The sequence below is a fragment of the Zea mays genome, chromosome 2, assembly GCF_902167145.1.
Source record: "Zea mays cultivar B73 chromosome 2, Zm-B73-REFERENCE-NAM-5.0, whole genome shotgun sequence".
Taxonomy (NCBI): domain Eukaryota; kingdom Viridiplantae; phylum Streptophyta; class Magnoliopsida; order Poales; family Poaceae; genus Zea; species Zea mays.
In genome coordinates, this window is record NC_050097.1 from 98,462,591 (window position 1) to 98,534,411 (window position 71,821).

The 71,821-nt window shown below is 45.1% G+C and overlaps 2 protein-coding genes and 1 long non-coding RNA gene across 14 annotated transcripts; all 3 read left to right on the forward strand.

Moving 5' to 3' along the window:
• The first annotated feature begins 9,797 nt into the window (after positions 1-9,797).
• On the forward strand, positions 9,798-19,288 carry LOC111590876 (uncharacterized). The gene is made up of 3 exons (XR_002750014.2): positions 9,798-10,073; positions 10,176-10,259; positions 19,260-19,288. It is a non-coding gene; the product is annotated as an uncharacterized lncRNA (long non-coding RNA).
• Positions 19,289-29,129: 9,841 nt separating this feature from the next.
• LOC100284574 (uncharacterized) lies at positions 29,130-45,328 on the forward strand. Of its 12 annotated transcripts, none has more exons than XM_035964830.1 (7): positions 29,130-29,590; positions 29,690-29,805; positions 30,847-30,924; positions 31,037-31,177; positions 31,975-32,051; positions 32,445-32,609; positions 44,767-45,328. In XM_035964830.1, exons 1-7 carry the CDS (start codon positions 29,518-29,520, stop codon positions 44,810-44,812), a joined length of 696 nt encoding a protein of 231 aa, XP_035820723.1. In that variant the 5' UTR covers positions 29,130-29,517; the 3' UTR covers positions 44,813-45,328. The 12 variants fall into 12 exon arrangements, 9 of the variants coding, with proteins under 9 accessions (XP_035820723.1, XP_035820726.1, XP_035820725.1 ...); XM_035964833.1 differs by having other exon boundaries at positions 44,821-45,328; XM_035964832.1 differs by having other exon boundaries at positions 44,862-45,328.
• Positions 45,329-55,703: 10,375 nt separating this feature from the next.
• LOC103646729 (protein FAR1-RELATED SEQUENCE 5-like) lies at positions 55,704-60,033 on the forward strand. The gene is made up of 10 exons (XM_020549305.2): positions 55,704-56,508; positions 56,709-57,220; positions 57,312-57,694; positions 57,812-58,275; positions 58,352-58,619; positions 58,695-59,035; positions 59,117-59,179; positions 59,249-59,329; positions 59,438-59,506; positions 59,581-60,033. The coding sequence occupies exons 1-10, from the start codon at positions 56,179-56,181 to the stop codon at positions 59,929-59,931; spliced, it is 2,862 nt and encodes a 953-aa protein (XP_020404894.1). The 5' UTR covers positions 55,704-56,178; the 3' UTR covers positions 59,932-60,033.
• The last annotated feature ends 11,788 nt before the right edge of the window (positions 60,034-71,821 follow it).

Sequence of the window (71,821 nt, forward strand, 5' to 3'; positions counted from 1 at the left end):
CTCCAAGTGGCTGGACTGATCGGTAACGGGACGGCGAAGCGGACGCTCCGCAAGACGAGAGGGTAAGAAGGGGATGACAGACTTCCATGCAGTGTGTCTAAAACGAGCCATCTACAAAAGACACCGTAAGCATAAGAGTGAGAATAGAACTAGTATGACCAGCAAGTAAACCATGAATAAATGAAGAATTAGAATAAACAAAAATATTTTTTGCAAGGTGTGACACCCCAGGTGTCAGCTTCGTGTTAAGTCAGGAGATTCATCCTAATCTCGGATGCTCAGTAAAAATTTCTATTTCTCGCTTGCGTATGTCTCTGATTATCCAGATTATTCGTTCACGTTTCACCGAATTCGGAGTTATTCAGTCTCGCAGAATATCGAATTTGGAGCCTGTTGAAACTTTTATTTCTCGGAACGAATGCAAACTCGGAAATCATTCTCAATTTATAAATCTCATCTGAAGCTCTTTAAATCAAACTCTCGACGACGACTTTTATTTGATCTGAGCCCAAGTCCAATTCCTCGAACTTCGACCGATGTCCGACTATTTTATCCAAGTCCGTACTCTCAAACGGAATGCTCAATATGTCGTCCTCTAATTAATTCTTCCTCGACTCGGCCAAGTATCTCATGTCTGGACCGAACTCAAAACCCCGTATCGACAGCGATTTTTAAAATATCACGATTCGCCTTCTCCGACTAAAATTCCAAAGCCGATCAAATCTCAGGACGATTTATTTTCGAATCACGCGTAGGGAGTTATTTCCGAGCAAATTCAAATCAAACTCTCGGCCGAATTAATCACTCAATCGTCCGTTCGCCGAAACTCTAATTCGCTCTGTTCTCTGTAGAAACGAATTCCGTGGGAGCATTTTTATTCGGAAAAATAATTTAGCGCAGCCCGTTTGCGTGTTTGGGCCAGCCCAAACCAGCCCAATTAGGCCCATTTAAAACCCTAACCCTAGTGCCCCTTCTATAAATAGCACCTCTCTCCCTTGCAAATTGGCAATTTTGCACTCCCACCCTCCATTTTTCCCTAGCCGCCACCAGCCATACTCCCTGCCTTCTTCCTCGCTGCTCACGGCAGCAGCAGCCAGCGCAGGGAGCTTCCTCCACCCATGGCGCCCAGATTTTTTCCAGCCTCTCTCCCCTTGGCGCAGGTTCCAAACGCGGCGCCCCTGCTCCTCTTCCTCCTGCACGCACGTCAGGGCAGGGAGCCCTGCTTCCCACGGCAGCAGCAGGGAGCCACCAGCAGCCATGGCGCCCATGCCCCCTGCTTTTCCATGGCGCCCGGCAGGAGCTCCTCCCATGGCCGCCGACGCCCTACTCTCCTCCATGGCCGGCGCTCGAGCTCCACTCCTCACCATGGCGCCCTCCTCCCTGGCGCTCGCTCCCTGCAGGAGAACAGGCCGGCTCCTCATCCCCTCCCCCTTTCTTCTTCCTCTGCCCAGCGCTCCCTCTTCTCCCCGGCATTCAGAGCAGGGAGCTCGACGCCCCTGTGCAGCCCCCACACCTTCTTCCTCCCATGGCCGAGCCCCCCCTCTATTGCAGACCGAACTCCATCTCCGGCCAGCGGTCACGGCGCCCTGCACAGTGTTCCCTCACCCCTGTTTTCCCCCTTGGTCGCACATGAGCTCCTTGGGCCGACCTCGGCGAGGTCCATGTCCATGGCGCCGAGCAGCAGCCCCCTCCCTGTCCATGGCCGCCAGCCCCTGCTCCTCTTCACCGAGCCGAGCTCGTCGTCCCTGCCACTACCTCGCTCCCTCGTCGCGCAGCGAGCTCCATCGCCGACCTGCGCAGCAAGCTACGCGCTGCAGCAGCAGCCATGAGATCCCGTCCGTGTCGCCAGCGTCGACCCGATCTGCACAGCGGTGCCGGTCCACCGCAGCAGCCCCATGCTGCGCCATTGATCTGCGCGGTTCGGCTGTCTCCGCGTCTCGCTTCGCCGAATCTGCGCAGCGCCGACGTGCCATCGTGGGAACCCGTGGTGAGACCCTGTTGTCCTGCGCTTTTTGTGTTCGATTAAAAGGCCGCACCAATAAATCACATAATAAATTATGTAATGATTGTGTATGTCGTTTAATCGCAGCCCTTATCGACGTCACGCCTTGCGCATCGCTCGTCGGCAAAGAGCCCAAACTAATGGCATGCATGCGCGGCACGAGTCGGCCAGGTTATTCGCCTTGTATGATTGCGATTTATTTTACTTACGTATTCGGTCGATGATGTGCCTGCGTGTTTATATGCGTGTGAAAATAAATTGTATGAATGAACACGTATATAGAAGAAAATGAAGTAGAACAAGAACTCGAATGTTTTTATAGTTTTGGTAGGATCACATTTGCGGTTAGAGAAAAAGAGGTTGTTCGATGCGTGCGATTTGTAGTTTGTCTAATTATGTTTTGGTTGATGTGGAGTACATGGGTGTTTAATTATGTGCGGGTATATGCCGCGATGTGGTTATACTCACAACGAGGAAAGATGTATGTATTGTGACACGACGCTTAGATCACTATTATATGATCGTGTGAAGGATGCTCATGATGGTTGTGTGATTAAGGAGTGATGTAGTGGCAAGCGAGAAGTAAGTTTAATTTTTCAAACGATTAGTGGATAGTATCTATCGGTGTTCTCATGATTTTTTGTTGTATGGCAATGTGATGCTTTGCTTTGTCAATTATCACATTCCATGCCCCTTTGGATAAATAAATGTCTTGTTGATCGATTAGAGGTCTTATACGAACGTTATCGCAGCCCAATAATTATTGGAGGCGAGTAGCGTTCATAAGTCGACCCTGGTTAAAATTGAAGAACAATCTGTTAAGATATGCACATAAGTGCTTCAGGTCCTTCAGTAGCAAATGTAGTCTTATGGAGTTTTACGCCATGTGTAATTGCCTCTATGTTAGATCCCAAAAATGTGCCATTTTAAGTGACCTGTGTAGTAACAACTTTAAGTTGAGCAATGATTAGGAAAAGCTGATTAATCTGCTCCAACCCATGTTTTTGAGTTGTGATGTCTAAAATGGTTCGCTAAGTCCAATACTACGATTAACCAACTCATGTTAAGTAGGAGTCGATCTCGTTAAGTGATTGTCATATACATGTTGTGTCTCAGATTTCGATAATAATAGACTAGCCAGCGCGTGTGATGTATAGCAGCCTATATTGTTTCTCTGGCTAGCCGACTTGTTAGATGGCTTTGGTTAAGTTTGTAGTCGCGATGAATTGCTTGTTGTGGTCTAAATGTGTATGGTTATGGTTGCGAATGAAAAGTAGTAGTGCTTAGGTGATGTCTAAATTAAAATGCAAACTATTGGTGAAAAGCGCTTCGATATTGATTGTTATAGATAATGCATTGTTAATTGAGTATGGTACTTTTAGTGCGCAAAATAACTTGTATAAAAATTAGTAAGTCTACATGTTAGTTCTCACTTAGGGCTTGTTCGTTTTCGTCGGATTGCACCCGGAATCGTTCCAGCTAATCAAAGTTTATATAAATTAAAGAAACAATCCGGTCAGGAATCGTTCCGACCCACCAATCCGACACAAACGAACAAGGCCTTAGTTATTTTAACTCTAACAATTGTCAAAGTGTTAGAATGATTTAAGTCTCTAGAACATGGCAATTCTTGAATTGTATAGGAGCTGAAATTTATTAATTTCTATTTTGGGCTGCACGCACTGTTTTAGTTGTGTTGTATGTTTGATGAACTAAATTGTGTTTTCTGTAGATATGTGCTATAGAAAAGTGGTAGATAACTTTATTATCTTACTTGTGTTAAAATTTGACAGCCATAGGACTGACAGTTTAGGAGTTATGTTTTTTACAAATTCAGTAACTGAATCTGTCCAATTTCTGTACAGATTTCAGAGACTGTACTGTTTGCTTAAGTTAATGTTTGAATCAGTCCTTGTAGATTATAAGAAAGTTGTAGATGCTTTAATGATCTTGCGTGTATTAAAATTTCATAACTAAAGGCCTGACGGTTTAAGAGTTATGAAATTTACAAACTGATTGCTGTGTTCTGTCCTCTGTCAGAACAGATTTCGAAAACTGTAATATTTGATTTAATTAAAACTGGAATCACTTCTTGGTGATTATAAAAGTTATGTAGGGCTTTTTCTAAGCTTTCCAAAAAGTCTTGGATCACTATTTTTGGTGATCTGAAGATTAAGTTAAGGATGTTTAAACTCTGAAGACTGAATCTGTCCAATTCTGGACAGCAAAGCCTTCTAGTGTATTTTATCCTTAGTTAAATATTGAATCACCTTAAGATGTTTATAAATGATATGTAGACAATTTTATTACCTTTCCAGAAAGTCTAGGATCACCTTGTTTGGATGCCTGAATCTTCAGTTGTGAATTTTTGAAGTTGCAAGTCAGAATCTGTCCAAATCTGGACAGTCCTGCTGTAATTGCACTTTTTGACCTTGCTAACAGCTGAATCCTGTGGAGGTAAAAATACCAAAGTTGTAGTTCACTTTTTAAGCTTTCCAGAAAGTCTTAGTTGGCTATTTTTGGATTAATATTTGAAGAGTTACGATTAAAACTAGCAACTGCTGTATTGCTGTCCAAAAATTCTGCTAGTGCGCTTTTGATTGTTTAGTTCACCCTTCTCGCTAAAAATGTTTGGTTTGCTCTTAAGTAATGTAGACTTGCCATGGCTAAGCTAGAGATGACATGTGTGTCATGTTTTATATGTTCTTTTATCTAGTGATAGCGATATAGGAGTTCCTTAGACATTGACGCTTATGTCCTCTAGTGAAATTGTGTTGTCGGTGATGCTTGTGCGCGATCAATAGGAGAACTAATGAAAAGCCGTATCCAAACGAATAAAATGCGTGTACCTGTAATGTCATAGTTGTGTTGCATAAATAAATAAAATGTTGTGGTCTTTTTAAAGGTGTTAATGTTGGACGTCGATAACGTGTAGATAACTAATGCTAGCGTATGGTTGTTTGCGGTGTCTTCTCATTTAATGTTTGGTTCGCCGTTGTGTCTTGTATATCTTGTGTTACTTTCATTATATTCATACATATGCATCTTGCATCTCATATAGGACCGAGAGATGATGATCGAGCAACCGATGTGGTGCCATCCACAAGATACAGTTGGTGGACGACCTGAAGACTGATGGACTTAACCAGTGGATGCTCGCCAAGCGAGCACCTTCCCCCAGCAAACACTATCTAAGAGTTAAAAATTAAAGGCAAGCCCCGGTTTTATGCATAACCGTTTATATATATGTTATTTTACTACACTTAATGTTTGTAGGCTTGTACTGTGCACTTAAGTGTAGGAGTTGAATGAAACCCTAGTTGCATGAACTCAGGATTCCTTTTTGTGATGGATACTAGCATGCTAGGTCGAGTAGCTACTTTACTAATTAGGGATCTCGGTAGAAGTCGAGTGATTTTTCTAGCACTCGCGCGAGGTCAGGAATTGGTTGTATCCACTTTCTTATCATAATGATGTTGATTGGTGGACAACAATCCATGGGGATTGGTTGTCCACGGGATAAAAATTGGAATAAGGATTAAGGTGTGGGACCGTGAGTCAAGCGTTTGAACGTACTAAGCACATGCCGAGAAATATGGTAAATCGGTAAGCCTAGTACCTGATTGAACCTGGCAGTGGACTTTACCCCTCACGCGACCTGAGACGTGGTCTCCCATTCCGGTTATGGTGGGTACAAGTGCGGTCACTGCACGACGGCAGTCGGGGTCAGTGAGACATTGTACGCCAAGGCGGTGAGCCCTGATCTGCTGACGGGGAATCGATGGGGACGGTTGATGTGTGTGGGGACGGAGTGCCCCTACACGTCGTGTGTTTAGGTTTACCTTGCAAGGTTTAAAAACTCGATTCGAATCGTCTGCTTCTCGCAGCTAATGAGACTGCTTGATCCATGCTGCTACATTGAGTAACAAGTGGAAATGTGTTGACTTGGCAAAAGATGTTGATTGATAAAATCTTTGATACCATGTATGACTAGCTAGGTACTCATCTAGTCTTAAAAGGATCTTACTAAAACTTGAAAAGCTAAAACTTGATTTTAGACTCAGCTAGTGCTTTTGGCAAACCAAACCCCTCGGCCAAACAGCTGCATGTCTAGAGGTAGAGGAGTAGACTCCTCACACCGGGTAAGTCTAGATGAGTATTAGTATACTCAGCCTTGCTTGTGGCATAATTTTTGCAGGTACTCCTTAGGATGATTGGTTGCTGGTGTGACTTGGCCTCCATCCCTGCCACGGGATAGAAGGTCGAGTGGGTTACTGCTTCCGCAGGAGAGGACCAGGAGGAGTAGCGTGGCCAGGCTTCGCCATGTTACTCGGTTCTTCTCCGTTAGTTATTTCTGCTGCATTAAAATTTATGGTTATTATTTCTGAAACTCCGATAATGTAATCACTAATGATACTTATTAAATTTGTGGTATTATGTTTTATTGTATTTATCTGTGCCTCACCTTCGAGTGAGCTAGTGGTATTCGATCCTGGATAAGTGGCTTTATCGGACTAGATCCGAGGGACTGACGGGTTATTCCTATTTAAGTGTGGTCTAGCCTCTAAGGCGGGACTTAGGCACTTAAGTTGGAATAATTCGGGCGGTTCCGCCACAGCTGGTATCGGAGCGATTACCATCACAGAGAAGTCAATAAGTCATCAATACCAACCTTTTCTAAAGTAAAACTTGCTAGAAACCAATGTTGGATAGATCGTCAGGACGATAAGTTAGACCTAAGACGTGAAGCCTTAGGAATAGATGGGTAGCTAGGTGGCTATATTTATATAAGCCATAAAGGCTACTACTACTATTAGAAAGGATGTTGTAGAAGCATCCGAAAAATTAGTTAGGTCTGAGAAGACGACTAGAATGAGCATGCATCATGATTGTCGCATTATAATTGTCTCTTGTGCATCAACATGCTTCTCTCACCTTTATTCCAAGAATAAGAAATTGTGAATAATGTGTTGTATTGCTATGAACTGCAAAAAAATGTCTTACCTCGTGTCAGATTGGTAAGTCTTGTTAGGTCGTGTTATGTGTTTCTCTTGTCTTGCTATCTAGGTGGCATTGCAATTGTTCAACCCTTTTTGCCAATAAAAATTGTTGTCTGTTTTGCCCATCAAAAGACCCCCTTCTTTAAACAACCTAGTGGTTAGCAAGTAAAACCTCAAAAAAAATATTTATGCTTGTGTTAGTGTTTTCTAACCCTTGTGTGTTTTACCCATAAAGTTACACCTGCACAGCTTATAGAACCCCACAGCTTGATCGCTAGACCAACCCAAGTCTCCTTCTGCACATGTTACAAAAAAAATGTTGTTTGGTGTCTAGTTGTGCAACCCCTATCAAGGCCATGTTTCTTTCCATAAGTCCTTGCCCCTAAAACGTCATAACATTTCTGTTGATCATCCTAGCTGATCCTGTTTGCCTACCTCTCCTTTTGCCTAGATCTGGTAATCATTTTCCTTGTGAATCATGTTGTGGCTTTATCATCCGAATCTTTAGATCCTTTAATTATTCTGCCCTATTATCTGGTTATCTGCTATATCCCGTTCTCAAGTATCGGATGTTGATTTGCTTAAAATCTCTCATTTCTGGTCATTCTCATACCCCCTTCTCCGAGGGTCATGACGCTTGTTTTATCAACTTATCTCTAAAAATGGCATATCCATTTGGTTCAATGGATTTGATTGTTGTCCTTGGTTCTCTCATGTCTCTAAAGGCTCATCAATCTTGATCTCATGGTTGGTTCCTCCTCATATTAAATATCGTATCGATCTTTGGCTAATAATCCCCGTGATGATCATAAAATATTTCTCTGAGTTAAAGAAAATTCTCATGTGATGCTCTTTTGTCAGCAATTTTTGCTTCAACTCTGGTCATATTCTTATTTTCTGAGCCATACTCTCATGGGCTCCATCTATCTGTGCTATGTGAATTTCTCGTTGGTTACGTTTGGTAATGGTGTTATGGCTAACGACCGATGGTGCCGCGACGAAACCGAGAGCCTACTATGGTGCACACATGGTTGAGCTGCTCGGCACGCGCTGGTATCGCGGTTAATAGTCGTGATCCATTACGAGACTATACTGATGTGCTATCTTTCGTGGATATTATCTCAAAGTGACCGCTGCATTTTGTCTCAACATGCCGCGATATTCTATCCAAATCTATCTTCCGTATCTTGTCAGATACCCTCTCATGAATTTGCATCTATCTTTAGCCTGGAAGTTACATGCTTCTCCACCCTTGAATATCCTCATTCGAATCTCGGGACGAGATTCTTTTTAAGGGGGGAAGGCTGTGACACCCCAGGTGTTAGCTTCGTGTTAAGTCAGGAGATTCATCCTAATCTCGGATGCTCAGTAAAAATTTCTATTTCTCGCTTGCGTATATCTCTGATTATCCAGATTATTCGTTCACGTTTCACTGAATTCGGAGTTATTCAGTCTCGCAGAATACCGAATTTGGAGCCTGTTGAAACTTTTATTTCTCGGAACGAATGCAAACTCGGAAATCATTCTCGATTTATAAATCTCATCTGAAGCTCTTTAAATCAAACTCTCGACGACTTTTATTTGATCTGAGCCCGAGTCCAATTCCTCGAACTTCGACCGATGTCCGACTATTTTATCCAAGTCCGTACTCTCAAACGGAATGCTCAATATGTCGTCCTCTAATTAATTCTTCCTCGACTCGGCCAAGTATCTCATGTCTGGACCGAACTCAAAACCCCGTATCGACAGCGATTTTTAAAATATCACGATTCGCCTTCTCCGACTAAAATTCCAAAGCCGATCAAATCTCAGGACGATTTATTTTCGAATCACGCGTAGGGAGTTATTTCCGAGCAAATTCAAATCAAACTCTCGGCCGAATTAATCGCTCAATCGTCCGTTCGCCGAAACTCTAATTCGCTCTGTTCTCTGTAGAAACGAATTCCGCGGGAGCATTTTTATTCGGAAAAATAATTTAGCGCAGCCCGTTTGCGTGTTTGGGCCAGCCCAAACTAGCCCAATTAGGCCCATTTAAAACCCTAACCCTAGTGCCCCTTCTATAAATAGCACCTCTCTCCCTTGCAAATTGGCAATTTTGCACTCCCACCCTCCATTTTTCCCTAGCCGCCACCAGCCATACTCCCTGCCTTCTTCCTCGCTGCTCACGGCAGCAGCAGCCAGCGCAGGGAGCTTCCTCCACCCATGGCGCCCAGATTTTTTCCAGCCTCTCTCTCCTTGGCGCAGGTTCCAAACGCGGCGCCCATGCTCCTCTTCCTCCTGCACGCACGCCAGGGCAGGGAGCCCTGCTTCCCACGGCAGCAGCAGGGAGCCACCAGCAGCCATGGCGCCCATGCCCCCTGCTTTTCCATGGCGCCCGGCAGGAGCTCCTCCCATGGCCGCCGACGCCCTACTCTCCTCCATGGCCGGCGCTCGAGCTCCACTCCTCACCATGGCGCCCTCCTCCCTGGCGCTCGTTCCCTGCAGGAGAACAGGCCGGCTCCTCATCCCCTCCCCCTTTCTTCTTCCTCTGCCCAGCGCTCCCTCTTCTCCCCGGCATTCAGAGCAGGGAGCTCGACGGCCCTGTGCAGCCCCCACACCTTCTTCCTCCCATGGCCGAGCCCCCCCTCTATTGCAGACCGAACTCCATCTCCGGCCAGCGGTCACGGCGCCCTGCACAGTGTTCCCTCGCCCCTGTTTTCCCCCTTGGTCGCACATGAGCTCCTTGGGCCGACCTCGGCGAGGTCCATGTCCATGACGCCGAGCAGCAGCCCCCTCCCTGTCCATGGCCGCCAGCCCCTGCTCCTCTTCACCGAGCCGAGCTCGTCGTCCCTGCCACTACCTCGCTCCCTCGTCGCGCAGCGAGCTCCATCGCCGACCTGCGCAGCAAGCTGCACGCTGCAGCAGCAGCCATGAGATCTCGTCCGTGTCGCCAGCGTCGACCCGATCTGCGCAGCGGTGCCGGTCCACCGCAGCAGCCCCATGCTGCGCCGTTGATCTGCGCGGTTCGGCTGTCTCCGTGTCTCGCTTCGCCGAATCTGCGCAGCGCCGACGTGCCATCGTGGGAACCCGTGGTGAGACCCCGCTGTCCTGCGCTTTTTGTGTTCGATTAAAAGGCCGCACCAATAAATCACATAATAAATTGTGTAATGATTGTGTATGTCGTTTAATCGCAGCCCTTGTCGACGTCACGCCTTGCGCATCGCTCGTCGGCAAAGAGCCCAAACTAATGGCATGCATGCGCGGCACGAGTCGGCCAGGTTGTTCGCCTTGTATGATTGCGATTTATTTTACTTACATATTCGGTCGATGATGTGCCTGCGTGTTTATATGCGTGTGAAAATAAATTGTATGAATGAACACGTATATAGAAGAAAATGAAGTAGAACAAGAACTCGAATGTTTTTATATTTTTGGTAGGATCACATTTGCGGTTAGAGAAAAAGAGGTTGTTCGATGCATGCGATTTGTAGTTTGTCTAATTATGTTTTGGTTGATGGGGAGTACATGGGTGTTTAATTATGTGCGGGTATATGCCGCGATGTGGTTATACTCGCAACGAGGAAAGATGTATGTATTATGACACGACGCTTAGATCACTATTATATGATCGTGTGAAGGATGCTCATGATGGTTGTGTGATTAAGGAGTGATGTAGTGGCAAGCGAGAAGTAAGTTTAATTTTTCAAACGATTAGTGGATAGTATCTATCGGTGTTCTCATGATTTTTTGTTGTATGGCAATGTGATGCTTTGCTTTGTCAATTATCACATTTCATTCCCCTTTGGATAAATAAATGTCTTGTTGATCGATTAGAGGTATTATACGAGCGTTATCGCAGCCCAATAATTATTGGAGGCGAGTAGCGTTCATAAGTCGACCCTTGTTAAAATTGAAGAACAATCCGTTAAGATATGCACATAAGTGCTTCAGGTCCTTCAGTAGCAAATGTAGTCTTATGGAGTTTTACGCCATGTGTAATTGCCTCTATGTTAGATCCCAAAAATGTGCCATTTTAAGTGATCTGTGTAGTAACAACTTTAAGTTGAGCAATGATTAGGAAAAGCTGATTAATCTGCTCCAACCCATGTTTTTGAGTTGTGATGTCTAAAATGGTTCGCTAAGTCCAATACTGGTATTAACCAACTCATGTTAAGTAGGAGTCGATCTCGTTAAGTGATTGTCATATACATGTTGTGTCTCAGATTTCGATAATAATAGACTAGCCGGCGCGTGTGATGTATAGCGGCCTATATTGTTTCTCTGGCTAGCCGACTTGTTAGATGGCTTTGGTTAAGTTTGTAGTCGCGATGAATTGCTTGTTGTGGTCTAAATGTGTATGGTTATGGTTGCGAATGAAAAGTAGTAGTGCTTAGGTGATGTCTAAATTAAAATGCAAACTATTGGTGAAAAGCGCTTCGATATTGATTGTTATAGATAATGCATTGTTAATTGAGTATAGTACTTTTAGTGCGCAAAATAACTTGTATAAAAATTAGTAAGTCGACATGTTAGTTCTCACTTAGTTATTTTAACTCTAACAATTGTCAAAGTGTTAGAATGATTTAAGTCTTTAGAACATGGCAATTCTTGAATTGTATAGGAGCTGAAATTTATTAATTTCTGTTTTGGGCTGCACGCACTGTTTTAGTTGTGCTGTATGTTTGATGAACTAAATTGTGTTTTCTGTAGATATGTGCTATAGAAAAGTGGTAGATAACTTTATTATCTTACTTGTGTTAAAATTTGACAGCCATAGGACTGACAGTTTAGGAGTTATGTTTTTTACAAATTCAGTAACTGAATCTGTCCAATTTCTGTGCAGATTTCAGAGACTGTACTGTTTGCTTAAGTTAATGTTTGAATCAGTCCTTGTAGATTATAAGAAAGTTGTAGATGCTTTTCTGATCTTGCTTGTGTTAAAATTTCATAACTAAAGGCCTGACGGTTTAAGAGTTATGAAATTTACAAACTGATTGCTGTGTTCTGTCCTCTGTCAGAACAGATTTCGAAAACTGTAATATTTGATTTGATTAAAACTGGAATCACTTCTTATTGATTATAAAAGTTATGTAGGGCTTTTTCTAAGCTTTCAAAAAAGTCTTGGATCACTATTTTTGGTGATCTGAAGATTAAGTTAAGGATGTTTAAACTCTGAAGACTGAATCTGTCCAATTCTGGACAGCAAAGCCTTCTAGTGTATTTTATCCTTAGTTAAATATTGAATCACCTTAAGATGTTTATAAATGATATGTAGACAATTTTATTACCTTTCCAGAAAGTCTAGGATCACCTTGTTTGGATGCCTGAATCTTCAGTTGTGAATTTTTGAAGTTGCAAGTCAGAATCTGTCCAAATCTGGATAGTGTTGCTGTAATTGCACTTTTTGACCTTGCTAACAGCTGAATCCTGTGGAGGTAAAAATACCAAAGTTGTAGTTCACTTTTTAAGCTTTCCAGAAAGTCTTAGTTGGCTATTTTTGGATTAATATTTGAAGAGTTACGATTAAAACTAGCAACTGCTGTATTGCTGTCCAAAAATTCTGCTAGTGCGCTTTTGATTGTTTAGTTCACCCTTCTCGCTAAAAATGTTTGGTTTGCTCTTAAGAAAGCTTCAGCAACTGGGGCTGCAGTTCTGCAACCGCTGGACCCCAATCAGGAGACTCTCTCCCTTCGGGAGGCCCGAAGCCAGAAGAGGAAGGCTGTCAGCCCGACACCGCCAGAGGATGAGCTAGACCAAGAAATCAGAGACATGGAGATGCTTCATCAACAGGTGCAGAGGAAGAAGGAAAAGATGGCCAGGCTAGCTGAACTGCAAAGGCAGATAGACGAAGCCTCTGAAGAAGTTCGTCATCTTACTCAGGATGAGCAGAACCGAAGGCCTCAGCATAAAGACCTTCATCAGGAGGGTTTCTTCAACGAAGATGACTGGTATGAGAATTTCTACCATGCAAATTTTGCTTTTGATGATGCTTCTCCTCTGTCCGCTGAGCTGCAGGCTACACCTTGGCCTCCGTCCTACAAGCCGCCTCAGCTTCCCATATTCGACGGCCATTCAGACCCGAAGCAGTTTTTGATGAGCTACGAAGCAACAGTATCTTCGTATGGTGGCAATACTGCAGTCATAGCAAAATCTTTTGTTATAGCCATCAGGAGTGTTGCTCAAACCTGGTATTCCTCCCTTCGACCAGGAACGATCACTTCATGGCAAAAGCTGAAGGACATGTTGTTAACCAGTTTCCAAGGGTTTCAGACGAAGCCGGTCACTGCTCAAGCTCTATTCCAGTGCACCCAGGATCACGAAGAATACCTTCAGGCGTATGTCCGGAGGTTCTTGCGTTTGAGGGCACAGGCACCAACAGTGCCCAACGAAATTGTCATTGAGGCCATGATCAAGGGACTTCGGCCAGGACCTTCAGCTCAGTACTTTGCTAGGAAGCCTCCTCAAACTTTGGAGAAGCTTCTCCAGAAGATGGACGAGTATATTCGTGCCGACAATGATTTTCGTCAGAGAAGGGAGGAGGCTTTCAGGTTTTCCGAAATGACCAGGGGCTTCGGAGGAAGATTTTATCTGAGGCACGTTAGGTCAATTCACAACTCTACTCAAAATGATGATAAGGGGAGTCAGCAGCAAAGGCCACAGTGCTCCTCACAGGCTTCGGGGCAACAGCAAAGCTCCTTCCGGCCGCCAGCTCCAAGAGGCAGAGGCGCCAGGGGCTTCGGCGGAAGATTTGGAGATCAACCAAGGAGAATATTTTGCTTGTTCTGTGGTGAAAACAAGGGCCATACCACCACGATGTGCCATGTTACCATCCAGAAGCAAAAGGAGATAGCCGAAGCTGCAGCACAACAGGGTCAGCCGAAGCAGATCATGCACACTGCTTCGTATCATTCGCCTTATATCCCAGAATATGTAGGCAACCACCCTGCAGTTTCTGTTGCTTCGGCGAGTCAACCTCAAGCTTCCTGGCAACAGCCCCCGCCTCCACCACCGATGCAACAAGGCCAGCAGCCAGAAGGGGGCCAATATGCTCAACAACAAAGGGACTTCAGAGAACAGTCCGAAGCTCGCACAGTCAATAGCACTGTGCCAGAGTCAAAGCACATTTATTGACAAATATCCTACCTTGATAATAGTCTTTTCCATTCAATTTTATTTTCTGTGTAATAAAAGACATTTTTTAAATCTCATGTAATAGTTTCATTGTTTGCCACAAAGAAAATATATCTTCCCCATAGGCTTAAGTTGTTGAAGCTTAAAGATTTGCGATAGCAAGGAGGACCTTCGAATCATCAAAAAATTTATTTTAAAAGGCACGGTATGAATTCTTCGAAGCAACAAAAAGTCGTTCTAAGGAACGCAGAGTAAGTTTGCTGAAGTTACAAAAAGTCGTTCCAAAGGGAACGCAGCGTAAGTTTTCTGCTCAAAAGTCGTTCCAAAGGGAATGCAGAGCTTACAGCGAAAAATAAACGCTGATACCGCCTAAGTAAAAGGCGAAGCGCGAAAAGTCAACGCGAATACCGCCGAAAGTAAAAGGCGAAAAAGCTCCTAAGGGAGGCTTACAGCGAAAAATAAACGCTGATTCCGCTGAAGTAAAAGGCGAAGAAGCTCCTAAGGGAGGCTTACAGCGAAAAGTCAACGCTGATTTAAAAAGATTATGTGTTTTATTGCGGGGATGTGCGTGTATCTTCGGAATAAATACCATTTTACATAGCATAACATCATCACATCATTTCGCATAGCATAAGCATCATACATCATGCTGCATATGGCACAAGAAGGGGACACAATATCGATCTTCGGAAGAATGCTTTGAAAAAGGGAAAAACATGCTAAGTCACAAGGAGATACAATATTGATCTTCGGAAAGTAGCTTCGGAAAATATTTTCACGAAGCTTGGATATTCTTCATCAGAACACTATGGGTATTGTTGTGATAAATGAAAATTCTTCTTCACGAAGCATGAAAAGAAGGGAAGGTGTTTTTTTTCGTCAAAGACTCAAAAACGGTACGTATGTAAAATTTCATGCATCGTAAAGAATTGAACCATAAAAAACAAGTATATTACATTCAGGGTTACAAGATATTACACATATTACATTTCAGAAGTTTTTACAATAGCACCTAGTCTTCCCTAAGTACAACTTCTGCAGCTTCGTTCAGGAGTTGATTAACAACTTGATCCATGATAGCTTGAGCCATCTTTTTAATTTCGTCGTCTTCTTTCGGGTGAGGGCCCGGAGACACTTTAGTAGGATCTGAAGGAGGACAGGATATGGCTACATTGCTATTACAAATTGCGAACGAAGTTTAAAATCAAAAATTACAACACAATAAAAACCATTAGTTAATACCTATTTGCCCTTCGGGCTCTGCGCTTTTCTCAGCAGCCTCTGCTACTTTTCTAGCATCATGGATGCCCTTTTCACTTTTTTGGATAATTTCTCGGGCCATTTCTCGACCACCATTGTCCCAGACATCGGTAAAAAATTTTCCACCAACCATGCTAGCTTCGGCTGAAGGATCTTTTGCATCTTCGAAGGACAAGGTAGCTTCGGATTGCGCTAAAATCTTTACATGCTCGCAGCCCTTTTTCTCCAAAATGGTGGCAATCCCCCTGGCACCCGAAAAAGCACATATGTCTCCGCGGCTATTTAAAATTTCCTCAAAGGCCTCAGCTTCGTGATTAATCCATTCGATGGGACCTTCAAGGTTGCCTCTTGTAAAGTTTTCTTCGCTCGAGAATGCGCCAACGCTGGCGAAGCTAGCTTTTATTTTCTTAACACACTCCATAGATTTGTCATAGCATCTTTTCTTGGACGAACGAAGCTCTTCAACAGTTCCTTCTAAATGATTTGCCCATTGGTCGCTAAGTTCTCGCTTCGTTTCTTCAAGTATGCGTTCCTCTTTAGCTCTGGCTAGTTGTTTTCGAAGATCTTCAATTTCACGCTTCTGAGCCTCAGCTTGACCTTTAAAAGTAGCTTCGTCTTCTTTTATTTTATTTATCAATGAATGTAATATTTTATCTTTTTCGAGACCTTCGTTCCTTAGTTCAATTACTTCGAAACGAAGGTTGCTCAGGGCCATAACACACCCTTCGTCTTTGGCATCTTTTTGGGCCCTGAGGGCATTGCTAAGTATAAGGCCCTGCAAAGAAAAATGTGTGTGCATCAATAAATTTAAGCAAACGAAAAATTTTGGTCTCAAGAAAAAATACAAAGACCTCATTTTTTGCACCTTTAAGCTATTGTACGCCAAGCTGTCGGCCAGCTCGTTTTTTGACAACACTGAGAGCTCGTCTTCTAGTGTTGGGAATCCGAAGCTCTTGCTCATCTCCCGACAGACAGAAATCTCCTTGCTGTCAGGGAGACAATACAAGAAGTCTTCTTCTCCGCTGCCGTTGAATATCAACGCCCCCTTTGGATATTTTAGTTTTTGGGCGTAAAACTGGGCCTCTTGCTTTTCTTTTTCAGACAACTTTTTCCCCGAAGCATGTCGAACAATATAATCAAGGACTTTGGGGGATGCTTCGGGGGCAACAGCACTGGTTTCTTCAACAAGAATTGGCTCTGTCATTTCTTCCTCCTCGGTTTCCAAGGATTTTACCTTCGTGGGCTCTGAAGGCCCAGCTTCAGTCTCAGTTTGTTGCTTTAGAGCTTTAGTATCAAAGATTTCAGTTTCCGCTTCGGAAGTTTCAACAGTCTTCTTCGGAGTCGTGCTTGAGGACTTAATTGTCTCCAGTACATCTAGCACATTGACCATTCTTTTTCTCTTCGGGGTCATTGCCGGGCCTTTTTGGTTTTTTATTGTCTCAACACTTGTTGAAGGACTTAAAATTTCCAATATTTTTGTTCCTTCAGTTCTCAGTTTTTCTGCTTTCTCTGCTGAGGGTGCTTCAGCTTTTTCTTCGATCTTCGGCACTAAAGTTGGTTCTTTAATTTCGGTGGCCGAAGAGGTTTCACCGGTGAACTCAGGCACTGTAGCTGGTTCAATGTAGCGTGGCCGGTGTGTGAGAACCTTTACCCTTTGTCTCTTCGGCGCTGGCTCGCTGGGAGCGGCTGAAGCAGTTTTCTGTGCAGAAGTTGCGCTTTTTCTTTTTTGGCCCCGCGCTGGATAGTGGTAGTCGGGGTACACGAACCCAATTGCGTCAAACACTCGGTTCAGTCTTTTCTTTTTCCGGCCTCCGAAGGCTGCTGACAATGCAGTATCTTCGGCCTTTGAATAAACCCCAAGTAGTTCATCACTTAAATTTTCAATGCTTTTTAGCCAGTCATCATCTGGCTCAACGAATTTATCTCCGAACTTGAAAGCATACTTCATCCTGATAAGTCCACCTTCGTCAGCCTCCTTTATGGTCTCTTGCGGCATTTCCCATTTTTCCGCGAGCGGCCATACTTTGAAGGCAATATACTCTTGGACCAAATCCCTCGTTCTAATAAAAGAGCAAATAACTCCGAAAGCTCTCTGGCATTCTTCGGCAGCTTCATTCATCTCAACCTTCGGCCTCCGTAGGCCGAAGCGTTGCCAAATAGGGCGCATAATTATACCTTTAATATCTTCCCGTGTTTTCAGGTCATTCTTCACATAAAACCATTATGTCATCCAGTCGCCGGGCCATCTCTTCCGAAAGGTTGGCACGGGGCAGCTTGACCCAGACCGAGAGACGAAACTGTAGCAGCCGAAATTATTGTGATACTGCTCCTTACCCCAGGGTTTTGTCTCGTATAACAATTCGTGTATGTTGCAGAAGCTTTTCGCATCAGGTTCCAGACCTTGGCTTCTCACGGCCCACATGAAGATATTCAACCTTATGATTGCTTCGGGGGTAAGTTGGTGAAGATAGATTTCAAATATTTTCAGCACCTCTACGACAAAGATGCTCAGGGGAAATCGTAGTCCAGCTTTCAAAAAGCTTCGGAATACTACGACTTCATTTTCCTCAGGGGTCGGACAAGTCTTCTCTCCTTCGTCGGCCCTCACAACGAACAAGTCCCGGAAATATCTTCCCCTCATGTTGACAAGATGATTTTCTTTGATACTTGATTTGCCGAAAACCGCATGGCTTGGTCGCCAAGGGCGATCTTCGGAGTCTTCACCACCACTATCCACATCATAACTGTCGCTGTCATCAGTATCTTCAGATAAACCTTCTAAAATCTCTTTGGTGATCTTTACTGTATTGGTTTTCGACATTGCTTCAAGAAACCCCAGGTTTTTCTCTTCAGAGAGACTCAACTTCATCTCGATAGCAGCCTTTTAATCTTCAGACATCTTCGAAAATGCTAAAAAAATTGTTTTCAAAGCCGAAGCTTAAAATTTAAAAAGCTAAGCAAGTGTTGGTGCGCAAGAGCTAAAAATCGAGTAACCAAGAGCAGATGGCAAGAAAGCGTACCAACTGAGCTCGTGGTATGCTCTTATTTATATGCCCGGTGCATTGAAAATTGGAAGACCCCGCTTGTCAGTGAATGTTGCTATTCTAGCAAAGGGAAGGTGTTTTTCGGACCTTCGGCTTAAGGCCTTCGTCCATGTCGCAATCTAAATTTATCATCCTAACAAATTAATATTGCGAGGGGCTACTGTTGGGGGCCTTCGGCTTCCGAAGGTCCTCAAAAACATGATTTAACAATGTTTCTGGAGTATGATGAATGAACAGGTATCTTCGGACTCGAATCGGTACCGCAGTGGGAGAAGCCCAAAGAATACGAAGGTTGACACAGCGCCGAAGCTATGAGCAGGAAAGCTTCGGCGTGATAGCAGAAAAGGAAACCGACTTAAATATGAAAAGGCTATTTAGACCTCGGTGGATTACTATAGAATTACTACCAAATGTAAAGGGCATGGGTGTAATTTTACATGGGCTGTGTCCCGTGCCTATAAATAGATGAACAGTGCTCCTGTACTGTTCAGGCTGACTTGGCATTTGCTTTTGCGTCACGCTTGTACTTTTACCTTCTTTTAAGCCGAAGGTACATTTGTAATTTGATATCATTCCTATTCTTCCTTAATAATAATATAGAAATGATTTGATAATAATATATAATTGTTTACGTCATCCTTTATATTTCATATGTTTTCTTCTTCATTATTATGTGTTGTGTTTATGAAGGTACGTCCTTCATAACCTTCGTCCGAAAATCATTATATCCCTAAGGGAAATAATGCTTCGAAGGACGAAGGACTTTAACGTTTAACATTTTTTGTGTTGCCTTGTTCTTAACTCATAGCATTTGAGAACAAGTCCCCAACACATCTCATATAGGACCGAGAGATGATGATCGAGCAACTGATGTGGTGTCATCCACAAGATACAGTTGGTGGACGACCTGAAGACTGATGGACTTAACCAGTGGATGCTCGCCAAGCGAGCACCTTCCCCCAGCAAACACTATCTAAGTGTTAAAAATTAAAGGCAAGCCCCGGTTTTATGCATAACCGTTTATATATATGCTATTTTACTACACTTAATGTTTGTAGGCTTGTACTGTGCACTTAAGTGTAGGAGTTGAATGAAACCCTAGTTGCATGAACTCAGGATTCCTTTTTGTGATGGATACTAGCATGCTAGGTCGAGTAGCTGCTTTACTAATTAGGGATCTCGGTAGAAGTCGAATGATTTTTCTAGCACTCGCGCGAGGTCAGGAATTGGTTGTATCCACTTTCTTATCATAATGATGTTGATTGGTGGACAACAATCCATGGGGATTGGTTGTCCACGGGATAAAAATTGGAATAAGGATTAAGGTGTGGTACCGTGAGTCAAGCATTTGAACGTACTAAGCACATGCCGAGAAATATGGTAAATCGGTAAGCCTAGTACCTAATTGAACCTGGCAGTGGACTTTACCCCTCACACGACCTGAGACGTGGTCTCCCATTCCGGTTATGGTGGGTACAAGTGCGGTCACTGCAGGACGGCAGTCGGGGTCAGTGAGGCATTGTACGCCAAGGCGGTGAGCCCTGATCTGCTGACGGGGAATCGATGGGGACGGTTGATGTGTGTGGGGACGGAGTGCCCCTACACGTCGTGTGTTTAGGTTTACCTTGCAAGGTTTAAAAACTCGATTCGAATCGTCTGCTTCTCGCAGCTAATGAGACTGCTTGATCCATGCTGCTACATTGAGTAACAAGTGGAAATGTGTTGACTTGGCAAAAGATGTTGATTGATAAAATCTTTGATACCATGTATGACTAGCTAGGTACTCATCTAGTCTTAAAAGGATCTTACTAAAACTTGAAAAGCTAAAACTTGATTTTAGACTCAGCTAGTGCTTTTGGCAAACCAAACCCCTCAGCCAAACAGCTGCATGTCTAGAGGTAGAGGAGTAGACTCCTCACACCGGGTAAGTCTAGTTGAGTATTAGTATACTCAGCCTTACTTGTGGCATAATTTTTGCAGGTACTCCTTAGGATGATTGGTTGCTGGTGTGACTTGGCCTCCATCCCTGCCACCGGGATAGAAGGTCGAGTGGGTTACTGCTTCCGCAGGAGAGGACCAGGAGGAGTAGCGTGGCCAGGCTTCGCCATGTTACTCGGTTCTTCTCCGTTAGTTATTTCCGTTGCATTAAAATTTATGGTTATTACTTCTGAAACTCTGATAATCACTAATGATACTTATTAAATTTGTGGTATTATGTTTTATTGTATTTCTCTGTGCCTCACCTTCGAGTGAGCTAGTGGTATTCGATCCTGGATAAGTGGCTTTATCGGACTAGATCCGAGGGACTGACGGGTTATTCCTATTTAAGTGTGGTCTAGCCTCTAAGGCGAGACTTAGGCACTTAAGTTGGAATAATTCGGGCGGTTCCGCCACACAAGGTATAATATATAGTAGAACATAGGTTTGGTCGATATGACCAACTTTTGAAGAGATATCAAAGCCAAGGTGAGAATAAGGGTCTATAATCCTTAGAACGACCATTTTACTCTGGGTTAGCGGTCTTACAGTCAGCACGGCTCTGATACCACCTATGTTGCACCCGGTTTTAGAAGGCAAACCGAATGCGAACCATGTACGTGCCAAGATCAGCAATTCACGTACACAGCAGTTACATAACATGGACATCATCACACAGTGCTCAAATAGTATTAAAAAGGGAAATAATAGTCGATTACATCATATGTCTGAGACATCCACATAGTCTTTACAATAATCAAAGTGCGGAAAAGAAACGTAGATAAACGCAGCCTTCACAGGCAGCCGACTGGGGGTTTGCCGCTAACCCACGCCTACAACTCATCATAATCTTGGAACTCCTGGTGGTCTCCTTCCACAGCTTCATCTTCTCCTGAGCAGGGGTTGCAATGCTGACAACCTAGGGATGGGGGGGTTTGGTGTGTAGAGCAAGGGTGAGTACACATCAACATACTCAGCAAGTATCCTGTTTGGCTGTAGTGGACTAGCTTTATGTGGGGGTAAGTCAAGCAGTTGCTTTTAGTTGGTCAGATTATTATTACTAGTAGAAAAAGGCAAGTTTTAGAATTAACCCGCGTTATTAACCCAAACGTACCCCTTTCCAAACGGAAAGAGTACCACTTACCATTACCAAAGTCAATACCAAGAACCATCAATCTCATTGCCACATGCAATCCGAACATCTCTGATCAAATACCACTAATCACTGGAGCTCCCTTGGCCGCTCATAACCACGAGCACGGCTGATATATCAGTTTTCAAACACTCTGCAGAGGTTGTGCACTTTACCCACAAGCCGTGATTCCCTTTCTGTCCGGAGAGAGCTACTCCCCATTGACCACTACCTAGGTGGCCCAGCAGGGCATCACTACGTAGCCTTTACAAAGATTCCCCGGGGCTGTAGCCGCCCGTTAGGTTTTCTAAATGCACTGCACTCCTCCCCAAGGGGCGAACCCAAACTTGGCAGAGCGAGCCGCATACACCGAGCCCCATTAATGGCACGACGGCTAAGCAAACTACACCCGGTTCCTCTAATTATTCAGCTAAGGGCACCCCATTCCACCCCTCATGGTTGCACTGTTTTCCCGGGCAGTCATCCAACGAACAGGTCCTTACGGAGAGGCACTCGAGAAACCGCTCGAGCCCCCTTGAATGCCACAAGTATAACATCATAACAAAGGAGGAAAACATCGTATCATTGATAAATCTCATCATGTTCATTGACTAGAGTTGAGCAATAGCATAAAGCTAAACAATAATAATCCAACCCATATAGGTAAACAAGGACATGGATAACAAAAGCTAGTCAATTCTTAGGTATAAATGTGTAATGTGGGAGGTGAATTAAAGAATGTATAGGATAGAGATAGGTCAAGGGACACTTGCCTCCACCAACCGACTGCTGCTCAGGGGCTTCTCCTGCGAGTTCTTCGGGCTCCTCAACCAGATCGTTCTCTATGCGAGCGCAAACATACATACATCCATCCATTCGAATTAGAAAATAAACAGTACACCATACGAAAGAGCAGATAAGTCAAACATGCATAAGATATGACATACGATATTGCATTCGCCATGGCTAGAAAGAGAAGAGGGAAGGTCTCACAGTGGTTAAGTCTATAGTCGAAGCGTATTACGGGTAGATGCATAACTAATCATTGCGTGATTTAATTCCATCGAGTTACACTAACAAGTATTAGCCACATGCACTAATAGAATTATAACTATTTTCAATTGATCAACATTGCACGAGGTCCAAGATTAGCTACATGAAATAACTAACGTAACCAATTTCTAAATTGAGTTTCCATTTATTGATATGAATAACGTGCTTAGCGCGTATAAAATACACGAGGTGGGGGGTAGACGGGCACGTCTAGGGGTAGACGAGCGCGCCGAGGGCACGGCGAGCCATGCCAAAGCACCGCGCGCACCACGAGAGCACGCGCGCGCAAGGCCGCGCTGACGCGTCGTGAACGGGTCGCGCACACGCCAGGGCCGAGCTGCGCAGGGGCACCACAGTCGCGCGAGCTGAAGCCGCGCCGGGCCGGGGCCGCGCTGCGCAGGGGTGGCACGAGACGCCGGGGCTGGGCCGAGGCCGAGGGCGCGCGCAGGTCGCCGCGCCACGCGGGGCGGGCACGCCGCGGCCGGAACGAGGCGAGGCCGGGGCGGGGCGGGCGCGCCGCGGAGGCCGCCGAGGCCGGGGCGCCGGGGTCGCGGGCAGGGGAGCTCGCTGGGCGGGGCGGGGACGCCGCACCGCGGCCACGCGCCGGACAGGGGCAGGGGCGGGGGAGCGCGCCGGGGCGGCCAAGGCCGGGCCACGCAGGGGAACTCACCGGGGCGGGCGGACGCGCCGAGCGCGCCGCGCAGGGAGGGGCTGGGGCGGGCGGACGCCGGGGAAGGGCGGGCGCGGCCGCGCCGCGACCAGAGCGGGGGCCGCGCGGGCACGCCATGGCTGCGCCATGGCCGGCCAGGCCGAGGCCGAGACGCCGAGGGACAGGGCGGGGACGCCAGGGCCGGGCGCGGGTGCCATGGCCGCGCGCCAAGAGCACGGCGGCGGGCGCCGAGGCGACCCAAGCCACGGGAAGAGGGGGGCGAGGGAGGGAGAGGGAGGGCCGGGGCTCACCGCGGACGGTCGAACGGCGGCGGCGGCGGGCGAGGCTGGGGTGGGGCAGGGGCGATCGCGCGAGGTGGGGAGGAGAGGGATCGTGCGCGGGGGGTTAGGGGAGGGAGAGGGAGGGGGTGATTTTGGGGGGGGGGGGGGGGGGGGGCTAGCGGGCGGGCCCCACATGGCAGGGCGGCGGCGGCTCCAACCGCTTGCGGGGAGCGCGGCGCTCGCGCAGGGGCGAGGCGGCTGGGCCGTGGGGGGCACGGGGCAGGCCACGGCTGGGCCGCCGAGCCGGCCCACGGCGGGGGAGGGGGGAGCCGAGCTGGGCCGCCGAGCCGGCTGGGCCACGCGGGGGGGGGGGGGGGGGGCTGGGCCGCCAGGTAGCCAGCCCAAAAAGAGGGGGGATTCCTTTCTATTTCTCTTTTTAAATCTATTTTCTAAATGAATGGTTTCACAGTTTCACTCAATCAAAACAAATGCATGGTTCGGCATGGTGCAGCAAACAAAATAAAGTATTTCTAGGGTTTTGCTTACATGAGATCTCAAGCCGAATCTCGCTATAACTTTGGAAATGATCAAGACTTAGCGAGAAGAAAAGGAAAAAGGAAAGGGTAACGCCCGAATTTGGTGAGTGAAGAAAAGAAAAAATTCAACTCCAAAATTCGGGGCGTTACAGTGCACCGTCCGGAGAATAGTCTCCGGGGTGCGGAGATCTGCTCAGAGCACTACTCTATCTCTGAGCGGGACTCAGCTGAGGTGGCCATGCAAGATGCCGCATGACATGCGCTTTCACACTACTGCTTAGTGCTCGGCGGGGTAGCCGACGGTCTCAACCTGAAGTATTACCCCTGTCGTCCACCTGGCAGCACAGGAGGCGTGATTGTCTCACCTGTTGGTGAAGACAATCCTAGGTTGAGCAGCACAGTCAACCTAGCCGCCGTGCTAAACACAGAGCTAGACCATGCGCTAGACGAGCGGAGTAGGGCTCGTGTTGAGATCACCCAGTTGCAGGCTGAGCGCGCGGAGCATCGTCACCTGGAGGATGGCTCCCCCGCTCCCGTCGGGACTCAGCACCCGTACCGCTCACCTCGGCGTGGACACCAGGCTTATGGCGACCCCGACTGCAGGATCAAGATAAATTTAGAACCATAGATCGTCAGTGTTGGGTCCTGTAATAAATGCTTAATATAGAAGTTTTAATCTTAGTCTTAGTCTTAGTCTTACTTTTAGTTAGTCTTTGTTAGACAGGGTAGTTTGCTTATCTTGTGCATGCTTGTTATGATGAACAACGTTGGAGTTGGATCTTTGTAATGACTGTCACCAGAGTATGGGTATTCCCTGCATTTTGGTTTATCGGTTATATGTTAATGAAGTTAGTTATCTAGTTGGGAAGCCTTTTTATTCCACTTTCCTTTTTATCTGAGAAGCTGTGTTGGTCTGTGTTGGAGATCAGTGAAGATGTTCATCTGTTCAGTGTTGTGGAAGAATTCTATACTCTTTTCTTATGCTGCAAGCTTGCAAGATCAGTTCTGATATGTGATTGCATTCTGCAGATGTCAGAAAACAGGCACAGAGGAGGAAGGTGTGCTCAGCAGGAGCGGCCAGCTCAGCAGGATGAGGCACCCCAGCAATAGCAGCTGCCACCCCCACCCCCGATGACGATCGAGCAGATGTTCTTGATGCAGACTCAGGCAGTTCAAGTCATTGGTCAGGCTCTGGCCGCCATTTAGCAGTAGCAGTAGCAGCCACCACCCCAGCCTCATATGCCTCAGATGCCTAGGGACAAGCGTGCTGAATTCATGAGAGGTCATCCCCCAGTGTTCGCTCATTCTTCTGACCCCATGGATGCTGAAGACTGGCTGCGTACTGTAGAGCGGGAATTGCACACCGCTCAGTGCGATGATAGGGAGAAAGTTCTGTATGGTCCCCGTCTGTTGAGAGGAGCAGCCCAGTCTTGGTGGGAGTCTTATCTCGCCACCCATGCCAACCCCGACGCCATCACCTGGGAAGAATTCAAAGATAGCTTCCGTCAGTACCATGTTCCTGCAGGTCTGATAACAGTGAAGAAGGAGGAGTTCCTAGCACTCAAGCAAGGACCAATGTCTGTTAGTGAGTACCGAGACAGGTTCCTGCAGCTGTCTCGCTATGCTCCTGAAAATATCAACACCGACTCCAAGAGGCAGTACCGTTTCCTGAGAGGCTTGGTCGACCCTCTGCAGTATCAACTGATGAATCACACGCTCCCCACATTTCATCACCTGATTGACAGAGCAATCAAGACAGAGAGGAAGCGCAAAGAAATGGAGGATCGCAAGCGTAAGATCAGTGGACCCCAGCCTGGAAGCAGCAATCGCCCTCGTTTCTCGGGCAATCCACCTCAGCAGTTCAGGCAGAACCAACGCCCACCTCAGCAGCAGCAGTTTCAGAGGCAGTACCCCCAGCACCAGCAGCAGAATCGCCAGAACAATCAGTCAGGAGGAGGTCAGTTCCAGAGGCAGAATCAGCAGGCACCTCGTCTTCCTGCCCCAGCAACCCAGCAGAATAGTCAAGCAGCACCAGTTCAAGGCGTAAGCAGGGCATATTTCCACTGTGGAGAGTAAGGCCATTGGGTGATGCAATGTCCGAAGAAGGCAGCCCAGCAGCAGTCAGGCCCCAGTGCCCCAGCAAAGCAGAATGTGCCCTAGCCTAGAGCAGGCAACCGCTCTCAGCCACGCTACAACCATGGGAGACTGAACTATTTGGAGGCTGAAGCAGTTCAGGTAACCCCCGGCATGATAGTAGGTATGTTTCCAGTCGACTCCCATATTGCAGAAGTGTTATTTGATACTGGGGCAACACATTCATTCATTAATGCATCATGGGTATAAGCACATAATCTTCCAATCACTACCATGTCAACGCCCATTCAAATTGACTGAGCCGGTGGTAGAATTCGAGCCGATAGCATTTGTTTGAATGTAAGTGTGGAAATAAGGGGGATAGCGTTTCCCGCTAATCCCATAGTAATGGGTACTCAGGGAATAGATGTCATCCTAGGGATGAATTGGCTAGATAAGTATCAGACAGTTATCAGTTGTGATAAGAGGACAATCAAGTTGATGTCCCGACTAGGAGAGGAAGTGGTGACCGAGTTAGTCCCGCCTGAGCCAAAGAAAGGAAGTTGTTATCAGATGGCTATTGATAGCAGTGAAGCAGATCCACTAGAGATTATCAAGGTTGTGTTTGAGTTCCCAGATGTGTTCCTAAAGGACCTACCAGGTATGCCACCTGAGCGAAAAGTTGAGTTTGCCATAGAGCTTCTTCCTGGCACTGCCCCCATCTTTAAGAGAGCTTACAGAGTATCTAGACCAGAGTTAGTTGAGCTTAAGAAGCAGATCAATGAGCTGTCAAAGAAAGGTTACATCCGGCCAAGCACCTCGCCTTGGGCCGCCCCTGTCCTATTCGTGGAGAAGAAAGATGGCACTAGAAGGATGTGTATCGATTATTGAGCTCTGAATGAAGTTACAATCAAGAACAAGTACCCCTTGCCTAGAATAGAAGATCTGTTCGACCAGTTGAGAGGAGCCAGCGTGTTTTCAAAGATAGATCTGAGGTCAGGTTATCACCAGCTCAGGATTTGACCCTCAGACATTCTGAAGACGACATTCATTACCAAGAGTCATCGGGAACTTATGTGTACTTAATTAGTTTAATAATAAGTAGCCAATGAACGATTAAAGTGAACATGATAAATGCTTGTACTCGTGATGTCGTGTTTGCATTGGTTAAGTATAGGAAATGTCATCGTCTTTCCAGTGGTAGTGACTACGTGTGCCCGATGATGTATAAATACCTAGCGCTTCCGTATAGTTGTTGCAGTGTCTTACTATTTAGTGTTTAGTTGCTACCGTCTATTTTGGGATTGTCTTGTGATATATTTCATCATATTCATACATATGCATCCTGCATCTCATTTACGACCGAGAGATGATGATCGTGCAAGTGATGTGGTGCCAACCCCAAGATGCAGTTGGTGGACGACCCGAAGAAGGATGGGCCTAACCAGTGGATGCTCGCCAAGCGAGTGTCATATAGCAAACACTATCTAGTGTTGGATTCCAGGCAAGCCCCGGTTTTATGCATAACCGTTATATATGCTATTTTACTACACTTATTATTTGTAGGCTTGTACTGTGCACTTAAGTGTAGGAGTTGCCTGAAACCCTAGTTACATAAACTCAGGATTCCTTTTTGAGATGGATACTAATATGCTAGGTCGAGTAGCTGCTTTGCTAATTAGGGATCTCGGTAGAAGTCGAGTGATTTTTTACCACTCGCGCGAGGTCAAGAATTGGTTGTATCCATTTTGATAACAAAATGATGATGGTATGTGGACACGGATCCATGGGGATGCGTTGTCTACGAGACAAAATTGGAATAAGAATTAACGTGCGAATACTTGTGTCAAGCGTTTGAACGTACTAAACACATGTCGGGAAATATGGTAACCTATAAGCCTAGTACCTGATTGAACCCGCTCGCAGATTTTACTCCTCACTGGACCTGAGACGGAGTCTCCCATGCCAGATTATGGTGGGTACAAGTGCGGCCGTTGCACGGTGGCAGCCGGGGACAATTGGAGCATTGTACGCCAAGGCCGTGAGCCCTGTTCTATTGCCAGAGAATCGATGGGGACGGTTGATATGTGTGGGGACGGAGTGCCCCTACATGTTGTGTGTTTAGGTTTGCCTTGCATGGTTAAAACTCGATTCGAATCGTCTGCTTCTCGCAGCTAATGAGACTGCTTGATCCATTGTACTGCATTGAGTAAAAAGTGGAAATGAGGTTACTTTCAAAATCGCTATATTGAAGATATGAGAAGAGATGAAAACTTCAAAAATTTGAGAAGCCTAGCAGAATTGCATATGACGCTTGTCAAAACAGATAAGATTCTTCGGTATGACATTGTATACAAACTTTTCAAAATGGTGCTGGTTCTTCCTGTTACAACCGTTGGTGTTTAAAGAATAATCATCTTATGACCTATTCTTTGTTGCCTGAGTTTTGTGTATGTTTAATTATATGCTATATATTTTATATATTATAAAACTATACTTTTATGTGAATTAATTATATATGCCTAAAGGCTACTAAGATAGAGGACATAAATTGTCTTTAGCTCTAGTCAAATTTTGAATACTCATTTTTTAAATCCTGGCCTTGCCCTTGCCTATGGTTATCCATTGACATAGTAGCTCGACAAAGAGCCACACGCCCCGTCCTTCAAGCTCACTCGGACTCGCGTGATTTTTTTCTTTACTTAAGGAAGCAAATATTTTTTTTTTGTTCAGACTGTCTCCGACAGTTGAAGGGCGGGCCTGGTGCAGCGGTAGAGCCTACCGTCTGTAACCGGAAGCAAATATTATGCGGGTAAGGCTTAACGCTTAAAGATACCCTTCCCCAGGCCCCGCACAGTAGCCTACGGCACTGGGTACGCCCTTTGTCTCCGGCAGTTAGTGTAAAATAGGGGATACATAACTATAGATGATACTGTTTGATACTATTTACTAGAATTTGAAATAGAAGATAAGATATAAGATGTGCTTGCTTGAGATAAACCGGCAGGTGCTACAGCAGTAGATAGGGATGGAGGAGAGTAAGATCGTAGGAAGAAGAAATACCAGAGAGCAGTGGCCAACAGCCTGCTCTGCTGTTCCTGCGAAGTGGAACTGCAACCGCCACCACGGGCCCCACCGCGGCAAATCGCCACCGACCCAGAGAATGGAGACTGGAGCCGTCTCCTCCTGTCCTCCCGAGACCCGACTCAACTTTTTCTCTGCACGCCACTGCCAATTCCCCGCCAGCAGCAGAAATCACACTCCGCTTCATCTTCCGCTGGATCCCTAGTCTACGCCGGCCTAACGCCTTGGGACCTCCGCTGCTGTTCTCTCGCCGGTCATTTTTGGTTCAGGGGCTGATCGCTTGATCGGATCGGTGTCGCAGCCCTATACATCATACATGACGACGCCCGGCTCCTGTCCTGCGACAACCGCCGCCACCCACCCTCCCATGTGCGCCGCTAGCGCCGCAGGTAGGTCCCCTCCCAATCTTCCTCTCTTGAGCCGCTTGTGCGTTTCGCTCCTTCTTGGGCGGCAGACCCCAAAAATGTCCCAATTCTACTTTCGGGCAGGTGGATCGCAAAAAATGGTGCGTCCGCGACTAGTGCTCTTCGGGGACTCCATCACCGAGCAGTCCTTCCGCCCCGGTGGCTGGGGTGCCGCACTGGCTGATACCTACTCGCGCAAGGTATTCAAGTATATCCGTCCGTCCCCTTCCCTTTCATGTCTGATACATCAAATTGTTTTGTTTACCTCCGGTAAATGCATTGTTTGCTTTGCTTGTTTCAGCAAATTGTAAGTCTTAGATCTCAATTTACGAGTCCAAGTATTGTGAGGTACAATCAGTGCTTGTCAACATTTGTGCCTTGTATAAATCTTGTGAAACATTTTATTCCTTTTTAGTTTTTGGAAGTTGCAAATACCAATGTGCAAGTTAAAGTCTTTTTTTACAAATACCCTTACCGCTTGTTCAACTCTTGCAAGTTTTATTTGGTTTCATATTGGGCCTGTTTGGTTCAGCTTTTTTCTGACCAGCTTTTCTCAGAATCTGGCTGTGGGGAGAATCTGGCTGTGTAGAGAATCTGTGTATCATTAGGATTACGTGTGGATGAAGATAAAGGTGTCCGTAGGACTCAGGATCTAGAAAGTGACGAATTCCTACTATTGCAACGACTCAATCGATTATGTGTTTATGTTGATTTTGAATGATTTTTATCCAAACGAATTTTATAGAAGCTGACTGAAAAGCTGAGTGTTTGGCAGTCCGCAACAGCTTTTGGCGGCCAGAAGCTCCAAAAAGCTGAAACAAACAGGGGCTTTGCCTTGTGCCTATCAAATGCATATATCATGTAGCCTCCAATGGCGCCTAGCTTGTCCCATGTGCCATGGACGCGGTAGAGTAGAGGTGCTTAATTACATAGCTTGTGCCAAGGCTCACCCGAGTATGAAAATCGTATGAGACAGCAATGTTATCCAAACTCAAGCAAAATGTCTCAGTCTTGACAAATGAATATGCTGAACTCTAAGGAACTACTTGTTAGCCAAAGTGCCAAACCCTTGAGGAGGGATTATTTGGATATTGGAACCTTATAAAGTTTGCAGATGTTAGATTGTATGAAATGCAGCTAGGTGTTTGAAACCTCACCCCTAATGTTTAGGTGGGTTTTTGCCATTTTCCTTCTTACTTTTCCTTATTAATGTACATAATATCTGATTTTTTTTGTGTCAGGCTGATGTAGTTGTCAGAGGCTATGGTGGATACAACACAAGATGGGCTCTTTTCTTAGTACATCACATCTTTCCGCTGGTAAGACAGCTCCATCCAGCCTATAGCAACATGATGTTTGTCCATATATTGCTGTAAAGTTAGTGTGTTGCCATACATATTGATGTGCGGCAAATCGCCATATGCCTTGTAGGATGGTTTAGCACCCCCTCTTGCAACCACTATTTTCTTTGGAGCAAATGACGCAGCCCTGTTAGGAAGAACTGGCGAGCGACAACATGTTCCAGTTTCAGAATATAAAAATAATCTCAAAATGATTGTTAATCATTTGAAGGTATTTTCAGTACAATTTTTATTTGTTAAAGTTAGCTGGCTATTGTGGTGACCTTGTTTTCTCTGTCTTGAGGACTCAAGTGTGTTGAATCAGTTATATGAAAAATCTTACATTCTATAACATACAATATGGCGAACAGTGAAGCAGTGCATCTGTAAATAGAGACATGGTAAACTCATGAATCTCATGTATATTAGGAAGAGCGACAGGTTTGATGTTGTGAACAAAATGTGTCTGTTAAGTGGCATAGCCTAAGTTGGATGAATCATGCATGTGTAGTTAGTGAAAAGGAAGTAAGACTAGATTGTCTATTATATTATCCATTTCCTATTGTAGACCCTTCTATTTAGATTGAATCTTGAGAATAACATTTTTGACTTTGCTAACATGGGGCATGGTTCTTACCACCTCTGTTCACCTAAACGGTCGTTTAGCCCATTTAAACACCGTGTAAACGCTACACGGTGGTATGTCGTTTCCATTTAATTGTCTGTTTAGCTTGTTTAATTGGTCATGTAGCCCGTTTAATGGTCCATTTAGCCTAATGGCTAAACAGTAGGTGACTGACTCTTTACCGTTTAGGAAAACATTGCTCACCCCTATGCCACAATGATTGATACCCAAGAGTATTATATATAATAGTTAGTCAAAGTTAGTTTCAAATGCAATCATCAAAAGGTAAGGCTTAAATCTTGGTACGTGTTTAGTAAATGGGAATTTTGTACCAATTGCCATTCGTTAAACTTATTTTGCAATCTAATTTTTACTGTAACTGCAATTCAAGATTGTCAATGCAGGATTGTTCTAATTCCATGGTTATTGTGCTTATTACGCCACCTCCAATTGATGAAGAAGGAAGAGAAAGATTTGCACGGTTGGTGCAATGTCTCGCTGAACTCATTTAAATGCATGATGCTTTTACTTCATTATGATTAAAAAATGTTAAATGAATTTTAGTGTGTAGCTACTAGATAATAGTTAGACTGCACTTCTATTTTCTTGTGACACTACTTTTGTGTACTTATATGCTGAAGTGAACAATAATATCTCCTTTTTTGTCTATCAGTTTCATTCACTTAGCTCCCTCCTTGCATGGGAGCTTTGAGCATTTACTGTGTCCCTGTATTTCTTGGTTACCTAGACTGTAATTATGAAAAAATGGGTTTTTCTTTTTGTCATGTCTCTGTGTAGGAACCATTAGGTTTCATTTGACATAAAGTTTACCATATGCATTACATGGACCTTACCAATTCTGATTACCCCAAAGGTCACTTTATGGACAGAATGCGAGGAAGCTACCTGAAAGGACAAATGAAATGGCTGGGGTCTATGCTGGTTATTGCGTCGAACTAGCTAGAGAAATGTGTATACCCTGTGTTAATATCTGGTCAAAGATGCAGGAGACAGAAGGATGGCAGAAACTTTACCTAAGGTAATACTCAATGTTGAGACGTTATTTGTTTTTTGTACATATGTTATTTATTGCATTTATTTCTTGACTGTGTATGCAAGTGTAATAAATATAATTTACAGAAGTTTCTATCCTTATAGCCATTTTTCTTAATCGTATACATCATTAAATTCCAAAGGATAGATGTTTTGTTTATGTTAAAATTCAATCTTGAAAGAAAACTGAGTCCATCAAATGTTGTGTTTGTGTTGTTTCCCACTAATCTTAAGGGCGTACCCAGTGCCGTAGGCTTCCCGCACTGTGCGGGGTCTGGGCAAGGGTATCTTTAAGCGCCAAGCCTTACCCGCATAATATGCAGAGGCTGGGGCTCGAACCCGGGACCTTCCGGTTACAAGACGGTAGGCTCTACCGCTGCACCAGGCCCGCCCTTCTTCCCACTAATCTTAAGATTGTGCTAATTTTCTTTCAATGAAATCTACCTTTGTTTTTTTTCATCTGTAGTTTATAGATCTTCAATTTGTTTGTTTCGTTGGTTTCCCATGGCGGCTTGCAAAATGTTGGCTTTATAGTATGGCTGATAGGAGGTTTAATGGGGTTAAGATGAATTTTGTGCATGAATGCCATCCATATATTTGTGAAGACTCAACCATGAATGTATCGATAAATTTGGGAGGTGAACTGTCATGACCTGTCAGGGCCCAAGGGGGCGGCGACAAGGAGCAGCAGTAAGGAGCGCATGTCGAAGGATATGAAGATTAGTTGAGATTATCTAGAAGATTAGTTAAGATTATCTAGGAAGGTTATCAGTTAGTAGTTTGTTGAGAGTTTTTAGGAGAGTTTTAAGGAGATAAGGATCTCTAGATATATAGGGGCGGCTAGCCGGCCAGCCGACCTATTTATGTAATCAATGGATGAGAAATAAAGTAAGCAAGAATTAGAAGGGAGAAACGCTCCTCTTGCTCGACCATGGGCAGATGCCTCGGCCGGCCTCCCTAGTGCCCCCTAACCTAGTCGTCGCTCTCTAATCCACGGAGACACACCCTGTGAACAATAACCGTGACTGTAGCACCGCAGCGTCATTGGCAGGGCAGTACAACGCCGCCTCCACCACCAGCTCCCAACCATCGATCCCCCTCTCCAATCACTCACCGATCTGCAACCATAACATTTGGTATCGGATAGCTTGGGTTTCGATCCAATCCCATGGCTTCTGCTGCCAATTTCGCGGCGTCGTCTTGACAATTGGCGTCCCCATCTCCATGGGCTGCGCCGCATGCCACCTTCGTCACGTTGTCCTGGCAACCAGCATCCCCATCTCCATGGGCTTTGTCGCATGCAACCTTTGTCACATCGTCTTGGCAATCGGCGACCCCATCTCCATGGGCATCACCACCTGCCAATTTTGTCACCACATCCTGGACGCCGACGTACCCATCTCCAGGGGCAGCGCCAAATTTTGTCACATCATCTTCGCTGACGGCTTCTCCCCATGGGCAACGCCACTAGGGGAAGCCATGACTCAGCCATCACCATCTTCATTGATGGTGGACTTGTGGCTCTCACTCTTAGTGGTTGAGCAGGGGCTGCTGCAAATCAAAGCAGCAATGCAACATGAGCGGCAGCTGGCGTCGTCCGCAAGGCTCTAGACGTCGGCAACTGTGGTCCTACAGGCTGTTGCTTGTGGCTTGCTTGCACGACGGAGAGTGTGGGAGATGCGCTGGCAGACGCTCGAGGCAGCCTTAGTGGTGATTAACCTCGACACACGGGGACACGACCTCGCCCTGTCGGGCGGCCATCAGCAGCCGCGCTGGCCCGCTGTCTCCAAGTGCAAGCTTGGTGCGTGTCCTGCGGGCGGTGAACTTCAACTTTATGGCAGCGACAGTAAGGAAGGCGCTCCCCTCGTCGTCGGCAAGGGTGCACTGCTTAGCGCCACCACATTCCGCTAGCGGTTGGTCATTGTTGCGACCTACTCTAGGTGGCCATCCATGTGCTCCCCTTTTGTCTAGAACTCCAGATGGCGTCCATGGGATCTAGGTGGTTGCACATGTGCAAGTCCAATGCGTGGAGGGTGTCCGCCTTATCTTATGGGGTCAAAAAAATTCAGGTTCGGAATAATAAAATAAGCCGAGATGAAAAAAGCTTGTCTTCTAGGTTTTTGGTTTTGGGTCAAGTAGAGCCGGTCTTTGGGCACCCGTTATGCTGCAGCTCGAGGACGAGCTACTTGTCCAGGAGAGGTGTAGTGTCAGGACCTGTCAGGGCCCAAGGGGGCAGTGACAAGGAGCAGCAGCAAGGAGCGCAGGTCAAAGGATAAGAAGATTAGTTGAGATTATCTAGGAAGATTATTAGTTACTCCATCCGTCCCAAAATATAAGGCGTAACCATTTTTTGTTTTTGTCCCACAATATAAGGTGTACTCTATGCACATGTACATCGATGCAGTGGTATAGAGAGAATTAAATGCATTTCTTGGTTTTTGAACCAGAGGTGGTTACGCCTTATATACTGGGATGGAGGGAGTAGTAGTTTGCTAAAAATTTCATTGCTAGTTTATTTGTTGGTGATCAGTTGGCTCTTACCCATGACCAGAAACATGAGCTTCTCTTCGATTTCTATGATAATCTTCTTGGATGAGCTGGGCAAAGGCAGTTTTCTCTTGATTTGGGAGCCTTCCATAGTAATGCAATTGATCTCAACTCCCTTGAGCCCCCGTTTCTGAAATGGAAGTTCAACAAACTATTGCTTGTCTGCCGGCAGATAAGGCTCTGGGGCCTGACGGGTTCACATGCTGTTTTTATAAGTCGTGTTGGCGCATATTAAATCTGATCCTATGTTAGCTCTTCTCTTCAGCAAGGAAATCCCCAGAAGTTGTGGCCGCTCAATTCTTCTTATTTGACTCTTATCCCCAAGAATTTGGATGCTTCTTCCCCTGGTGATTACAGGCCCATAAGGCCATAAGCTTGATCCATAGTTTTGCTAAGTTAGTCACCAAGGTTTTGGCCAAAAGACTTGCTCCTCACCTGGCCAAGCTTATCTGGGCCAATCAATGTGCTTTGATAAAGGGACGGTCGATTCATGACAACTATATGTTGGTGTACAATTCTATCAAAGCCCTCCAAAAAAGAAGATGGCCAACATTTTCCTCAAGTTAGATATCTCTAAAGCTTTTGATTCAATCTCCTGGGCCTTTTTGATTGAGGTTTTTGTTCATTTGGGTTTCGGTCTTGGATGATGCAATTTGATCTCAAATCTTCTAGCAACCTCCTCCACTTAGGTGCTCCTTAATGGTTCCCTGGGCGATTTCATTACACACCGTAAGGGGCTGCGTCAGGGCGACTCCCTCTTGCCTTTGCTTTACATCTTGGTTATTGATGTTCTAAGCAGTCTCTTTGGTAAGGCTGAAAGTATGGGTCTTCTACATTCTCTGGGCAGCAGCAATGTTAAGAATAGAATCTCTATTTATGCCGATGACGTGGTGCTGTTTATTAAACCTGAGGTGGAAGATTTGAGTTGTACCAAGACCATTTTAGATTGTTTTGGTGAAGCTTCGGGATTGAGAGTCAATATGCAAAAGAATTCTGCTATTCCTATAAGTTGTAGTGCTGATGTGAAGCAAGTCATCTCTAATTCCCTTTAGTGAACAATTGGGTCATTCCCTTGCAAATATCTTGGGCTCCCCATCTCCAACCAGAAGCTGAGAAGGTCTCACCTCTTGGATTGGGTGGAAAAGATTGCTGATAGGCTTCCCAACTGGAAGGCTAATCTCCTTAACCTTGCTGGAAGAACAACCCTGGTGAAATCTGTTTTATCTACCATTCCGGTTTACCTGTTAATTGCTCTGAATGTTCCAAATTGGGTGATTAAAGCCATTGATAAAGTCCGGAGGGCTTTCCTTTGGAAAGGGATGAAGGAGGTTAATGGAGGTAGTAGCTGTTTGGTGGCTTGGATAAGGTGACTAGACCTCTTAGCCTTGGAGGCCTTTGTGTCCCGAATCTTCGCTATATGGGATGGGCTTTACAACTTAGATGGCTTTGGTTTAAAAAAGCAGACCCCTCTAGACCCTGGAACAGATTGAAGTTTCCTGTCCCGAAGCAAGTTCGTGATTTCTTTTCAATCTCAGTGGTGACCTTGGTTGGTAATGGGCAGAACACGATTTTCTGGAAAGATCGATGGCTCAATGGGGGCACTATTGCTGATATGGCTCCAGAGGTGGTTGTTGCCGTTGCTCCTAAGGTGGCATGCTCTAAAACATTTGCTCAATGCCTCCCTAACAGAGGCTGGGTTAGTGACATCAAGCCGGTGCTCTCCATATCTGGTATCTAACAATATCTCCTTTGGGATTTATTGGAGAATGTGTACCTCACTAATGAAGAAGATCAACATCTTTGGAGGCACAATTCAAATGGGACCTTTTCTTCCAATTATTGTTATCGTGCCTTTTTCAGGGGGTCTATCACTTTTGAACCCTTGAAAAGACTTTGGAAGTCTTGGGCCCCACAGAAATACAAGTTTTTCCTTTGGTTAGCATTGAGAAACAAATGCTGGACAACTGATAATCTAGGGAAAAGAGGACTGCCGCACCCGGATAGTTGCCCCTTGTGCGACTAGGAGAGTGAAACGGTGCAGCACAACCTCACTAGCTGTGTCTTCGCCCGACAATTCTAGTTTCACCTCTTTTCTTCTCTAGGGATGGGTCACCTCTCCCATAGGACTGAAGATGATTCGTTAGAGGAATGGTGCAGGAGGACCAACTCACTAGCATCAGTGTAAGGAAAGAACAACAAAATGGGATCAATAGTGCCATCATTTTCGGTGCCTGTCATGGCCGGGCGTTACGGCCGGACATACAATAGGCGTCGCCGAGATATGCGACGCGCAGCGGAACGCGCGGCGCGCACAGCAGGCGCGCGAGATGAGGAAAGTCCGGAAGAGGAAGGTCCGGCAGGGGGCTAAGATAAGGGAATAGCCTTCCATGAATAAATCCTTCCTATTATGGAGATAGCTTTCTATAAATAAAACCTTCCTAGTATTAGTAGTTCTTTCCTGTTATGAGATCCTAAATTAGTGGGCTGATGGCCTTATATATGATGTAACCGCACTTGAAATAAGCAAGCAAGAAATACCCCTTCCTATTCTCCTCTCTTCTCTCAAGCCTGCGGTTGGGGAGTTCTCACCCCACCGGAGAAGACGGACGACTACGAGCTGCGTAGCCGAGGTCCAGCCAGTCAGGGGTTCAACGCCCTTGACAACTTGGTATCGGGATCCCGGTGTTCCTCGCCTACTTGTTCCACGACGTCATCACCAAGCTCCGCCACCTTCTGCGCTGCGCCTGCCATGGAGGATGACCTCAAGACCACCGTGAAGCAACTCGCCAGGGCCGTCCAACTCCTCCAAGCCACCGCCGAGGCCAACGCCAAGGCAATCCACGCGCTGTCCTCCGATCCATCGTTGTCCGCAGGCCACCGCCACCCAACCGGCGAGCACCACAACGATCGGCCGCCCCGGTTCCAAAAGATGGACTTCCCGCGTTTCAATGGCAAGTCTGATCCGCTCATCTTCATCAACCGTTGTGAGTCCTATTTCCATCAACAACGTACCATGGCAGAGGAGAAGGTTTGGATGGCCTCCTACAACCTCGAAGATGTGGCCCAGCTGTGGTACATCCAGCTGCAGGAGGACGAGGGCACACCACGCTGGGGCCGTTTCAAGGACCTCCTCAACTTGCGGTTTGGGCTGCCCCTCCGCTCGGCGCTGTTGTTTGAACTCGCCGAGTGCTGGCGTTCGGGGACCGTGAAGGAATATTCGAATCGTTTCCAGGCCCTCCTTCCTCGCGTGGGCCGGCTTGACGAGGCCTAGCGCGTCCAGCTGTACACTGGCGGTCTGCTTCCGCCGTTGAGCCACGCAGTCCGCATCCACAACCCGGAGACGCTTGTGATGGCAATGAGCTTGGCGCGCCAGGTCGAGTTGATGGAGACCGACAGGTAGGCGCTGGCTCCAACTCGCCCTGGCCAGCGCGGTCTTCTCCCGAACCTGGCGCCGCGCCCAGCGCTGGCCGCGCCTCTTCCACCGCTCGCGCTCCCGGTGCCACCGGTGGGCGTCTCCACGGGCCGTGGCGCGGGCAACCAGCGGCGGCTGACCCCGGAGGAGCAGGCTGAGCATTGTCGCCTGGGGCTCTGTTTTAATTGTGATGAAAAATATTCCCGTGGCCACAACAGATTCTGCAGGCGCATCTTCTTCGTTGACGGGGTGGAGATCGACAACACCGACGACGCTACGGCCGGGGCTGACAACGAGGCACCTTGCTTCTCCTTGCAAGTGGCCGGGGTGGCCATGGCGGACACCATGCAGATCACGGTGGTGCTTGGGGCCACATCACTCGTCGCACTCCTCGATTCCGGCAGCACGCACAACTTCATCTCCGAAGAGGCGGCACGACGCTCTGGCTTGCCGCTACGCCAGCGGCCCTGTCTCACGGCCATGGTCGCCAATGGCGAGCGGATCACCTGCGAGGGCATCATCCGCGACGCGCCCCTCCTCATCGATGGTGCCCTGTTTCCGGCAGACCTCTTTGTTATGCCGCTAGCTGGGTACGACGTCGTCCTTGGCACCAAGTGGCTCGGCGCGCGGGGACCCATCGTCTGGGACCTCGCTCGCCGGCGCATGTCGTTCCAGCACGAGGGCCACACAATCTGCTGGCAAGGCATGCCGTCGTCAACTGCTCCGCGGATCCAGGCAACCGTGACCGTGGCCGCGGACGCCCTCCTAGACGAGCTATTGGGTGCCTTCGACGACATCTTCGCTGAGCCAACCGATCTACCTCTAGCCCGGGGTTGCGACCACCGCATCATCCTCAAGCCCGATGCTGCCCCGGTGGCGGTGCGGCCGTACAGGTACCCGGTCGCCCACAAGAATGAACTCGAGCGGCAGTGTGCCGCCATGATTGAGTAGGGCATCGTCCGCCGCAGCGACTCACCGTTCTCCTCGTCGGTCCTCCTCGTCAAGAAATCGGACGGGTCGTGGGGCTTTTGCGTGGATTACCGCGCCCTGAATGCGCTCACCGTCAAGGACGCTGTCAGAGAGGAAATTCTCCGGCCGGGTGGCGGAACGCACCCGCCCTAAATCCTAAGATGAGGAGGGGCCTAAGCGTTTTGCCTGTCTACTAAGCGATGAATGAGCACAAGAACAAACAAGGGTTTAGAGTGGTTCGGGCCGCCGGAGCGTAATACCCTACTCCACTGTGTGATGTATTGAGCTTGAGAGCTTGTATGAACTTGTGAGCCTGAGCTGGGTCTAAGTGTGTCTGAGTCCGTCTTGTAACACCGTGTGCCCTCCCTTTTATAGCTCAAGGGGGGCACGTACAAGGGTACTGAGCCCCGACATGCGGGCCCAGGGACATAACGAATGTAATACTTGGAGCAACTGATCCTGGTCGCCAGTGCAATCTCCTTGTGCCCTGATATCCGCGGTCTGCGTAGCATTGGCGTGCAGCGGAAACTTCCCTGGTCACGTACGAGTGATGATGAGCACATTGTATGCCGCGGCACGGTTGTACTACCTGCCACCGGAATGGACAGGCACGCCGCCTGCAGGATGGCCTGGTTGCTGCCCGCCAGCGGAGTGGATAGGGCTCATTTAATGCTGAGGCGGCACATCACCTGCCAGCGGAGTGGACAGGGCTCATTCAATGCTGAGGCGGCACATCGCCTGCCAGTGGAGTGGACAGGCGGCGCGCCTTGTCCGCATTAAATGCAAAGGCCGCGCGGCCCAGAGGCCTTACGTCTGGCTTCGCCCGCTTGCTTACGTCACGGGCAGTAGGCCACGTGGCAGCATCGGGGAGTGGGAGCGCACGCGGTATGGTTCGGACACGTGTCAGCACCGGACCCCCGCCTGGTCTTGATTAAGGCGTGGGTATTCTTTGCCTTGGAATCCCGGGACCCTACTGTGAGTGGCCCGGACCCCTCCTCCCTGAGGGGTCCGGGACCCGTCCCAGGGGTCTGGTTTGTACCTGTGGAGGTCCTGAACCTCGCCCGGAGGTCCGGGCTGTGCATCCAGGGGTCCGACACTTTCCCGTGAGGGTCCGGACCTACTGTTGCCACCTTGGAGTATATCGTCTCCTCTGGCTACGTGGCGGCCCCGGAGCCGCCCACGTGGAGGGGTCGGGTGCTGTTCACCGCGCGACTAGAGATAACCGCGCGGGCACCGTGTCTTCATACTGTAGCAGGGGTACCCCTGATTCAGGGTACCGACAGACGCCTTTCCCATTCCGGTGGTCGACGAGCTACTCGACGAGCTCCACGACGCGCGCTTCTTTACCAAGCTTGACTTACGGTCGGGTTACCATCAAGTGCGGATGCGGGCTGAGGATGTGCACAAGACCGCGTTCCGTACTCATGATGGCCTGTACGAGTTCCTGGTGATGGCGTTCGGCCTCTGCAACGCCCCGGCCACATCCCAGGCGCTCATGAACGATGTTCTCCGGCCGTTCCTCCGTCGGTTCATCCTCGTGTTCTTTGATGACATTCTAATTTACAGCAAGACGTTGGCCGACCACCTGTGCCACCTCCGTGCTGTCTTTTCCGAGCTTTGGCACCACCAACTCTTCGTCAAACGCACCAAGTGCGCTTTCGGCGCCACCTCAGTCGCGTACCTCGGCCATGTCATCTCCAAGCCAGGTGTCGCCATGGATCCGGCCAAGGTGCAGGCCATCCATGAGTGGCCAGTTCCACGTTTGGCTCGGGCGGTCCGCGGCTTCCTCGGCTTGGCAGGATACTATCGCAAATTCGTCCACAATTTCGGGACCATCGCCAAGCCCCTAACTACCCTTGTTAAGAGGGACGATTTCGAGTGGTCCGAAGCGGCAGCAACGGCTTTCGACGCCCTCAAGGCGGCGATCTCCTCCGCCTCGATCCTCGCCGTGCTGGACTTCGCAAAGCCATTCATCGTCGATTGTGACGCCTCGTCACACGGCTTCGGCGCGGTCCTCGTCTAGGAGGGCCACCCGGTGGCGTTCTTCAGCAGGCCGGTAGCGCCACGACACCGCGCCCTCGCCGCCTACGAACGCGAGCTCATCGGCCTGGTCCAAGCCGTTCGCAATTGGCGGCCGTACCTCTAGGGGCGTCGCTTCCTCGTCAAAACCGATCACTACAACTTGAAGTTCCTGCTCGATCAGCGCCTCGCGACGATCCCTCAGCATCATTGGGTGGGCAAACTTCTGGGCTTCGACTTCACCGTCGAATACAAGCCCAGGGAGGCGAACGTGGTGGCCGACGCGCTCTCCCGCCGCGACACACCGGAGGAAAAGACCGTCTTGGTCCTGTCGGGACCACGTTTCGACTTCATCACGCGTCTTCGGCAAGCACAACTCACCGACCCGGCCCTCGTCGGCATCCGCGATGAAGTGCGCGCGGGCTCTCGTGGGGCCCCATGGGCGGTGGTCGACGACATGGTGCAGTATGTCGGCCGCCTCTACATCACGCCTGCGTCTCCTCTCCTACACGAGATCCCGAGGGCTGTGCACGAAGAGGGCCATGAAGGGGTACAACGCACTCTCCACCGACTCCGGCGTGATTTCCATTCTCCTAACATGAAGCAGGTGGTACAAGACTTTGTTCGCGAATGTGTCACGTGCCAGCGCTACAAGTCGGAGCACCTGCAGCTGGCCGACCTTCTCCCTCTGCCAGTACCACAGGGTGTGTGGTCGGACATCGCCATCGACTTCATCGAGGCACTTCCGCGCGTGAGGGGCAAGTCGGTCATCCTCATCGTGGTCGATCGGTTCAGCAAATGTGCCCACTTCATCCCGCTCGCCCACCCGTACTCCGTCGAGTCCGTCGCCCAAGCTTTCTACGCCGACATCGTCCGTCTTCATGGAGTGCCGCAGTCCATTGTGTCAGATCGCGACCCGATCTTCACGTCGACATTTTGGCGCGAGCTCATGCGCTTGGTGGGCACCAAGTTACACATGACGACGACCTTCCACCCGTAGTCAGATGGGCAGTCCGAGGCGGCCAACAGAGTCATCATGTACCTTCGCTGCCTCACGGGCGATTGTCCGCGTCACTGGCTGCAGTGGCTCCCATGGGCGGAGATCGTCTTCAATACGGCGTACCAAAGTTCGCTTCGGGATACCCCGTTCCAGGTCGTCTACAGGCGCGACCCACCAACCATCCGGTCCTATGAGCCGGGCGACACACGGGTGGCGACTGTTGCCAAGAACATGGAGGAACGCCAGGAATTTCTCGCCCATATCCGCGCTCGTCTCGAGCAAGCTTAGGCGGTTTAGAAACAACACTACGACAAGGCTCATCGTGAGGTTTCCTACAAGGTTGATGATTGGGTGTTGCTCCGACTTCGCCAGCGACCGGTTGCGTCGCTGCCCCACGCCACCACCGGCAAGCTCAAGCAGCGCTACTTCGGGCCCTACCGCATCACCGTGCTAATCAACGAGGTGGCTGTCCGCCTCGCTCTTCCACCTCAGGCTCGCATGCACGACGTGTTTCATGTAGGTCTCCTGAAGAAGTTCCATGGCGCTCCACCAGAGGCTCCATCGCCCCTTCCACTAGTCCACCACAGCGCCATTATTTCAGAGCCGGAACGCGCTGTCCATCAGCGCGCCGCTCGTGGCGTCCAGCAGATCCTGGTACAGTGGACGGGACAATCCCCTGCATCGGCCACCTGGGAAGATATCGAGCCATTCCGCGCCAAGTATCCCGCACTTCAGCTCGAGGACGAGATGCCTCTCGAGGAGGGGAGAGATGTCATGGCCGGGCGTTACAGCCGCACATACACTAGGCGTCACCGAGATATGCGACGCGCAGCGGAACGCGCGGCACGCACAGCAGGCGCGCGAGATGAGGAAGGTCCGGAAGAGGAAGGTCCGACAGGGGTCTAAGATAAGGGAATAGCCTTCCATGAATAAATCCTTCCTATTATGGAGATAGCTTTCTATAAATAAAACCTTCCTAGTATTAGTAGTTCTTTCCTGTTATGAGATCCTAAATTAGTGGCCTCATGGCCTTATATATGCTGTAACCGCACTTGGAATAAGCAAGCAAGAAATACCCCTTCCTATTCTCCTCACTTCTCTCAAGCCTGCGGTTGGGGAGTTCTCACCCCACCGGAGAAGACGGACGACTACGAGCTGCGTAGTCGAGGTTCGGCCAGTCAGGGTTTCAACGCCCTTGACAGTGCCTGGTGCCTATGGCTGCAGAGGAATAGAACTGTTTTTGATGGGGATCTTCCCTCCATCCAGAAGGTACAACAACAGTTCAATGATGAACTTGCTTGCTGGATCATGGCTAGCGCGAAAGGTTTGGGTCAGCTTGGGCTAGATTGCTTCATGAGAAGTGTCGGATCGAGCCCTTTTGCTCTCATGTAATCCTTTTCCTTTCTTCTCTTTTGTTTGTTTGTTTTTCTTCTCTCTTTTTTCTTTTATTTTGTTTGGGTTGTGACCCCGTTGTATGGTTTTTTCTCTCTCTCTCTATCTAATACAAAGATGCACAACTCTCCTGCGCGTTCGAGAAAAAGAGTTTTTAGGAGAGTTTTAAGAAGATAAGGATCTCTAGTTAGATAGGGGCGGCGAGCTGGCCAGCCTACCTATTTATGTAATCAATGGATTGGAAATAAAGTAAGCAAGAATTAGAAATGAGAAACCCTCCTCTTGCTCGGTCGTGGGCAGAGGCCCTGGTCGGCCTCCCTAGCGCCTCCTAACCCTAGCCGTTGCTCTCTAACCCGCGCAGACCCACCCTGCGAACAGTAACCCTAAACCATGAACTGTAGCCGCGACCGTAGCGCATCGGCGTCATTGACGGGTACTGTTCACGCGTGAACAGCGCGCCGCCTCTACCAGCAGGTCCTAACCATCGACCCCCTTTCCAATCCCTCACCGATCTGCAACCATAACACGAACAATTTCACTTTTTTGGTTTGCGAAATTAGTTATTTTGCTGGCAATGCAGAGTAGCTTGATTATTTGGTCTTGCGCGAAGAGAACATTGTTTTTGTGAACCCTATACATTTCATTGTTTCAAGGTAATGCAAGTTTCTGCAATTACGATTGCCCAGATCTTGTTCTTGTTTAAACGTAATTCTATTTATTGTACTTCAAATCTAGAAACTGTTGCTAAACCTCCAACATAGCTGTAATCTCGGACACCATTTACTTTCCATGCTTTACCAGCAGACACCTAGCCAGAACCTGGTACCATGGTGAAATGATTCTGTTCTGATCCTGCAGTGACGTTTTGATCCTGCAGTGACGGTCTGCATCTGACACAGGAAGGAAACGCAGTTGTCCACAAGGAGGTTGTCGAAGCATTGAGAAATGCTGGTTTCAAAGCTGAACAGATGCCGTACGACTTTCCTCATCACTCCAAAATAGATGGCAGTTGTCCAGAAAAGGCCTTCCAATGAAATGATTTCGAGTTGTGTGATGTTTTGGAGTTTTGGATCCTGCATTGAAGATTACGATAACGTCCAATGACATGAGCTTGAGCTGTTACATTTTGGGAGTTTGAAATCTTGCGTATATTTTGGAGTTTGAGATCCTGCATTGAAGATTGTAATTTCCTCCGTGCAAAATTAAGGACCTAGGCTTCTCCAAGATGCTGGTGTTGCTTCTTCTACACTTACATTTTCTGGATTAAGACATGTTAGCTTCCATTTCTCGTTATTGTGGTGGATGGTTTGGATATTGAACGAATTGAATATTCGGATATCATGGTGTTCTGAAGATACCGGATACAGATCTGGATGACTGGATACAGAAACGGATACTGATATGTAGATAGTTGATTAGTTGTCACTTACCCTATATAGCTATCAATTACCTCTAAAAAATATATAATATTAGGTCTAGCTATCACTTAGTATATGTTTATTAAAAATATAATCACACAAGCGAGTAATATAGCATTTGCTAATAATTCTCTATTTGTGCAGTTACAAGAAAATGTCATATTTTAAATAGAACTAGTTGATTGTCCGTGTGTTGCGACGGTTTACAACAATATCCACGTAAACTATCCACCAAAAAAATTCAAGATTTTTTATTGATTGTCTCAGCTCTCCGTATAATATATATTTTTTTGATTTGGCTAACTGATGTTATTGTTTATATCGTGCAACATGTCATGGTACAACACAACCATTGAAGTGTGCGATTAGAAGAGAGTTCACAACGACTGACACAACCATTGAAGTGTGCGATTAGAAGAGAGTTCACAACGACTGACTGAACGAACAAAGATTAAAAAATGACATAATTTCACCATACATAGACCAAATAAGAAAGTTTGTGAGCTCAAGTTTCTAAAATAAGTCACATAAATTCAAACTTATAAAAAAGATGGATCAAAATATGGAGTGATTGCTAAAGTCAGGTACCAATAAAAACTGGATGCGCTCCATATAAATTATGCTACTTCGTAGCAATTACTGACGTTTAAAACCAAGAAATAACCTTTCATTTTACTGTTAGTGTGACAAATCATTATTGCTCCATCCAATTCAGCAACCTCAGACACCATGAAGTCCATTGCGCTAATGTGGTCTCAGAAACGACCTAATGCTTGCAAGAGCCAAGAATGTCATGCCGTGCTTGGGCTGTAGCTTCGGCCCGTATTGCTAGTCCGGCTCGACACGATTATTATTTTTTTTATTTTACAAAAACGTATATATATATATATATAGTGAAAGTCGCCTAGAGGGGGGGGTGAATAGGGCGAAACTGAAATCTACAAATATAAACACAACTACAAGCCGGGTTAGCGTTAGTAATAAAGAAACGAGTCCGCGAGAGAGGCCCAAAACAAATCCCAAGCGAATAAGCAAGTGAGACACGGAGATTTGTTTTACCGAGGTTCGGTTCTTGCAAACCTACTCCCCGTTGAGGAGGCCACAAAGGCCGGGTCTCTTTCAACCCTTCCCTCTCTCAAACGATCCACGGATCGAGTGAGCTTTCTCTTCTCAATCACTTGGAACACAAAGTTCCCACAAGGACCACCACAAGTTTGGTGTCTCTTGCCTCAATTACAAGTGAGTTTGATTGCAAAGAAGGATCAAGAAAGAAGAAAGCAATCCAAGCGCAAGAGCTTGAAAGAACACAAGCAAATCACTCTCTCTAAGCACTATGGTGTTGTGTGGAATTTGGAGAGGATTTGATCTCTTTGGTGTGTCTAGAATTGAATGCTAGAGCTCTTGTAGTAGTTGAGAAGTGGAAAACTTGGATGTAATGAATGGTGGGGTGGTTGGGGTATTTATAGCCTCAACCACCAAACATGACCGTTGGCTGGGCTGTCTGCTCGATGGCGCACCGGACAGTCCGGTGCACACCGGACAGTCCGGTGCCACCTGCCACGTCAACATTGCCGTTGGATTCTGATCGTTGGAGCTTCTGACTTGTGGGCCCGCCTGGGTGTCCGGTGCACACCGGACATCTACTGTTCCTTGTCCGGTGTGCCAGTATGGGCACGCCTGCCATCTGCGCGCGCAGAGCGCGCATTAAATGCGCGGCAGAGAGCCGTTGGCGCGGAGATAGCCGTTGCTCTGGAGTCGCACCGGACAGTCCGGTGAATTATAGTGGACTAGCCGTTGGAGCTTCCCGAAGCTGGCGAGTTCCTGAGGCCGATCACCCTTGGCGCACCGGACACTGTCCGGTGTACACCGGACAGTCCGGTGAATTATAGCCGAGTCGCCTCTGTAAATTCCCGAAGGTAGCGAGTTTGAGTCTGAGTCCCCCTGGTGCACCGGACATGTCCGGTGGCACACCGGACAGTCCGGTGCGCCAGATTAGGGGTGCCTTCGGTTGCCCCTTTGCTCCTTTGTTGAATCCAAAACTTGGTCTTTTTATTGGCTGAGTGTGAACCTTTTATACCTGTATAATCTATACACTTGGGCAAACTAGTTAGTCCAAAGATTTGTGTTGGGCAATTCAACCACCAAAATTATTTAGGAACTCGGTGTAAGCCTAATTCCCTTTCAATCTCCCCCTTTTTGGTGATTGATGCCAACACAAACCAAAGCAAATATAGAAGTGCATAATTGAACTAGTTTGCATAATGTAAGTGTAAAGGTTGCTTGGAATTGAGCCAATATTAATACTTACAAGATATGCATGGATTGTTTCTTTCTTAGATAACATTTTGGACCACGCTTGCACCACATGTTTTGTTTTTGCAAATTCTTTTGTAAGTCCATTTCAAAAAAATCTTTTGCAAATAGTCAAAGGTAAATGAACACGAGTTTGCAAAGCATTTTCAAGATTTGAAATTTTTCTCCCCCTGTTTCAAATGCTTTTCCTTTGACTAAACAAAACTCCCCCTAAAGGAGATCCTCCTCTTAGTGTTCAAGAGGGTTTTGATATATCATTTTTGAAATACTACTTTCTCCCCCTTTTGAACACAATAGGATACTAATTGATAAATACTTCTTGGAAAACACTAAGTTTTTGAAATTGGTGGTGGTGCGGTCCTTTTGCTTTGGGCTCATTTCTCCCCCTTTTTGGCATGAATCGCCAAAAATGGAATCATTAGAGCCCTTGAAGTGCTATCTTCCCCTTTGGTCATAAATAAGTGAGTTAAGATTATACCAAAGGCGAGGTCCTTTTCTTTGATGCTCATTTCTCCCTAAAGAATAGAGAGAGTTGCTTGGAGTGATGGCGAAGTATGAGTTTACGGAGTGGAAGCCTTTTTCTTCGCCGAAGACTCTAATTCCCTTTCAATGTACCTATGACTGCTTTGAAATAGACTTTGAAAACACATTAGTCATAGCATATAAAAGAAACATGATCAAAGGTATACTTGAGTGCTATGTGTGCAAACTAGCAAAAGAAATTTCTAGAATCAAGAATATTGAGCTCATGCCTAAGTTTGGTAAAAGTTTGTTCATCAAGAGGCTTGGTAAAGATATCGGCTAATTGATCTTTAGTATTAATGTATGCAATCTCGATATCTCCCTTTTGTTGGTGATCCCTAAGAAAATGATACCGAATGGCTATGTGCTTAGTGCGGCTATGCTCGACGGGATTGTCGGCCATTTTAATTGCACTCTCATTATCACATAGCAAAGGGACTTTGGTTAATTTGTAACCGTAGTCCCGCAAGGTTTGCCTCATCCAAAGTAGTTGCGCACAACAATGACCTGCGGCAATGTACTCGGCTTCGGCAGTGGAAAGAGCGACCGAATTTTGCTTCTTTGAAGCCCAAGACACCAAGGATCTCCCCAAGAACTGGCAAGTCCCCGATGTGCTCTTCCTATTAATCTTACACCCCGCCCAATCGGCATCCGAATAACCAATCAAATCAAATGTGGATCCCCGAGGGTACCAAAGCCCAAACTTAGGAGTATAAGCCAAGTATCTCAAGATTCGTTTTACGGCCGTAAGGTGGGATTCCTTAGGGTCGGATTGGAATCTTGCACACATGCAAACGGAAAGCATAATGTCCGGTCGAGATGCACATAAATAAAGCAATGAACTAATCATCGACCGGTATACCTTTTGATCTACGGACTTACCTCCCGTGTCGAGGTCGAGATGCCCATTGGTTCCCATGGGTGTCTTGATGGGCTTGGCATCCTTCATTCCAAACTTGCTTAGGATGTCTTGAGTGTACTTCGTTTGGCTAATGAAGGTGCCCTCTTGGAGTTGTTTTACTTGGAATCCTAAGAAATACTTCAACTCCCCCATCATAGACATCTCGAATTTCTGTGTCATAATCCTACTAAACTCTTCACATGTAGACTCGTTAGTAGACCCAAATATAATATCATCAACATAAATTTGGCATACAAACAAGTCATTTTCAAGAGTTTTAGTAAAGAGTGTAGGATCGGCTTTTCCGACTTTGAAGCCATTAGCAATGAGGAAATCTCTAAGTCATTCATACCATGCTCTTGGGGCTTGCTTGAGCCCAAAAAGCGCCTTAGAGAGCCTATAGACATGGTTAGGGTACTCACTGTCTTCAAAGCCGGGAGGTTGCTCAACGTAGACCTCTTCCTTGATTGGTCCATTGAGGAAGGCACTTTTCACGTCCATTTGATAAAGCTTAAAGCCATGGTAAGTAGCATAGGCTAATAATATGCGAATTGACTCAAGCCTAGCTACGGGTGCATAGGTTTCACCGAAATCCAAACCTTCGACTTGGGAGTATCCCTTGGCCACAAGTCGAGCTTTGTTCCTTGTCACCACACCATGCTCATCTTGCTTGTTGCGGAAGACCCATTTGGTTCCTACAACATTTTGGTTAGGACGTGGAACTAAATGCCATACCTCATTTCTAGTGAAGTTGTTGAGCTCCTCTTGCATTGCCACCACCCAATCCGAGTCTTGTAGTGCTTCCTCTACCCTGTGTGGCTCAATAGAGGAAACAAACGAATAATGTTCACAGAAATGTGCAACACGAGATCTAGTAGTTACCCCCTTATGAATGTCGCCGAGGATGGTGTCGACGGGGTGATCTCATTGGATTGCTTGGTGGACTCTTGGGTGTGGCTGCCTTTGCTCTTCATCCTCCTTGTCTTGATCATTTGCATCTCCCCCTTGATTATTGCCATCATCTTGAGGTGGCTCATTTGCTTGATCTTCTACTTCATCAACTTGAGCCTCTTCCTCATTTTGAGTTGGTGGAGATGCTAGCGTGGAGGAGGATGGTTGATCTTGTGCATGTGGAGGCTCTTCGGATTCCTTAGGACATACATCCCCAATGGACATGTTCCTTAGCGCTATGCATGGAGCCTGTTCTTCACTTATCTCATCAAGATCAACTTGCTCTACTTGAGAGCCGTTAGTTTCATCAAACACAACGTCACATGAGACTTCAACTAGTCCAGTGGACTTGTTAAAGACCCTATATGCCCTTGTGTTTGAGTCATAACCAAGTAAAAAGCCTTCTACAGTCTTAGGAGCAAATTTAGATTTTCTACCTCTTTTAACAAGAATAAAGCATTTGCTACCAAAGACTCTAAAATATGAAATGTTGGGCTTTTTACCGGTTAGGAGTTCATATGATGTCTTCTTGAGGATTCGGTGTAGATATAACCGGTTGATGGCGTAGCAAGCGGTGTTGACTGCCTCCGCCCAAAACCGATCCGAAGTCTTGTACTCATCAAGCATGGTTCTTGCCATATCCAATAGAGTTCGATTCTTCCTCTCCACTACACCATTTTGTTGTGGAGTGTAGGGAGAAGAGAACTCATGCTTGATGCCCTCTTCCTCAAGAAAGCTTTCAATTTGAGAGTTCTTGAACTCCGTCCCGTTGTCGCTTCTTATTTTCTTGATCCTTAAGCCGAACTCATTTTGAGCCCGTCTCAAGAATCCCTTTAAGATCTCTTGGGTTTGAGATTTTTCCTGTAAAAAGAATACCCAAGTGAAGCGAGAATAATCATCCACAATAACTAGACAGTACTTACTCCCGCCGATGCTTATGTAAGCAATCGGGCCGAATAGGTCCATGTGTAGGAGCTCCAGTGGCCTGTCGGTCGTCATGATGTTTTTGTGTGGATGATGGGTACCAACTTGCTTCCCTGCTTGACATGCGCTACAAATCCTGTCTTTCTCAAAATGAACATTTGTTAATCCTAAAATGTGCTCTCCCTTTAGAAGCTTATGAAGATTCTTCATCCCAACATGGGCTAGTCGGCGGTGCCAGAGCCAACCCATGTTAGTCTTAGCAATTAAGCATGTGTCGAGTTCAGCTCTATCAAAATCTACCAAGTATAGCTGACCCTCTAATACACCCTTAAATGCTATTGAATCATCACTTCTTCTAAAGACAGTGACACCTACATCAGTGAATAGACAGTTGTAGCCCATTTGACATAATTGGGATACGGAAAGCAAATTGTAATCTAATGAATCAACAAGAAAAACATTGGAAATGGAATGGTCAGGTGATATAGTAATTTTACCCAATCCTTTGACCAAACCTTGATTTCCATCCCCGAATGTGATAGCTCGTTGGGGATCTTGGTTTTTCTCATATGAGGAGAACATCTTTTTCTCCCCTGTCATGTGGTTTGTGCACCCGCTGTCGAGTATCCAACTTGAGCCTCCGGATGCATAAACCTACAAAACAAGTTTAGTTCTTGACTTTAGGTACCCAAATGGTTTTGGGTCCTTTGGCATTAGACACAAGAACTTTGGGTACCCAAACACAAGTCTTGGAGCCCTTGTGTTTGCCCCCAACATATTTGGCAACTACTTTGCCGGATTTGTTAGTCAAAACATAAGATGCATCAAAAGTTTTAAATGAAATGTTATGATCATTTGATGCACCAGGAGTTTTCCTTTTAGGCAACTTAGCATGGGTTGGTTGCCTAGAGCTAGATGTCTCACCCTTATACATAAAAGCATGATTAGGGCCAGAGTGAGACTTCCTAGAATGAATTCTCCTAATTTTGCTCTCAGGATAGCCGGCAGGGTACAAAATGTAGCCCTCGTTATCTTGAGGCATGGGAGCCTTGCCCTTAACAAAGTTAGACAAGTTCTTAGGAGGGGCATTAAGTTTGTCATTGTCTCCCTTTTGGAAGCCAATGCCATCCTTAATGCCAGGGCGTCTCCCATTATAAAGCATGCTACGAGCAAATTTAAATTTCTCATTTTCTAAGTTGTGCTCGGCAATTTTAGCTTCTAGTTTTGCTATATGATCATTTTGTTGTTTGATTAAAGCCATATGATCATGAATAGCATTAACATCAACATCTCTACATCTAGTACAGATAGATACATGCTCAACAATAGATGTAGAGGGTTTGCAAGAATTAAGTTCAACAATCTTAGCATGAAGAATATCATTTTTATCTCTAAGATTGGAAACTGTAACTTTGCAAACATCATAATCTTTAGCCTTAGCAATCAAATTATCATTTTCTACTCTAAGGCTAGCAAGAGAAATATTCAATTCTTCAATCCTAGCAAGCAAATCATCATTATTATTTTTAGGATTGAAAGTTGAAACAATGCAAACATGAGAATCAACCTTAGTATTTAAACTAGCATTTTCATTCCTAAGGTTGTCAATCATCTCACGGCAAGTGCTTAGCTCACTAGATAATTTTTCACATTTTTCTACTTCTAGAGCATAAGCCTTTTTAACCTTAACATGTTTCTTGTTTTCTTTAATTAGACAATCCTCTTGGGAGTTCAAAAGGTCATCCTTTTCATGAATAGCACTAATCAATTCATTTAATTTTTCTTTTTGCTCCATGTTAAGATTGGCAAAGAGAACACGCAAACTATCCTCCTCATCACTATCATTATCATCACTAGAAGACTCATATTTAGTGGAGGAGTTAGATTTAACCTTCTTTCGTTTGCCGTCCTTTGCCATGAGGCACTTGTGGCCGACGTTGGGGAAGAGAAGTCCCTTGGTGACGGCGATGTTGGCGGCGTCCTCGTCGTCGGAGGAGTCGCTTGAGCTTTCGTCGGAATCCCACTCCCGACAAACATGGGCATCGCCGCCCTTCTTCTTGTAGTACTTCTTTTTCTCCTTTCTTCTCCCCTTCTTGTCGTCGCCTCGGTCACTGTCACTTGATATAGGACATTTAGCAATAAAATGACCGGGCTTACCACACTTGTAGCAAACCTTCTTGGAGCGAGACTTGTAATCCTTCCCCCTCCTTTGCTTGAGGATTTGGCGGAAGCTCTTGATGACGAGTGCCATTTCCTCATTGTCGAGCTTGGAGGCGTCTATTGGTTGTCGACTTGGTGTAGACTCCTCCTTCTTCTCCTCCGTTGCCTTGAATGCAACGGGTTGAGCTTCGGATGTGGTGGCGTCATCAAGCTCGTTGATCTTCCTCGAGCCTTCGATCATGCACTCAAAACTCACAAAATTCCCGATAACTTCCTCGGGGGTCATTTTAGTATATCTAGGATTACCACGGATTAATTGAACTTGAGTAGGGTTAAGGAAAATAAGAGATCTTAGAATAACCTTAACCATCTCGTGGTCATCCCACTTTACGCTCCCGAGGTTGCGTACTTGATTCACCAAGGTTTTGAGCCGGTTGTACATGTGTTGTGGCTCCTCCCCTTTGCGAAGCCGGAACCGACCGAGCTCCCCCTCGATCGTTTCCCGCTTGGTGATCTTGGTGAGCTCGTCTCCCTCGTGCGCGGTTTTGAGCACATCCCAAATCTCCTTGGCGCTCTTCAACCCTTGTACTTTGTTATACTCCTCTCTACTTAGAGAGGCGAGGAGTATTGTTGTTGCTTGAGAGTTGAAGTGCTCGATTTGGGCCACCTCATCCTCATCATAGTTCTCATCCCCTACCGACGGTACCTGTGCACCAAACTCAACAACATCCCATATACTTTTGTGGAGCGAGGTTAGATGAAATCGCATTAAATCGCTCCACCTAGCGTAATCTTCACCATCAAAAGTTGGTGGTTTGCCTAATGGGACGGAAAGTAAAGGTGTATGTTTGGAAATGCGAGCGTAGTGTAGGGGGATCTTACTATACTTCTTGCGCTCTTGGCGCTTAGAAGTGACGGAGGGCGCATCGGAGTCGGAGGTCGATGTTGATGAAGTATCGGTCTCGTAGTAGACCACTTTCCTCATCCTCTTGTGCTTGTCACCTTTCCGATGCGGCTTGTGGGAACAAGATTTTTCCTTCTTCTCTTTGTGGTGAGAAGAGGAAGACTTTTTCTCCTTCCGTTTGGAGGAGTTCTTCTTCTTCTCCTTCCTCTTGGTGCGGGACTCTTCCGATGAAGTGCTCCCGTGGCTTGTAGTGGGCTTTTCGCCGGTCTCCATCTCCTTCTTGGTGTGATCTCCCGACATCACTTCGAGCGGTTAGGCTCTAATGAAGCACCGGGCTCTGATACCAATTGAAAGTCGCCTAGAGGGGGGGGGGGTGAATAGGGCGAAACTGAAATCTACAAATATAAACACAACTACAAGCCGGGTTAGCGTTAGTAATAAAGAAACGAGTCCGCGAGAGAGGCCCAAAACAAATCCCAAGCGAATAAGCAAGTGAGACACGGAGATTTGTTTTACCGAGGTTTGGTTCTTGCAAACCTACTCCCCGTTGAGGAGGCCACAAAGGCCGGGTCTCTTTCAACCCTTCCCTCTCTCAAACGATCCACGGATCGAGTGAGCTTTCTCTTCTCAATCACTTGGAACACAAAGTTCCCACAAGGACCACCACAAGTTTGGTGTCTCTTGCCTCAATTACAAGTGAGTTTGATTGCAAAGAAGGATCAAGAAAGAAGAAAGCAATCCAAGCGCAAGAGCTCGAAAGAACACAAGCAAATCACTCTCTCTAAGCACTATGGTGTTGTGTGGAATTTGGAGAGGATTTGATCTCTTTGGTGTGTCTAGAATTGAATGCTAGAGCTCTTGTAGTAGTTGAGAAGTGGAAAACTTGGATGCAATGAATGGTGGGGTGGTTGGGGTATTTATAGCCTCAACCACCAAACATGACCGTTGGCTGGGCTGTCTGCTCGATGGCGCACCGGACAGTCCGGTGCACACCGGACAGTCTGGTGCCACCTGCCACATCAACATTGCCGTTGGATTCTGATCGTTGGAGCTTCTGACTTGTGGGCCCGCCTGGGTGTCCGGTGCACACCGGACATCTACTGTTCCTTGTCCGGTGTGCCAGTATGGGCACGCCTACCATCTGCGCGCGCAGAGCGCGCATTAAATGCGCGGCAGAGAGCCGTTGGCGCGGAGATAGCCGTTGCTCTGGAGTCGCACCGGACAGTCCGGTGCACACCGGACAGTCCGGTGAATTATAGTGGACTAGCCGTTGGAGCTTCCCGAAGCTGGCGAGTTCCTGAGGCCGATCACCCTTGGCGCACCGGACACTGTCCGGTGTACACCGGACAGTCCGGTGAATTATAGCCGAGTCGCCTCTGTAAATTCCCGAAGGTAGCGAGTTTGAGTCTGAGTCCCCCTGGTGCACCGGACATGTCCGGTGCGCCAGATCAGGGGTGCCTTCGGTTGCCCCTTTGCTCCTTTGTTGAATCCAAAACTTGGTCTTTTTATTGGCTGAGTGTGAACCTTTTATACCTGTATAATCTATACACTTGGGCAAACTAGTTAGTCCAAAGATTTGTGTTGGGCAATTCAACCACCAAAATTATTTAGGAACTCGGTGTAAGCCTAATTCCCTTTCATATAGGGCGATGGTAATGGAAGCCCTGGGCTTCATATAGGTGCGCGGAGCCCCAGCCAGACGAGCCGAGCGTGGTCGAACCGAATGGACCGATCCAGGCGGCCCGCTTTAATGCACTATAGTTATGCAATTATAATAGCTTGTACAAATATGCGTAAACCGACGTGGGCCACTTGTTCGAATGTGGGTCGGTGACGTGTAACCCGTAAATTGGGGAAGCACATTTAAACAAACAGTTACGACACCGTAAATCTATGTACAAAATTGCATAAATGGCTGTTACTCCCACGATCAGAGCGCCCACGATCAGCGCGGCCACGATCCTAAAATTCAGCGGGTAATGGATATGCGCCGTGAATTTCGCGTCCACGATATTGGATATACGCATGGTACAGGGAAAAAATCATAATCTTCCAAAAAAAAGTGGAGAGTACGCATCATTTGATAGTCCGCGGCTGGGTGAAGGGCGTATTTGCTCTGGAAGATGGCGGCGCCATGGGGTAACAAGTCCATAAGTGAGTATACGACGCCGATGTCTATTCATCGACCAAATCAATGCTTGGATATCGTAACAATGGTGCAGGAAGAACAACAAGGAGGGAACCCGTTAGCGTCAGATGGAATTACGCATACAGACTCAGCTACTGCTGTAGATGCAATTACTCCACCAGCAGCTTTGAGGGCCCCGGGGGTTGATGATCAGACCATATTTGAGGCATCGAGGATGACAGTAAATCAAGGAGGACAGCACCTTAATACTATGCGTACTATTGGTGATCATGAACAGGACACACCAGTGATTCTGCAGAGACATGTAAGTAATATTGAACTGATTTGAATTTTCAGTATTGTAGGTTAAATTGTATACAGTAGAAGGCAGCTAGAGATGGTATGACATTCAGTAGTTATATTGTGCATACACTGTGAAACTATGGTCTGAAAATTGTTATGATGTACATACAACATAAAAATATGTAGGGTACCATACATGATACAATTTATATTTTTGCACAGGAAGTTACAATTGATCCGAGATTAGTACCTAAAGTTGGTATGACATTCAGTGGGGTGGATGAAGCATATAAATTTTATAGTAGGTATGCATATGAAGTTGGATTTCCATTGAAAAAGTATAGGGAACGGAAAAATTGTAAGTGGTTGAATTGCTCGATGGAAGGCAAAAAAGCAGTAAGGGGAATATCAAACCCAAAGGTACGTAGTACCAGTTCGAAACGGACACAATGCAAGGCCAGTATGAAACTAAAAAAAATTTATGATGATGCAAAAGAGACAGTTATATCAGTGCGTATTGATCTGTTGCACTTGGATCATAATCATGAATTTTTTAAAAAGGATACCGAAAAGAATCCGTTACAATGCAACAAGACGCATGATCCTGAATACATGGAGTTCATAAGTTCAATGCAAGAGAGTCGAATCCCGCAACATTGTATTATGGATTATGTATCAGAAATGCACGGTGGTCCTGAGAGTGTGCCTGTAACAGCACAGGACATGTATAACCTGTAAGTTTATAATATGTTTCGATTGATATTCATAATTGATATTTGCTGATTGTTGTTTCCGCCTAATGCTAAATTTTGACAATAATTTCAGGAAAAAGGCAAAGCAACGAGAAAGAAATGCACATGATGTGGCAAAGCTACTATCCTTTTTTGCATCCTGCAAAAAGGATAATCCACAATTTTTCTCTGACTTCCAATTGGATAAAGAAGGCAAGATTTTGAGCATATTTTGGTCACATGCAAGCCAGCAAGGGGATTACATGGATTTTGGTGATGCGGTTACATTTGACACAACACATAAGACTAATCTGTATGAAAAACCACTAGGTATGTTTGTTGGTTCAAATCACCACCTCCATTGCACTATATTTGCTTTCGCATTGTTGGGGAATGAAACTGTTGATACATTTGAATGGGTATTCAACGCCTTCAAAACATGCATGGGAACCGAAGGGCCACGAGTGATGCTGACAGGTACGACTGATAATAATGAATTAAATGTATATACATCAAATATGGCTTAAATTTGATATTATTTTCTTTATATAACATGGAATAAGATTCGTACAATTTTGTCATATATGTTTGCAGATCAAGATCCTGCAATGCCAGTAGCCCTCGAGAGGGTTTTCCCACACACAATACATCGTTTATGTCTATGGCATGTGCAAAATAGGTATATGCCTTTTCTAAACGAGTTGTATGCAAGATTTGAGGAAATGGACTTTAAGACACAGTTTCAATCTATAATACATCATCGTTTGACTGAGTTGGAGTTTGAGACTGCATGGTCAATGCTACTTGAAGATTTTGATCTGCACGATAACAGTACCCTCGATAAGCTGTATGGAATACGTAAGGATTGGGTGCCTGCTTTTTTCAAAAATCATTATTGTGGTCTAATGTTGTCTACACAGCGTAGCGAAAGCATGAACAGGCTTGTCAAAAGTGCACATGTCGATGCAAATACTCCGCTTCATCAATTCGCCAAGCAAATGATGAAACTTCTACACAGTAGAAAGATGAAAGAGTCAAAAGAAGCAGTGGGAAGCATGGTGAGGATAAAATTGTTATGTCGTATATTGATACCTTAATATAAGTGTAAACTAATTTGCATTATATATGCCACAGGGTCAAAAGGAAACAAACACGCTATACATGTTTGAGATAAGGGTTGCAAGAGCATACACAAGGGCTATGATGAGTAAATTCCAGGAATCATTGAAATATGCAACCGCATTCAAGATAATGCACGACGAAGAAGGGGGTGCAAATGATTGGGCAGTGCAACATACAACTAGATCGAATAAAATTGTGTGGGGACAGCACCAATTCAAAGTCACAGCTGATGAAGATGCAGGAAAGTATACTTGTGAATGCAAACATTGGGAACATACAGGTATGGAGTACTAAATAGTAAATATATACATTGAAAACATATGTACAAAATCTTATGATCGTTATTGTTTTATAGGGCTATTCTGTGTACATGTACTACACGCGTTTATGCATCTTCAGATTGACCGGATACCGAAGGAATATATTTTACAAAGATACACCTACTCTGCAAGGCAAGATGTTCTGTTTTCAAGAGATGATAGGAATTTGAAGGGGAAGGATGGAGAAACAAAGTCATATAGACAGAAGATGTTGCTAAAAAAGGCAATGAAAGTAGTGCATCATGCTAGTTTATCCAAAGCAGGAAATGATAGAGCCCTAACAGTAATGGATGAGCTTCTCGAAGTACTTTCGCGTTTGGAAACAGATATAGACGTTGAGGAAACTTGTGGAACTAGTGGAGGAGATGGTATACAGGTATGTAATGTTTTAATATGTATGTTGTAACATATTATTAATCATATTATATTGATGAGGTGTGAAACAATAAAATCCCAGGACGATGATGAAGACAATAGAGACAACGAAAAGGATGGTGAATTTGACGAAAGGAATAACAAGGTTTTGATCATACTGTTGTGAATGTTTATTTGTAAATGATGTATATTGAGTTTTCATCCAAATTTTCAGGAAATTCAAGACGTATCTAATATACTTGAACAAGGTGTGGCCAATGATCAAATACATATACCAATACGTCCATTAGAAGAGGTAATATCTTTAACAACTATACTGATTTGCAGTTATACATATACATGATTTATAAGTTTGAGTTATTGGGTTATGATTGAGCTTAACAAAATGTGTTGTTAATTACAGGTTAATTTGCATGATCACGCAATTATGAATGTTAGTGGTGTCAGTGAACAAAATGATCATGCCAGAAAGGTAATAATGGTATAATACTGTATGTTGGAGTACATAATATTATATGCTGAGAAGTATTTACTTTTGAATTGCAGAAACTGGATTTTGCAGTCGATGGGATAAGCTTGGCAAGACCAAATAACTCAAAACCCAAAGGAAGAACGATAAAGGGGAGTGAAGAAAGGGTTATTAAATTGGGAGCAAAAGGTACAAAGAAAATGACCAGGAAATGTCAGAAGTGTGGAATTGCTGATGGTCACAACAGTAGGACATGTTTGTCAATGGAGGAAAATAGACAAAGGTTGGCAAGCCTTGCTGGACGTAAGAGAGGACGACCTCCAGGATCTAGGAACAAGGGTGGCAGTAAAGCTCCTGATTGGAATGAGACAACAACATCAAAAAAACACGCAAATGATTTCAATATTAGTGAGTCAGACAGTGATTAGACTGTTGTATGAGATACGATTAATTTGTTTTTTACATTAAACCTTGTATGTTTGGCAACTGATTTATATAGAGGTGGATATTGAAATCTAATAAATGGTGCGTATATTGCTTAATAATGTTGCGTAAGTGGAACTACAAAACATCGTAGATAACTTGTGGGATGATCGTATAATTTGTAAACTATATGACCAGTAATTAGTCTTTTGATAACGACAGCAGTGAGTCAGGCGCGCGAGTAGTCTGTTGTATCTGATACGAATAATCTAAGATATAAGGTTGTTGAAATCTGATAAATAGAGCGTATATTGCTTACTAATGTTGCATAATTTGAAGTAGGAAACATCGTATATAACCTGGATGATACTCGCATATGAACTGATGGTAATATTAAGGAATGAGGTATTCATATAACATCTTCATAACATAAAACAGATCATATTTAAAGGCCACAGAAGTGAAAACATCTGATGTTCACATATTCGCAGCATAACCATAAGTATCCAGCCAACTAAAGTTCACAGAAAGAACCTGGGTAACACCCCAAAGACAAAGTAGCATGACAATTGTTCTAAAACAGCACATGGGAGCTTCCTAAAATTGTTAACTGACAATAATGGCCAAAATACCACAGTACGGTACATTGCCCACACCATTGCTTAGTTCTAACATAGTTCACTAATTGCGCGCAAACATAAATCTCTGGATATCTAATGGAAGTGGCAACGCCTTGTTGATGCGATGGAATGTGAGTTGATGAAGGGCATGAGCACGTAGGTCTCGGGAATTGTTCTGCAATAAAAGCATAACGTGCATTAGACACGTCTATAGCTAACATGTACAAATGATGGCAACCGGATTATAGAAACAGTTAGCACAGTCACTTACTGGTTGATTGAAAGAAGATATGACACCTGCATTGTGATCATAAAACTTCATGTAACTCATTACAAAAAATCCACAGTCATTTGACCCTGTCCTCATTGTTGGGCAATTAGATGGCATATCCATTGGAAAATTACCAAACTTAGGAAAGTCTGCATTGGGGCAAACGTGTTGTAACGCTTTGCTCAGCCTACTCATTATCACCCTAGCCCATGGGAACTTCCTGCCACCTAAATAAATTGGATCATAATGGTAGTCCTTCCATTCGGTGCCACCAAGTTGTATACCATACGGGTTCGAATCTAAAATGTGTATAACCCGATGGTGTAGATTGATCACATACAGTGTCCAATGTCCCCTGCTAAGCATAGGTACCAATATCTGTTGATGAGAAAAGTAATTATAGGTTACATGTTGCTGTTACAATGTCATGATAATTAAAATGTACAGTTAATGAGCTGATGAAACTGGGAACAAAATGTTAATGGGACTTACCGACTTGCATTTATCCAGATTTACCAAAGCAGGCAATGTGTTGTGCAAGCAATTCTGTAAGACATTTTGATCAAACGGCTGAGGATTCTTGCTGTGACGTTCCTGTTCTTCAAAATTTAACAGAGCCTATAAAAAAATAGAGTGTGTAAGTATATTATGTGTATAGTTACAATAACTGTGAAGAAGAACCTACCCCAACATTGACATCAAGTATTAATCTGTTAGATGTCAGAGTTCGACGATGATTTTTAGAATCATCACGAACACACTCAATGAAAAACTGCATGAAGACATTCTCAAGACATTTTCCCTTCGCGAAAGATTCATAAATATCCATACAGTTTGCACTGTATTCACCGTAATCTATAACAACCCTGTATGATGAACAAAGTTATAGATTCATATTTCATAAATGAACCAAACTTATAAATACGTTATTCGTAATTTGGGTAACATGTACCTGCTTTGGTCAATGTCCTTGGAACAAATTAAATCCCACAGAGAACGAACACACTCTTGCTCTGTAAGGGGTGGATCAGATCCAGAGTTTGTAGTACCTTTCAGTGTATCATCCTGAAATGCAACATAGTTGTAAGTGGTTGAACATTAAAAAAATCAGTTTAATATCATAAAATGCATTATGTAATATGTATGTTATCATACTGACATGAGGAGTTGGGGTCTGGTCAAAAACTGGCCCACTGTCATTGTGTTCCATTTCCTCTGTTGCCATTTCACCTCTCTACACAAAGGTATATATTTAGTATAACTGTGTAGTATGTATAGTAAAATGGAATTATAACATGAGACATGGACTGCTAACAAACATTTTTTTCCGGTGTCACGTCAAATTTCGGCAAGCAGGTGCAAGCTGATGTGGTTTGAGGTGTGATATTTGTGTTCCTCAAACTTATGTTTCGAACATCAAAACAGAAATCCTGTTGACAAAAAAGTGTGGTTCGTATACTGCTAAAAAGAAGTATGCATACATGTACGTATGATGAGTAAAAATAGTATTGGAGTTGGACAAATTACCTGTTGATCTGAAACCACATCCGATTCGTCGGGACACGTCTCAAGCACTCTACGGATATGCTGTTGTCTTTCGTGAATTTCTTCAAACTGAGTACCACCCAGTTGGGTCTCCAGCTGCGAAGCTTGGGATGGCATATCGGGTGTGGGCTGGGTGGCATCAACAGTGTGTCCTTGTACACAATTATATTGAAAATAATATATGTCAAAATTTGCATTATAAATCAAATGTTGCAGTGTATACTTGACAAAAACATAAGCTGTTAACTGTACTTATAACAAAAAACATATGCACATGTCGAAAGATAAAATGTTCTGAATAAGGAATACCTGCTGAATCAGCCGAATTCCCCTTTTGCTGTGGCTCATCAGTCTCGTTTTCCAAATTTTCAGACTCGGCACGTAGTACCTCGTCTGTCAATTCTATAAACTTGTCTGCTATGTCGTATTGCTTCTCAATAATTTTGTCAATGCTGTCTTTTATGGCTACGCATGACTTGTCAACCTCCAAGTCATATGCACCAAGAATATCTGTGAATTTAGATCGATGACGATGTGGGAGATCGTTGATCTTACTTGACATCATCTCTTTGATAGATGGAAGTTTGATGTTAAAAGTTGGCCGAGGCATGGGGGCAGGGCGCGGTGCATCAAAAATATTGGTCCTGCACTCCGGCTGGTTGTTCAGCAAAAATTAATAAGAATCCATGTCCACCTTCCTATTCTATTTGTTCCATAAATAATCATAAACAATGTATATAATACATCATAAACTTGCCTCAGATTGGCGATCGATCTTAGGTCCAACTGCATAGCATGTCTCCGTCGAGCTTCGGAACTAGAAATAAAATTGTAGTGACTGTGAGTAACCAACTGTGTAAGTGTGCATAACCAACTGTGAAAATATGAATAACTTACTTCACAATGTCCGAAAGGTTTAGCCCCATGGCGTACCTTCCTCTTGTCAGCTTTGGTCAAAGCTTTTATGCTATTCTTATCAAAAAATTTAATGCGAGGTGTGCCAGTCTTATTTTGGGGGGCAGCGGCTGTATGCAGGTGATCCAAGTAATACAACTACATAAAAAGAATTACAATGTTCAATAGCTATGTAAGTAGACATAATCAACATCGTAAAGCATGTTACATAACTACCAACAGTTAGCAACCAAAAATGAAATAAATGTGCATACGAAAAAACACTATACTTACAAGGACAACAATGGAGCATCCGTATATAGTCGTGGAGACATTTGTGGTGATTCGGTTGTGCCACTTCTTGGCAGCTTCACATAGATCATTAAAAATCAACTGGCACCAGTCGATCTCATGGAAACGGTGCATTTCTTCTGTGAGAAGCACCTCATGATATGTGATGCCCCAGCTAGCAGTTGGAAACAACAAACGGTTGAATAGAATGAGAAAGAAACATCTGATTGAAAGGTCATCATCCTCGCCTTTCCTTAAACGATCCTGTAGAAATGTCACATTGAACTCATCTTTGGCCACACCAAGCTCTGCCCTCAAGTTGCTTGCTGCAACTGCTTCGTCAATACCCAAAGGTTTACCACCGCCATGATTTGGCACGCTAAGGATAAGATGAACAATGTCCTTTGTGATCTTGAGTTCCTTTCCTGGACTAGGACGTATTGTCATATCCTTGGGGTCTAGCTTGTCCATTAACCATTGAAGGTGTGATCTACTGCACAACGCATCTACTGTCATATCAAGAATGGTAGAGAAACCTTTACGTCTTATAGCCTCACGTTGTCTTTCATTCAAAATGTTAATGCTTGCAATGACATCTTGAGGGTTGCACCTCACATTAAGCCTCTGTTAAACAATATACAACATGAAATAATTTTGTTATTATAAAAAAATAATCAGAACATTACAAATATGAAATTGTTTGTTGGGTATGCATAACATTAACCTGTCGGGGTAGCTCCTCATGTTTAATCCTGTTTGTCACGACTTTTCTTAACACTCTTGTGTGGCTTTCAGAAACATTACGCTTCTTCAGAGCTGGCATGAAGTCATCTTCATCAGAATCAATCTGAACTGTTTCATTGGTCAAATTTTCACTGTCAACATTTGGAGGATTTTCAACTTCTGGACATGGATTAGGCTGTTCTGCAGAGGGAATGTCAACACTGAAACACTCCTGGCTTGACTGAATTGTTATACGCTTGGGGTTATTTGGAGGACGGTCCACTTGCTTCATTTTTTTAAATTAAAAGCTGCATACATAATATACAATGTTGTAAAAAATAAAATGTTATATATGCATATGTATTTATGGTGTGGTATGATTGAATCAATGAACCTAATTGTTTTAAATACCAAACTTAAAACATCTGAATATACTGTTCTCTATTTACATTTGCATACACATACTGAACTGTTCAATCATTAGGAAAAACTGAATATGTTTCAATAAAAACAGCCCTTGCTATGACCAAATAATGTGTTAGCTGTAATGCTCTGAAATACATAAATGTATGCACTAAACAAATATGAAATTTTATATAAAAAATATACTCTACGAAAAACAATTAGTTGACTGCTCATTTACTAAACACAGTTGCATAAAAATATGAATATGTTTGAGCAAAACAAAACTTGCTATAACCAAGCTGTATTGTCTGTGACCTAGTGTAATAAATAATGTCTGTTTTGTAATAATAAAAAACTGTATATGATTCGATAAAACATGGACTGAACTGTTCAATAATAAGTGAATAACAGACCTTGCTGTAACCAAATAATGTATTATCTGTAATCATCTGAAATACATAAATGTATGCACTAAACAGATATGAAATTTTATATAAAACATATACTCTATGAAAAACAACTAGTTGGCTGATCATTTACTAAACACAGATGCATACATATTCTGACCTGATATACCAGCATAACAAACTGAATATGTTGCATACAAATGCATACATGAAACACAGTAGCATATATGTTCTGTCCTGTTATACGTTCATAAAAATCTGAATATGTTGCATACCATTGCATACAGTGGCAAACATAAAACACAATTTGCCTGCAAACTGATATGTTTGAGCAAAACAAAACTTGCTATAAACAATCTGTATTAACTGTGAACTAGTATAATAAATAATGTCTGTTTTAAAATAATAAAAAACTGGATATGATTCAATAAAACAATACATGCTGTCACACAATGTATTAACTATAACAATAATGGAATAAATAAGTGTATGCAGTCACAAAAACAACTAGATGACCACTCAATTACCAATTGAACATAATATGATGCAAAAAACTTTAACTAATGTGCATAAACATGTAACCTAATGTGCATAAACAACTGTGTACATGTGCGTAACCAACTGTGTAAGTGTGCGTAACCAACTGTGTAAATGTGCGTAAATGTAATACATCAACTGCATAAATAATTTCAACCCTAACCGTGATCCACACAATGCAAAATGAACAAAAAACAACTAGTTTGTTGATGATCGAACTCGATCCAATGAAATGCACGCGAGCTAGGGTTGGGAAGAACACACCGAAAATGTTTGGGGATGGACTACCAATTGGAGCGGTACCCGTTGACGGCGGCGAATGTTGAGGATGGCAGAGAACGTGGAAGGAGTCGGGTCAGCGGAGAGCGAAGGAGCAGAAGCGTCGCCGGAGAAGGTAGGGTTTTCGCCGGTCTCCGGACGTAGCGGCGCGAATATTGGAGCGAGGATTGGGGACACCGAGGACGCGCCGCTCAAATGCCGTTTGCGACTGGATCGACAGCGAGCGGCGAGGGGTTGGAAGAGTCGTCGGAAAGGGGAGCGGAGTCGCCGGGGATGGAAGGATCGGCGGAGAATCCCGGAGTCGTGGCGGGGTTGGGGTTTTGCGGTTATGGAAACTGAGCCGGGAGCAAAGGAGCTAATCGCGGGAGCACGTCGGTATTTATATGGAAACTGAAAGGTCAGTCGGCTGTGAATGCACGTGCGTTCATATTTGGCTGGGGCTTCCTCTAGCTAAATAGAGCCCAGGGCTCTAAATACATATAGTATATATATATATATACTGTTTTTATATATTACACCTGGGTGCATTCAATATAGAGAATGCACCCAGGCCGAACCTACGCGCCAGGTCCGAGCCAACCGTCCCACCCAGGTCGTCTTCGTCCGTCTTCGTCCCTCCCGCACGTCTTCGTCGCTCCCGCCCGCTCCCGACAGAACTTTTTCACTTTCCCGCCCACGCCCCTCTTTCTCCACGAACGACTCAACCTCTTCACATAAGTTGCAATCACATCAGACCAGCAGTTGCAATTACACCAGACAGTAGTTGCAATCATTGTTTTGTTTAACAGATTTTTGGACATAGTTATATAGAAGTTGGAATCACACCAGACCAGCAGTTGCAATTACACTAGAAAGCAGTTGCAATCACACCACACAACAATTGCAATCATTGTTTGTTTAACAGATTTTTGGACATAGTTATATAGAAGTTGCAATCACACCAGACCAGCAGTTGCAATTACACCAGACAACAGTTGCAATCATTGTTTGTTTAACAAATTTTTGAACATAGTTATAAAGAAGTTGCAATCACACCAGACCAACAGTTGCAATTACACCAGACAGCAGTTGCAATCATTGTTTGTTTAACAAATTTTTGGACATAGTTATATAGAAGTTGCAATCACACCAGACCAGCAGTTGCAATCACACCAGACCAGCAGTTGCAATCATATGTTTTTAACAAAATTTCCAGAGTTATTCAGTACTTGCAATCACATCAGAGCAACTCAGCAGTTGCATCCACACCACACCAGCAGTTGCAATTACAACACACCAGCATTTGCAATCATTGTGTTTACATTTTTAACAGATATTTGGGTAGAATTATACAGCAGTTGCAATCACACCTAATGCGAGGGACATGGAGGCGCGCTGACAGCGCGCGACGGCGCGGGGACAGGGAGGCACGCGACGGCACGGGGACATGGAGGCGCTCGGCGGCGGTGGGGAAGAGGGTGGCGCTCGGCGGCGGTGGGGGAGAGGGTGGCACTCGGTGGCGGTGGGGGAGAGGGTGGCGCGGGGACAGGGAGGCGCGCGGCGGCGGGGGGCAGGAAGGCACGCATACAGGAGGCCGAGGCGTGCTCGAGGTGTTATTGCAGGTGGGTGCATTCAATATAGAGAATGCACCCAGGTGCATTTTAGTGCCGCTATATATATATATATATATATATATATATACAATTTATATTCGATATTAAAAACATTTGAGCATAATGTTCTATTGGTTAACATTTTACGTTGATTTAATCAAATGGGCCGACGGGCTAACGGGTTGGCTCGGCACAGTCAGCAGGTCGGCATGGCGTGCCTGGCCTAGAGTTGTGGCCCGCGGGCATCTGGTCCGTGTCGGGCCGTCGTTTGGCCATCTATAGGCGTGCAACGATTAATTTGAAATAGCTGTGAGAGGTTATTTGTAAAAAGATGACGCGGGAAGACAATTAAAACTGATGCTTTAAGTATAGCATAGATAACTACGGTTATGAGTTTGCTCATAAAAATCATTCACGAGTTTACTTATTTTGTTTCTAAAGGAATAAGAAAACCATGTTCACGATGCTCCCCTATTTTGTGTCTAAAGGAATATGTTCTCTCGTTACTCTTTTTTTTACATCTCTCCATCTTTGTTTACTATCAACTTTTGTACAAGTTTATCTTTGTATATTATTTTTCTTCTCTATGTCGTTAATTACCACAAATGAAGTTTAGTTACATTTAGTAGCTTATATTCTAAATCAAACGTACAAATTATATACTATTACTAGAAAAAAACATAGATAAAATAATAATTGATGAAACAAATGACTCATGATAAAGATCAACCTAGCAAAAATGGTTTTCATGATCAAGTGCTTTGATAAAATAAATGGGCACTAATAGTCTTTTGGATTTAGATATAAGTGGTGATGAAGTTGCTCAAAGCTATATCATCAATTCTTTTACTCTGTGTGTCCGCAACACGCCTAGATGCGATGTTTAACGTATGCACGTGTGCAAGATTATGCCGTGCCAAGAGATGATCATATGAAAGCAACCCCTTTGTATAACTCATCAAGATGTATAATTTATATTTTGATTATTTCTTCATATGACAAAATAAAAATAAATTTGTTCATAAAACTTATATCTCTCTTGTAGTTTATGAAACTACAAGATTTATGAATAATGTTAGAACCATAACGTGGGATGAACAAATGATCAGACAACAAAAATAAACTTTATAGATCTTGAGAAGTTATAAAATTTTGTAGTTGGTAACGTTTTCATTTGAAATCATCTTGTCAACGAAAACTACGTCAGAATTTAAAATTTTAAAATTTGAATTTTGGAAACTCTGTAGTTGTAAAGTTATGAAACTCTGTAGTTGACAATGAGAGTTGTAAGTCTTGAAAAGTTATGAAACTCTGTAGTTGGCAATGTTTTGGTTTGAAATCATCTTGTCATGCAAAACTATGTTTGAATTTTAAAATTTGAAATTTTTAAAATACCTTAGATGGGAAAACCACCAAAATAAAAGTTGTAGGTCTTGAAATATAATGAAACTTTGTAATTGACAATTTTTTGATTTGAAATCATCTTATCATAGAAAAATTCGTGTGCAGTTTTCAAATTTGAAATTTGTAAACAGCCTAGAATATAGAAACTATCAAAAAAACTTGTAGATCTTGTAAAGTTATGCAACTTTATAGTTGGCATCATTTTCAATTGAATTCATTTAGTGCCTCAAATAATTAAATTACTGTCGGTTTGTTATAATACATGAGCAATTGATGTAGTATTGTAGTGGTAGAGAAGGTTATGCGAGAAAGAGGTTGCGAGTTCGAATCTCACCATTCACAAAGCATGTAAATTTGATTAAAAATGGTGAAAATGATACGATGATAGGTAGGACCAATGACAGTGGTTGGGGAGTTGTTCCTAGAATTCTAAAAATTATTTTGCTATTTTTTGGGGTTTTTATGATTCTTAATTTGCTGAGTGTCCGAAAAAGTACCCAGCAAAGAACCTTTTGCCGATAAAATGCTTTGCCGAGTGTAAAATGGCTTTTGCCGAGTGCCTGGGACACTCGACAAAGATGGCGAGTCCGATAGTGAAAATACGATATTGTCCTTATATCATTTGTAAACAGCGTATGAAAGCCTTGATGGGCATTACTGTAAATCTGTACAAAGGCAGTTTGTCTCTCCTACAAATAGATGAACAGTGGCCTGCATAAGGTACCTTTTTCCAAGGGTGATAGCTTCATATTGCTTAGCCTTCTAAGAACCTTTTCGGTCGTCACTCGTCAGTCCGGTCGCCCGTTTACTCGCCCGCTCTCACTGACCGGTGGGTCCCGTCTGTCAGACCTTTCCCCTCCGAATCGCGTGTTCCCTGGCCACGACCCACGTGCACGAGCCTTTTCTAGACCCCGCCCTCGTTCACTCGCCCTTCCCCGCTCAGTTGCGCCCTTAGCCGAGCACCCTCTCCCTCTCTCTCGCTCTGCGCACGCCCAGGGAGTTCCGCCGCCGCTCTGCCGCGGTCTACGCCCTCTGGTGCCCCTGCGCCAGTGTCATGCCCACGGCTGAGTCTGCCATGTCGCCCTTAGTGCACCCGAGTTCTTCCCCAATCCCCTAGGGGCCTTGCTGTGGCCATGTCCTCGTCTCCGGCGAGACCTCGCCGCGGGAGCGAGTGGCGCCGCCGCACTCAGGTCCGGCCGCCCAACCACGCTGGCCGTTGGATCTTGGACGTCCATTCAATATCTGGCGGTCTAGGGTTAAATAAGATCGATCTAATCTCATCCGCTCGTTGATGATCTGACTTCTCAGATCCGCCCCTCACCTGCACCCCTACCGATGGGCCCGGTCCATTAGTCCTACCTCAGGTCACTGACGCCCCGAGCCCACCTGTTAGCGCTCGCCGTTGGCCCACGCACTCGTCTACGAGATCTAATCTCGGCCGTCGATCCGTGATGTAGCGGCCGAGGAATCCCGATACCCGTTCGCGTGGTTATTTTGTTAAGAAACCCCTCGGGTTTCCGAGAATCAACTCGCTGTCCCTTGATTTTGTGTGTAGGCCCCTGGACTATTATAAACATACCCCCGACCTTTTAAATAATCACAGATTTCGACCTAGTTTTGTATTTCAAACTTCAAAACATGTTTATTTCATATCTTTTTCATATGAACTCCAAATTTAGTGATTCAAATTGCAAAATATTCATAGGAATATTCTCTATTCAAATAAATTATGTTCATCCACAGTATGTGCACTCTAATTTTATGTCTAAGCTATAGGTTAGTTTATGTGTTAATTTATTTGTTTAATAAGATGAATAAAAAGGAAAACCCTAGTGGTAAATAGATATTTAATCTTGTGAGATTAATAATATGTAGTATATGAATTTATCCCTGCTTTAACTTTTATGTCTTATTAAAATGAATAGAATCAGATTATGTAATCATGGAGATAGACAACACTTAGAAAATAACAAACTACTAAATGTGATTAGTTCACCTTATAACTTAAACTCCCTTTTGAGTTTATACGTGTGGCGGAACCGCCCGAATTATTCCAACTTAAGTGCCTAAGTCCCACCTTAGAGGCTAGACCACACTTAAGTAGGAATAAAACGTCAGTCCCTCGGATCTAGTCCGATAAAGCCACTTACCAGGATCGAATACCACTAGCTCACTCGAATGTGAGGCACAGAGAAATACAATAAAGCATAATACCACAAATTTAAGAAGTATCATTAGTGATTACATTATCGGAGTTTCAAAAATAATAACCATAAATTTTAATGCAGCGGAAATAACTAACGGAGAAAACCGAGTAACATGGCGAAGCCTGGCCACGCTACTCCTCCTGGTCCTCTCCTGCGGAAGCAATAACCCACTCGACCGTCTGTCCCGGTGGTAGGGACGAAGGCCAAGTCACACCATCAAACAAATCAAGGAGGTACCTGCAAAAATTATGCCACAAGCAAGGCTGAGTATACTAATACTCAGCTAGACTTACCTGGTGTGAGGAGTCTACTCCTCTACCTCTAGACATGCAGCTGTTTGGCTGTGGGGTTTGGTTGCCAAAAGCACTAGCTGAGTTTCTAAATCAAAGTTTTAACTTAGTCAAAGTTAAGTGTGACTCTCTCAAGGCTAAAAGTGGACTATCTACTCATACATGGTAGCAAGCATTATTAACAATCAACATCTTATCTCAACTCATCATACTTCCACTTGTTACTCAATGTAGCAGCATGGATCAAGCAGTCTCATTATCTGCGAGAAGCAGACGATTCGAATCGAGTTTTTATCCTTGCAAGGTAAACCTAAACACACGACATGTAGGGGCATTCCATCCCCACACACATCAACCGTCCCCATCGATTCCCCGTCAGCAGAGAGGGGCTCACCGCCTTGGCGTACAATGCCTCACTGACCCCGACTGG

Bases quoted from the DNA above. Each gene is read 5' to 3' on its own strand.
- LOC100284574 (XM_035964826.1), top strand. From the start codon at position 29,518: ATGACGACGCCCGGCTCCTGTCCTGCGACAACCGCCGCCACCCACCCT. The intron at 29,806-30,846 runs GTATTCAAGTAT...TTTTTGTGTCAG, and splicing joins CTGATACCTACTCGCGCAAG to GCTGATGTAGTTGTCAGAGG. The intron at 31,178-31,974 runs GTATTTTCAGTA...TTGTCAATGCAG, and splicing joins TGATTGTTAATCATTTGAAG to GATTGTTCTAATTCCATGGT.
- LOC103646729 (XM_020549305.2), top strand. From the start codon at position 56,179: ATGGCGGCGCCATGGGGTAACAAGTCCATAAGTGAGTATACGACGCCG. The intron at 57,221-57,311 runs GTAAGTTTATAA...CAATAATTTCAG, and splicing joins GCACAGGACATGTATAACCT to GAAAAAGGCAAAGCAACGAG. The intron at 59,507-59,580 runs GTAATAATGGTA...TTTGAATTGCAG, and splicing joins AAAATGATCATGCCAGAAAG to AAACTGGATTTTGCAGTCGA.